The following is a 72089-nucleotide window of genomic DNA, read 5'->3' on the forward strand; positions in this document are numbered from 1 at the left end:
ATAATTAGTGATGGTGGTGCCCACTTTTGTAACAAAGCATTCAAAGCTCTTTTGACAAAGTATTCAATCACACACAAAGTGGCAACCCCATATCATCCGCAAACTAGTGGCCAAGTTGAGATCTCCAATCGAGAAATAAAGCACATATTAGAAAAGACGGTGAGGCCGGACAGAAAAGATTGGTCATTAAGACTTGATGATGCATTATGGGCATATAGAACGGCTTTCAAGACCCCGATTGGGATGTCACCCTACAGGCTAGTATATGGAAAAGCTTGCCACCTACCTGTGGAACTCGAGCATCGTGCATATTGGGCCATCAAGAAATTCAATTTTGACATGCAGCAAGCCAGCTCAGAAAGAAGATTACAGCTGGCAGAACTTGAAGAAATTCGCAATGATGCATACGAAAATGCCAAGATTTACAAGCAACGAATGAAAGTCTTCCATGATAAGCAAATCATGAGAAAATCGTTCACTCCAGGTCAGAAAGTGCTTTTATTCAATTCTCGCTTACACCTATTCCCAGGTAAGTTACGCTCTCGTTGGTCTGGTCCCTTTATTGTTCATACTGTTTTTCCACATGGGGCAATTGAAATTAAGGACCCAAAGAACGGTGTCACGTTTAAAGTTAATGGTCAAAGATTAAAGCCATATCTAGAATACCAACCACATGGAGAAGACACCGAAATAAATTTGAGTGACCCACCAGATTTGAATTGATTTTTTTTTCTTTTCGTTGATTTGATTTTTCTTTCTTTCTTTTTATTATTATTCTTTTGCTAATTGAAATTGTTTTTGCATAAGTGTGTTTATTTTACCATTAAGTTTTCTCTTATCATTTTTAATCATGAGTCTCATACTTAGACCGTTCCTCCTGAACATTCTTAAACCACTTCAACGTGTCAAAACTCATCTCAAAAGGCAGATTCAATTTTGTAAAACACAACGCATTTGGGCTCTACAACCACCAGAGTTAGTAGCCTATGTTGAGGGTTTGGAAAGCCAACTCAGAGACATTGAGAGAAGTGTTTACGACATCCAGTTGGAGCTTGAGGTAAATTCAATAAGAGGACGATTTTAATTTTCTTTGTGTGTTTTAATTTGTTTTTCTATTTGTGTGCTTTAGTTTGTTACCCCGGTGAAGTGGCGGATAACGGTACTCCGTGACAATCAAGTCAGTTACTTCAGTTTCCCATAATAACTGATATTCTGAGGCGAAAGTATGGACAGAAACGAGATTCTAGCGAAGCTTCACAAGCGATTCCCTTCACTTCCTCAGAATGCCCTCCTTACGATCTATAAAGCTCGGTCCGAACGCATGCGATTACTCATGAGGAATAACATACCTGCTGACATTCGTTGGTTAATCGAGGCTAAAGTACGATCGGCAGGTGAGTTACCTCCAAAATTTATTGCATACATGCCTGGTTGTGGTAAAGGAAATTATGCAAGAAAACGACGAGCTCGAAGAATTTCTGTTGCTTGTCATAAGTGTGCCAGAATGAGTTGCAATAAAAACCCATGTTCTTTAGGCATGATGTCTGATAACAGGGAAGATAAGATTCAATTCATTAGGGATGGCTTGAATAAGGAGTCATTGGATGATATCCTTTTGTCTCTTGAAACGCATCCCAGTGGATATGTGCAAGGAGCGATTCTCCAGTTATGGCCATTATTCCAGAAAGAGCATGCACGATATAGTCTCGGGAATCTGACTATAAACGACCCTGTTTGCCAGTTTATAAGAAAACTGGATAGGAAGCCTATCCTCGACCCATAGAGGGCGTTCAAGCCGTTTCTGGACGTAAAACCAGAGGAAGATGTGAGCCACAGTCGCAACTACCTGTAAATATCCTTTTACTTTATTGTTATTTTATTTCACTATTGTCTTATTGTTTGCATTATTGTCTTTAATAATTTTATTACTGTTTGCTTTTTCCTTTTTACTGTTTTCTTTTTGACTTGCGAGCCACGTGCTTTACGCGTTATTTGACACTGACATATTACCTCATACACAACCATGACCCACTATCACCGAGACTCTTAAATGTGATTTCTTTTTTGTCAAGTACTCACAAATTGTTTTTGAGAAGTATCACAATGTCAGCTACTCCCAATAGACAATTCAAGAACATTTGTGTGCTTTCTGGATTTACATATGGCAAACATAAAGAGTTCGTTGAGGCAGCCATAGATCTTGGTCGAAGCATAGCAGCGAGAAAATTACACTTGGTGTATGGAGGAGGTAACCGAGGGTTATCAAAAATGGTCTCAGAAGCAGCTTTTATCAGAGGAAGTCAAGTGTTAGGCATCATCCCAAGAGTCCTAAAACCATTGGGCAGTTCGTCTGACTCATCAACTGGAGAAGAGTTAGTCGTCTCCGGTATGCAAGAAAGAATAACTGCAATGCTTAATCATGCTGATGCTTTTATTTTCCTTCCAGGAGATCTTGCAACACTAGAGGCACTTATCACACTAGCATCTTGGGCCCATCTGCACATCCACCAGAAACCCATCGGTTTGTTAAATGTCAATAACTTTTATGATGGCTTTATCGCATTTCTTAACCATGCAATAAAAACCTATTTCATTCCCGCTAATGTGAAAAAACTCTTTATTTGTGCTCACACTGCTAATGAGCTACTGGATCTGTTACAAGCTTATAGACCGGAGCCAGACCCCTGGACCTTTGTGTTGGAGCGTCCAAATAATGATGGTAACAGTAGCAGCAGTAAGAAGTACAAATTAGATTTAACTCTCCGCCTGTAAATATTTTCTTCTGTGTTGCACCACCCAGGTGATGTCTTCTAAACTCTACTTCTTTCATTTCAAACATTGAGGACAATGTTTCGTTCTGGTTGGGGGGAGGGAATAGTCGACAATTATGGAATTTTGGTTAAGTTTTTACTAATTTTTTGTTGTAGAAACTAACTGTTGCTAACTTTTTGTGTTGAAGATGGCTGAATATGGAGTGTAGTGACTCTAGAAACGCATCTTCATCGTTTAAAAAAAAAAAAAAACTTAAAAAAAAAAATTCAGACATTTTCTTTTTTCTTTATTATGTGTTTATGTTTATTTTTCTTCTTTTTAATTTCTCCTCTATAAAAATACATTTTCCAACTTTTGAGTCGAAGATGGCTGATTATGGAGTGTAGTTCCTCTAGAAACGCATCTTCTTTAAAACAAAATAATAAAAAAAATCATTTTCTTTTTCTATCATTTTAAATGTAACTTTTCTAAATTAATTTTTCTACATCATTTTCACATTTCTGCATGCATATTTTTTTTTAATGTTTAGAATAGGTTGGGGGGTAGAATGTTGTTTAAAAAAAAAAAAAAAATTTGTGTGATTTGTTTTAACATTGGGTGACATGATTAATTTCAAATTTTAGTATTTGTATTATCTTTGGTCTTAAGTGATGTTACGCTATGTTTGCTACTTTACATGTTGATGTCGGAGACAAATATGAGTTGCTTGAAAGAATGAACATGTCATAAATAAGTGCCAAGTGAGTTGTCGAGCCTATCATTTTCTTGGAGAGTAACCCTTTTGCCCATTCTCTATACAGCTTAGCAGTTTATTATTTTATACACGATCTCTAGATTTCATTTGAGTTAACCCTTAAAAAAAATGGTAAAATTAAAAAAAAAATGTGTGTTGCTACATTGGGAGGCCCATCTAACTAGTAGATATGGATGATTATTTAGAGCCCTAAAAGATGATGGAAAGGCCATCTTTGATCCGTTTGAGCCTTTCTAGCCATCCCTTTTATTAAAAATCCATAGTTAACCCTTTTGAGCCTTTAAAAAAAAAAACAAAAACCTTTTCTTTGTCAACTTATCATCTTGACCCACTCCGATTTGGAGTATTACCCAATGTCTTTTAAGTTCCATCACCTCTTTATGTTTGAGAAAATGTAAATAATTATGTTGTTCAGTGAAGTTATGACAAATAAAAGCAAAAAGAAAAAAAAAACAAAAACAAAAGTTGTTGTTTCAAAAGAATAAAAATAACAATAATAGGTGAAATCCACCTTGCAACTTCAAAAAAAAAAAAAATTCTCAAACATACACTTTGTTTTCCTTATTTCCTTTCTTTATTAGCCATATCCCTAGCCTACGTTACGTCCTAATAAAAGTCCTTCTTGATTTTAGGGAACTATAGTTTGAAGTAGAAGCTAGTTATATGGGCTAAAAAGATGTAGTGATGCATAATTCAAAAAAAAAAAAAAGATAAATAAAGTGGGTTGACTAACATTTTATTTGACTTGAGATCGTATTATTTCTAAGCTGAGGGCATATTTATTTCATCTTGGTGAGAGCATGTGATATCACTTCTTTATTATTTTCTCTCTCAATTACCATTCATTGGAGTGACTATTTTTATTGGGTTTAATTTATTTGTGAGAGTGTCACTACTTCCAGTAAGATTTTGGGGTTTGACATGTCATTCTTGAAAGTAGCTATAACAAAGTCTACTGGGCTAATTCATGTGGATGGTTGATGTGGGTGTGATATTGCTTTAGACTGGAGATAATGCTTATACTTTTATTTGATTGCTATCATTAATCTGATTGAATAAATACGAGTGTTTCTAAAAAATAAAAAAAAAAATCATTTTGAATTTGAATTTTGTTTTCGCTTTATTTGCTAGGGACTAGCAATAAGCTGGTTGGGGGGTGTGTTGAGTGTTAGAAAATGCATATTTATAAAGGAGAAAACCGTCATTTTACATTTCAAGTCTTACTAACAACCCTTACTTTTATGTATTTAACATTCTTGTGATTTAATTACGTGTGTTTTATTTTAATTAAGTAATTTATGTATTTTAGGGGCATTATAGTCATTTCACAATAAAGGAGAGATCAGACGGCAAAACGGACATCACTTTTGAACTCAGGACGGTCGAAAACCTTAGGAGAAGCATAAAAGGAAAAATGACACTATTCACATGTACGGTACTATTCACGTATACGGTACTGTCTACGTTACTGTTCACGACACTGTTCACATAGACGGATCGATGACGTGGCATTGACCGATGATGTGGCATTGACTGATGAGGTGTCACGATCCTGTTGGGCTAAAATTCTTATGTACTGTTGATGGTGACGTGGCAGCATATCACTGGACGAAAAATCTCGCGTACGGTGCATGCATCACACAGGATTATTTTCAACCAAACCGCATTACTGTTCATCCGGGTCAAACCGCGTTACTGTTCAAAGTCGGGTCAAACCGTGTTACTGTTCATCCGCGTGGTCAAACCGTGGACTGTTGACTGATGACGTGGCGCAATCCTGAGCGTCCAAACTGTTTTTAATCCGATGGCCATGATTTACTCCATGTATCTATAAAAAGGGGGCCTCCCCCCCCTAATTTGATATCTCTGAATCCATTTTTGGGATCCATTTTCTGTAATTCCTTCTCCATCTTGTATTTTCTTCATATTTTAATAAATTCCCATTTTGCCCCTAGTCCAATTATGAGTGGCTAATTTTCTTTCAAGCTTGGGTTGAAGGTGAAGTCTCAACATGTGTCATGGGCTTAATTTGGTAAATTTATTTTCTCTTCCCCTCTAGTTTTTGTGGATGTTTTGACTTCTCGTCGACAAATAATAATATTCTTGTCTAGTACCGCCTTGGTTTCACCGGCCCTCTAGTACAAGGTTATTATTATTTGGCACGATAAGCCCTTAGCACCATATTGATTAGAGCGTGGTTCATGAGGTGTGGATTCCCCCCTCATGATTTAATTGGCATTAATACGGATTATTTAGCCCATGATGCATGTTGATACGGATCCAGATACCCAAGTACGTCAATTTAATAGATTTTCTCTTCAATTTATTCTCTTCATTGCAATTCCAATTTTAGAATTTATTCTCGCCATTTTAATTTAAGTATTAGCATATTCCAAATCATTTCCACCATAAATCCAACTACCCATTTACAAAATTAATTCTATATATAATTAAAATCCACCTCCTCGTGGGATCGACACTCGTCACCATTAGTCTATACTACAATAGATTCGTGCGCTTGCGAGTACATTAAAATTTGCACAACAACCACCACTCCTGTTAGATCATGATCTGTCACCACCACGCTTGTTAGATCACGAACTGTCATCAATGATCTTCCAGGTTATGACTCAGGTTCAATCTGCACTTGACGTGTGGGCGCCTTTATCACTACCAAAGCAACTAGCACGAGAAAATTTTTCTCTCAACAATAGAGAGAAAAATCTTTTTCTCTGATTTGTATAAATTGGTTTTTCCTTTTTAAAACATACATATTGTTAATTGCATACTTCCTATAATATTATCTAGATGATATCAAATATTATTAAGCATATGCAAATTTCAAAAAATATAATGAAATTCATTATTAATGAATGACATGTTGCATTATGCATAGAGTGGTACTACCTATTCTATATGACATGTTATCATCCAAAACATAACATATAGAAAAACAATTAAATAATCTTAATTTATGGCTTTCCTAATAATGAAAAATACATTAACCCTAAGCCTAATCTTCATTGGGCTTCTTGTTAATGTCTATCTTCCATAATCTTGTTTTTGTTAATGGACTAGGGAAAATTGGGCTTTTAAATTTATAATTGGTCCAATTTTAATTTTGAAAAGAAATAAATAAATAATTAAAATTTTTTATTAAAATAAAACTTTTGGACCAAAAATAAATTTAATGTGTTCAATTTTATCTATGTATTTTAATCCATTAATCCCAAATTTCAATTGGGCCTAAAATTAGGATTCTTTAAGCCCAAAACTATTTTTGGACTTAAATACAAAAAAATTGAAACGTATCTGCCCAAAGAGAAAAACTATGGAACTATAGGGATCTGAATAATAAAAACCATTGAAACCCTAAATCCATCTTTTTCTCTCCCAACTGCCATCAACAAAAAGAACCAGCTGCTGTTCCCGGTCAACCGCCGCTGTTCAGAGACGCCAGCCGGTCTCCGACACATCTCCGACGAGGAGCCATCGCCGATACACCGGAAACAAGCCAACCCTGTGCGCGCTGCTTGTTGGAACGCACACTGCTTCTGCGCACGCTGCTTCTGCGCACGCTGCTGCTGCGCGCACTGCTAGCATGCGCTTGCAGCGTGTACCACTCGTTGGCTGCAGCGAGTGCGCTGGTCAGTGGTTGACGTCGAAATTTCCGGCCTCCGTCGCTTTGATCTGCCATCCGTATTGATTTACAAATTTCCTAGGCCAATTTTGGCTTACAAAATTCTATAACAGTAAAATAAATCAAGAGGGAAACATGATGATAAAAAAACCACCCCTCTTGTTACAGATCCAAATGAAAAATACAGTAGAAAATCTAACCATGAATTAAGACAAACCATAAACATGTTTTATTTATATATTAAACAAATAATATATATCTGAATAAATTGTGTCACTCTAATACATAAATATCAAGATTAATTTCATACGAAATTCTTATATATTAATATGAGATGGCTCTGATACCAATTGTTGGGAAAAATCAGGTTTTTTAAATTTTTTATAAAACCTTTTAAGGACCACTCTCATATAATATATAGGAATACGTAATTCAGAAATCGTACCTTGAAAATCCGAGTTGGCTTTTTCCGCTGAAGTGATTTAGGCTCCTAGATCACGATCTGCCACCACCACTCCTATTAGATCATGATCTGTCACCACCACGCTTGTTAGATCACGAACTGTCACCAATGATCTTCCAGGTTATGACTCAGGTTCGATCTGCACTTGACGTGTGGACGCCTTTATCACTACCAAAGCAACTAGCACCAGAAAATTTTTCTCTCAACAATATAGAGAAAAATCTTTTTCTCTGATCTGTATAAAGTGGTTACCACCTTTTCTTTAGAGAAAATAAGCCTTTTATATCACTTTTAGTGAAAACCCTAGATTCCAAATAATCAAAAACAAAACCCACGTTATTTGTTTTTTCAATAGGGGACCCACCTTGTAAAATAACATAAGACCCCTTACACGAAAGCTAATTAAATGGAGCCTCCCACTAAATGATATATTTAGACTTTGACCCAAAAAGCTAGTTATCTTACTTATTAGTCCAGTAGTGGTGCAATCAATTAAATGAGCTAACCCGGGGATCATTTGGGAACATACAATAATTAGGCCTGTAATTAAACTAGCCCAATTATTTAATTTCAAATCTACTCCACTAAAAGATTGGAACTGACTTCCATAATTGTATGCTCGAATAATAATTCGTCTCAAGCCACATTAATTTCTTTATTGCACAATCCTTTGTACCACATCGTTAATTAAATTGATATCCCAACTGTCCAATTAATTTAATAACATCTTATTCCTTGATCTTTACTGATTTTCTCTAATGATCATTTTCAACAAACTAAATATGTTGACACACTCTGGCCAGAGAATTCTATGATCAAGTGCCGAAAACCCATCAAGAGATGTGTTGTACATAGGGATGGCAAAATCCGGGTCCGGGTCCGGGTTTGGCCTTTCCGGTTCCGGACCCGGATGAGAATTCGTCTTACCGGACCCGGCTAAAACCCGGATATTTTGAGTGCGGGTCCGGTACGGGTTAAACCCGGAAAAATCCGGGTTCCCGGATTCCGGGTTTTAAACCCGGATAATGTTTTTTGAACCTAATTTCTCAGTTGCTTTGAAAAATCCTTTATCAAACTTTTCTTACTAGAACCTGCAAGGAGTAAACGATGAAGTAATGAAAATTGAATAACTAAAGCCAGATTATTATCAACAAGATCACTCAACCAAAGCTTCTCGAATTCACAATATCACTCAACCAAAGCTTCTCGAATTCACAATCTTAAAAGAGAATTTTTTTTTTCAAGATCCCATTTATAGCCTTTACTTGTTCTGCAATTGCCTTGTTCATACTCCCATCAAATCACAACCAAATACCCTTCCAATAATCAGAACCTAAAATGAATGAAATCATGTTCTTGGGCCAACTTCTTGAAAATATCGTTGATGAAACTGCTTGCCCGTGGCCTTGCTGGAGATTGCAATATCGAGATGGAGCTGCTTCAGGATTGGTCTTCTTTGCATGCTTCTTCTTTTTCTCGACTGTGCTGCCTTCTTTGGTGATAACTGTCGGCGATTTGCTTCGGGCTTTGGCGGTGAGGATGAGGAACAAAGCATGATTCACGGTGATTTGATGAGGAAATATTTGGTTGGCTTTGGCGGCGCGGCTGTGAAACTGAAACTAGGGCAAGGCTGCTATTTTTTTTTCAATTGTTTCTATTTATAATAAAAAAATAATATAAAAATAAATACACCCGGGTCCGGGTTCCGGATTTGCGGGTTCACCCAAATCCGGATCCGGACCCGAAAACGTCCGGGTTTAGAAAATCACATCCGGATTCCGGATTTTATTTCGTCCGGTGCGGGTTAAACCCGGCCCGGATTATCCGGGTTCTTCCGGGTCCGGGCCGGGTCCGGGTTAAATTGACATCCCTAGTTGTACAAATTCTATATTGTTAATCTATAACTCCAATACTCATAATTGCTCCCACCAAGATACCGAGAAATCTTGACCACAAGGATGTGTCGTGCCCATTGGTAACTCAAATGGAATAACAATTACAATCATGAAATCATAATTAACTCAAGATTAAGATTACAGTAAAATCAACGTCTATGAGATTTAATAAGTCTGACAGTTATTATAAAGTTGATTAAATCTCATATGTGATCATGTTCAATGTAGTCGTACTACATCAATAAATTCATACATGATTAAGACAAATCATTCAATGAATTTATTACAGTCTATACCTAAATAAAGTGCCCAACTTTATTTATCAACTGCGAACTAAATTTATTTAATCATAAGATAACTTGTATTTATGTCTTCTGTGAATCCACATGATGATCACATAAATGCATACATGGTGATCACATAAATACATATAATATGATTAAATGGACTTTAATACAAATATTAACGCAATTAAGATATTTGAATAAAATACTTCATTTATTTTATTAATCAAAAAAATTATTTATTACAATTAAATAAACACATATACTTTTCAAGAGCATATTCTCCAACATAAACATGTATCAGAAAGTTTGCAAATTATTTCCAGTCACAAAACTAGAACATTGTTTTTGACACACACACAGCAACACAGCAAACACTAATGTGGCAGCTTTTGCTATTTTGATTACATCACATCAACCAATTTAAATACAAGGACATAACCAGAAATTTGAGACTTTAGAAGCCACAATAAAGTACATGGATAGCCGCATTCAGCTGCTTCATAATTTGATTCATTACTCAGCATCCGCAAATCTGGAGGAGGAAATAGAAATTCACAAGTCAATACTCAAGTAGAAGCACGCATGATTAAATGATTAAAGGACTAGGTAATAGGTGAAGAGAAGTCATAGAAGACTAACCCGAGTTCTGAGAGCTTCAAATGAGCTTCAGCGTAATCTGCAAAGACGGCATCCTCATCCTGAAGCAATGTCACCACAACACAGTAAGTTTCGTAGACATTGCGACCAATTCCATAAATAAAATCAATATAAAAATATGGCCAGGTACTTACTGCAGCATATTTTTCAACAAGAGGACGAAACACTGGGTCCTCGAGAAGAGCCTTGTCTGATGGCAGCTGAAGTAGACCTTCTTTCTCTCCACTCAGCAATTCCCTATCAAATTAAAATAATGAAATAATTCACATCAGTCTGTTGCTCTGAGACACGTAAATTTGAATGAGGCCCCATATAAAAAGAACTTGTGAAAGTACGAAGAATGATAAATGTGCTTATTACTTAAAATATGAATTGTCAAAAATAAGTGGATTGTTAGTCCAGGGTCCTTCAAATCCAGAACGCTCCTTGTGGCACCTACCCTGTACAAGGATTCCCATGAGACCAACATTACAAGTGAGTACAACAAGCTAAAGATGTTAAATTGCATCGTGCTTTCAAAAACAAGCAGCAGTCCATGGAAGAATATAGAACTACTGCAATGTTAGCTCACAGACCAATGTATGACCGCCGGATAAAACAACAATATCCTTATCACTCAGACCCATGTGGCCGAAGACATCTCTCAAATGGTCAGAACCTGCAGTGATGATAACAAAAGGAGTAAGTGACTTAATTTGTAGGAAGATACACTGTACTGATTTTACAATGATTTAAACCTGAGCAAATTATCTGAAACTGACCTTTGGTGGCATTTGGCAAGCGACCTTCTGGGGGCGGATCAGATTTGTCCTGCAACACGAGATGTTTAGAACTTAATATAAAGAATACCAGTTCAGCATCAATAGTTCAATCTTTGCAGCTGCCTTCTAAAATTGCTTAGCTATCAACAAGCTATATTATTTGGATAGATTAGTTGCTTTCTCTGTTGCTTCAATACAATCCAAATGGACGACAGAATGAGGATGCCCTGGTTTATTGTTATTATTATTCTTTTCATTCATTTAATTGTAAATCAAACACATGAATAGACATCAATATAATTGTACACTAGTGACAGTAACATAAATAGAAATTATGCATAATAGGAATGGCGTACACATCACACACGTCAAGTAAAGGCCCTGAGTTTCCAGCAAGTGACTCACATCTATTTAATTATGCATTGCTGATCTTCTAACAAAACCTTCTAAGTGAAGCCTAGTCCAAGATGCTGATCAACAAAATTTTATTTCGGAAAAACACACCATCATTTTGGGAATGTACAAAAGCTACAGCTATGTTTTACAGATGAACTTTTGCAACAAGAAATCAATTCTAATTTAGAGAACATGCATATGAAAAGCCCTCACCGGTCTTCCAGGGTGGAAAGGTATTTCAGGCCCTCCGGTAACTTCAACGGCAACAACTCCAGCCAACTTCAAGAAAATAAAACACAAACCATGGTCAATTCACCAATCCAAAGTAATCCATAGAAAGTGATCATAAAGCAAATCATTTTCTGTAGTCAACAGTTGGATATAAATAATAATTACCTGATAGAAATCAGCGTAGGACAAGATAGGAAACTGCTGCTTGATGGGCTCCAAGAGCCTGACAGCAATATCAAGACCATTGTTAGCCTCATGAGCAAGCTCATCTGGGTGCCTGATCGTCCCAAAAGGCCCTCCTGTCTTCGTGTTCACGTCATAAGTCCCCGCTGAGTGCCATCTGCATATGTGCAGCCCAAAAACTTACATATATATATATATATATACACATCTTGATTTTGATCTAATACTCATCATCATGCAGATTAATAACGCATCAACGATGGTCACTGAAAGTGATCTTAATTAAGAAAGTTTAAAGATAAACTTACGCCAAGCGAAGAATGATAGGGGCACAGTGTTTCTCAGCAATGAGTCCTCTGAGTTTCCTCTTGCATTTCTCCACTGCTTTCTGATACTCATCGCTCACTTTTGGATAACACTTTCCCATGATGAAAAAAGAAGAAGAAGAAGAAGCTCAGCTTGAGGCTTGTTAAGTAGTTACTGTCGAATGCGATGACCGAACTGAACTGTGACGAGCTGAAGATACGAAAGCGGGTGTTGTGTGGAAGAAATTTGATCGGGTGGCTATATAAGGGGTAGTAGTCAGTTACTGGTTTTAGTCTTTTAGAACGAGAACGAGAAGATTCTAGCGTCAGTTTAATGCCGTTAGATTTTATGCTTCTTGAGTTAGTGGTTAGGATGATCGTTGAGCTTTAACAAATGATCAGACAATAATAGTCGACTGGCCTGAATCTAGAATGTTGTAGGTGGGCCAATTATCAGGGTCCACGTGGGGTTATGGGAAATACGACGGCGCGGCATGTTAATTCCCACCAGTTTTTTTTTTTTTTTTTTTTGGGTTGTGATTTGGGAAGGCAAAATTCATGCAAGTGGAAAATGCGGCGAACACTGAAATTTTGTTTTTATTGTAGGAAATTCTCTTCTTTTTGAAATCCCTCTTTAGATTTTTCACGTAGATTGCTTCATTGCGATATGAGAAGAGAGAATTGCATTAAATATGCCACGATAACATGAAAATTCTGTAGATATACTTCCACAAAATTGACAATTTATGTAGTTTAGTGTGCGAGAAGGAAATCAAAGTATGCTAATCGGGGCGTTGAACTCCATTAACATGGGTGTTGGGCTCCGTCGTTGCCATGTTCATGGGCAATGGTCTCCATCGCATGTAACCAACGCCGGCGATGGCTCATGCACTTGCAATTAATCAACGTGGGTGATGAAGTCATTTCCCAAATCAACCAAGCTCTTTTAAAGTTAATTTATGCCAAAATGGATATAAGTGACTATTATAGTAAGAAATTTGTTATTTTGATAATGATCTTACAAAAATGGCTGGATAAATAAATTTTCCTAGTTAAATTTACTCAACATTCAAGACTGTAATAAATAAATTTCCCTATATAGGACTTACGCAAGTGAAGCAGAAAAGGACTATTTCTTTGGGCTAGTTCCAAGGGCCACGTTGCACACTGCTTGGAAGCCCAAAAGCACCTTCTCTGCTTGGCCCAAAAAAGCAAAGGAGGGAAGATTGGATTGGAGCGGATCGGGAATCAGTTTCGCAAATATCGCCAAGTTGAAGGGCAATAACAGAAACAAGTGAAATAGGTGAGTGACAGCTAACGCTAACTCAACGCTCACAAACAAGTCACCAGTCGCAACAACAGCAACAGTAGCATCCATCCATCCATCAACAACAACAGAAGCCATCCATTTTATTATTATTATTATTTTTTTTTTTAAAAAAAAAAAAAAAAAGAAGACTTGCTTTTATACGTAACGCTAAGCTCTCCTTTTCTTTCTCATTCTGTAATCCAATCCTCAGATTTCTCTTGCCTTTTTCTTTTTGAGCGATTCTCACACTGTAAGTCTCTTGCTACCTCTGCTTCGGTTCCTTCTTCAGCACCATTAAATATTAATAATTAATTAAATTAATCCTTTTTCATCTGATTCGCATTTTAGACCATCCAATCTTCAAGAAAATAAAAGGAAAACACTCGAGTCGTTGCTCTATTTATCTTTCTCTTTTTCATTTTCTTTCGGATTTAGATATTGAAAATGAGTTCTGATTTTCGATTTTTCAGGTTTTATTTTTAATATATATATTTTGTGTTTAATTATATGGATGAAGTTTTTTTTTTTTTTGGTTTTATATTTTAGATTGATTGGATCTATGTTCTAGTAGTTTACTGTTGTCCACTTATTCAGAAGTCAATGGATAACTGAGTGGAGCTTTTTTTTTAATTTTGGAAAAAAAAAGTAATTTTAGAGTTTATTGATGGATTCTTGTGAGATTTAGGCGATGCAAATGCAATTTTATATCAGAAGCTCATTTCGTTTATAAACATTAAAAATCTCTACTGAATGTACTGTCATCGCTGCCAAAATGTTCGCTAAATGAAGATGAATGAGAAAATTTATCTCTTTATTTTAGGTTTCCCTTATGTTAAATTTTCTGTTTTCATGATATTTTTGTTTTAAATTACATGTGATCTATTCAGCATTATGTTATGGTGTCAGAATCACGTGATATTGCTTGTTTTATGCTCTTCCACAGCTTATTGTGTGTGTGTGTGTGTGTGTGTGTGTTTGTATCATGTTCTGATTTTTCTTCATGCAATTGCTTAATCCATATAAACTTAGTTTCAGTTGATGTATCATGGAAATTTTGTGGACTTTGCTCGAAAGAAGAGAATTTCTATGGAAAAAGTTTTTGCTGTTTACAGATAAAACTTATTTTTGTGATTTCCTGAGATATTTTTAGCTCTGTTTGATGGCAAAACTAAGTTCATGTATGTGAAGATTGAAAAATAAAGTTGCATGTTAAAAGAATGAATATCATTTATATGTATGATCTTTTTCATATGGCTGAACTTTTAGGGCAATCATGAGTGACAAGGCAGAGAAGACATGCCCACTATGCGCCGAGGAGATGGATTTGACTGATCAGCAGTTGAAGCCATGCAACTGTGGTTATGAGGTTTGAGCGCTAGTCTTTACCCTTTATATGAAGTATCATCAAGAACTGTTGCCTTTTTTAATTCTTTTTCTGCTTATTGAGCTAGCATTTTTGGTTCATTTTTTCCCCCTTTTTGCCAAGGGAAGGGGTGCACTTAATTCTCTAAGTAATTACACCTTGTTTGTTATGTTTACAGATATGTGTTTGGTGCTGGAACCACATTATGGAAATGGCTGAGAAGGATGGTACTGAGGGTCGCTGCCCGGCATGTCGTACTGCTTATGACAAAGAAAAAATTGTGGGGATGGCAGCTAACTGTGAGAGGTTGTTATGATTTCTGTGTAGTTTCCTTGTTATTGTGTACTATTATGTGACAAGACGCTAAGGTTGCAATATACTTTTTGCTTCACAGAGCGGTGGCTAGAATGACTTCAGAGCGTAGACAGAAATCACAGAAAGCAAAGCCTAAACCATCTGAAGGAAGGATGCACCTTACTAATGTTAGAGTTATCCAACGGAATCTAGTGTATATAATTGGATTACCTATTAATCTTGCAGATGAAGATGTGAGTATTTTTTATACCATTGTATATTTTATTACTCCTTTGTGATCAGATGGAAACTCATTCTCTAGATTCTTTTATTTCAACGGTTCCCTGTGGTTAATTATTTTATCTTGTTTCTACCAGCTTCTTCAGCGAAAGGAGTATTTCGGCCAATATGGAAAAGTTTTGAAGGTGTCTATATCTCGAACTGCAACTGGGGATATTCAGCATTCTGCAAACAACAGTTGTTGTGTGTAAGTTGACCAGCCACATATTGTTTAACATACCGCGTTGTGCTATTTCTTACAGTTTTTGCATTTGAGAAACCTTCTAAATCACATGCATGGTTAAAATAATCTTAGTCTCGCTCTCTCCCTCTCTTATACACTTACTCATAGACCAAATCTTGCACCTTTTTCTGGTATCAATTATCAACGAGTATTTCCTCATTTGTTATAATTGTGTGGTCCTTTCAGATATATTACTTACTCAAAAGAGGATGATGCAATTCGATGTATTCAATCAGTGCATAGTTATATCTTAGATGGTAGACCCTTAAGGTAAGCAGGTGTTGGCTTTTGCTCCAAGCCTGACTCGTAATTATTGTTACACGATGAAAAGTCAGGTTGTTTTTTTCCTCATTTACAGGGCATGTTTCGGAACTACAAAGTATTGCCATGCATGGATAAGAAACATGGTAAACTCTTTTTTTTTTTGTGGCTATCTTGTGGGAGTTTCCTTTTGCATAGCATTAGCTTTCAACTTGATTAATGCTATTGCTGCTCCAGCCTTGCAGCGTTCCAGATTGTTTGTATTTGCATGATTTTGGCTCTCAAGAAGATAGTTTTACGAAGGATGAAATAGTTTCAGCATTTACAAGGTATGCATGGCTCTTCACTGATGACCCCCTGTGTGTGTTTTTACACAGCATGCTCTCTGGTGTGCATGAAAACAACTTGCTGTGTGTTGTGATGACCTCCTGCTGCTTTGCTCATGAGTCATGTTTTAAGGGTTTCATGCAAGGAAGGTGGGTTTCACAGATGATTTAAGCTGTGGTTTATATGATCAAAAGAGAGATAGAGAGAGAGAAATAGCCACTAGTTCCTTGCTTTTGCCCTTTTTTGACCTTTATATTACCTAATATTTTAACTTGGTATAGTAATTTTCATATGACATTTTTATCTGTTATAAGTATGGGTTTGTGAAGCAAAGTAAAAAGAGTAATATTAAAACAAGAAATCCAGGTTAGCACAGTATCCAATGCTTAATGATTCAGCCCGTTATAAGTATGGACAACAGAAAACTGATGCCGTGAATTTTACGACAACATCAAACTGAGCTGCTAGCCGCACTACATGATCTTTAAGATATCTAGGCAGGCTACTGGACATTATGTTTATATCAATGTATTTTAATTTAGGAGTTCTTTTCTCTGAACTTATTTGCATTACTCCTATTATTATTATTTTGATTAACTTCTGATTTAGACTGATGAATTTTAAAGAGATGATTGATTCTCAATTTCTCTTTTTAAAAATAGGCTACTGCAGTTGTGATGAAACATTATTTCTGTTTTGTGCTCTTCTACTTTTTGGTTGATAAATTAATTCTCTACAGCATTTTAATTTTTTTCATGTTCTATTTTAACTGCCGAATACTTTATTTTTGGAAAACTTCTATGCTTCTTTAGTGCTTATATGCTCTTCTTTGATATCTTTTTCTTAATTAAATCATTATGGTTCTAAAGGAGTAGAGTTCAACAAATTATTGGTGCTACAAATAATATGCATCGGCGTTCTGGAAATGCTTTACCTCCCCCAGCGGATGAGTATATCAATAGCAATATAACATCGACGGCCAAACCTATTGCCAAAAATTCTTCAAATGTAAGACTGCATACAATACTCTTTTTCAGAAAATAATCATTTCTGGCTGTTGATTTCTGGATAATACATTTTTCTTGGATAAATCAATGTGTAGCTACAAGGTATGTGGAATGTATGGGACTAGTGTCATCTTTATCTGATTGCTCCAAAAAGTGAAAAAGAAAATTAGGCTATAATGAATGTTTATAAATACACACTACTTCATATGTAATTTCTGCAGTGTTCTTACAATTTGATAGAGCTTGTCCCTTTCCCTCAGATTATTGAGAATCCAAACAATGGATCTTGCGCAGATATTGTTGCTGGAAAATCCAATTCACTTCCCACAGCAGCCTCATGGTATTCTTTTCCTTTATCAGTGGCATCCCCAATTTGATACTGTGATATGAATGCTTATTTTGCTGAATTTTCTGTACCAGGGTCATGCGTGTTTCTGCTACTCTGCCAACAAATAAAAATTTGTCAGGTCCAGTTAGACCTCCTAGCAATCAGCCCAAGGCATCTAATGGTCCCCAAGTTCCTGGAACAGAAGTAGTGAGCACCACTATATCGATCCAGACTGTACAGCCAATGGAAGCTGTAGCAACCTCCAAAGTGCATCATAGGTTGGACCCACTGGAATTGGGGAAAGAGTACATCGATGGTGATTGTCAAATTGCTTTATCAAGTACCAATGAAGAAGCTACTTTAGATTCAATTCCAGCCACTGCAACATCCAACCAGTACATAACTTGTCGGCCAACTTCAAAGAGCAGTGAGAAAGATATTGCAACCCCATCCTCCAGGACAAGCTCCTCAGAAAGTACCAAACCATTCTCTAGCCCTGGTTCAGTTGAGGATGAAAGTTCTCATATTGTTATGGATTTTCAGGGCCTATGCTGTGGGTTATCATCAATTGGCCTTGAGAGTCAATTTGAGAAAGATCGCTCCCTTCCTGTTGTCCCTAACAGTTCAATATCTAAACATGTTTCAGTTAACTTGCCTGGCAGTCATGGTCCACAAGAAGAAAAAAGCGGCCAATTTACTGAATGTAAAAGTTTTCAAGCATCAATGGCAGCTCCAACAATGGAGGATTCACCAGATTTTGATGATCTGCAATTTAAAGGCTTAGAAGACATGCATCATCTACCACCCATTTCATCTACACCTCATTTGCCACGTAATTTGAATCAGTCAAGCTATCTCTCGTGGCAGGCAGGTGATGTCAGCAATCAAAGTAATCTTGATGGACATTCTGGAAATGTGCCCTCGGAACATAAAGAAGTGTTGCCTTCGAGATCTGAGAACTTAATATCTAATGGGTTCATTAACAATGAAGCTAGTAGCTTTTTTAATTTGGATGCAACGGTCCAGCATTCTAGTCTGTTCTCAGAGGTGGGGTTTGGAAGTTACTTGGGAAAACATGATAGCATGGTTGCCCCTTTACACTCTAATGTTGCTTCAGATGTGGGGGAAAGCAGCATCATCTCGAAGATTTTGTCTTTAGACTCGGATGCGTGGGAAGATTCGTTGACCTCCCCATACAGTTTCGCTAAATTGTTGAGGGAAAGTAATAGACAACATGATTCCCTCAAAATGCCAAGCTTATTCAAGGAATCAGACTGCAGGCAGTCCAGGTTTTCATTTGCCAGACAGGAGGAATTTTCTAATCATGCATCTGATGTGGAGCATTCTCTTAGTAATATCAGGCATTCAGCTGATCAACATCCTGCCCCAAATGGTTTGTTGAAAAACAAGGATATTTTCACAGACAAACATCAGAATGCCTTTTCATCCAGTAGCTCTATGGACTCTGATAATTTTCTTGGCAGTCATTCTTTTATTTCATCATCTGGTAAGTGTCATTTTACCTGTTGTTAAAGTTATTCTTAGTTGAATGCGGTTCCAGTTTATTGATTGCGTAGAAGTTTCTGCTGTATACTTATTGTGGTGTAAGTAGTTTAGTGCCTCGGGGTGGTGCATGAAAACTATTATTCAACACATCTATTTTGAAATAATGTATAATTGCATGGAAAATAAATTTTTTAAATGTTCTGAATAGTTCTGAGGCAATTAAAATCAACTCTGTACTAATTAAATTTGTTGATGAGGATACTGCTAGTCAGAATTGCATATGGTCAGTAAGTTCCTTTTAACTTCTTGTTAAGGTTGAAAAACAAGTCATAACATCAGTAAAGATGTATTTGTCTGTCTTGATGATTGGAAACGCTGGACTGCTTTCTCTGCCATATGGCTCATAGTTGTCTGTTATGCAGTGCATGTATATTTGTTCTCTTTTGGATCTCAGACTCATGTTGTTTTGAAGCCCAGATGTAACCATTTTATAGCCTTATATGGTACACTGACAATATGTTGGTTCGTGGCATGTACGGTTTTGTGTCCCGTGTGTTAGATTTGTCGTGGTTTATCCATAAGATCCTGTTTTCAATGTCTTGTTTAGTTTTTTTCCAAACTCCTTCCTGAAGTTCTTTGCTTCATCACCTTGCAACAGTTTCAAAAGCTCCAACTTCAGTCCCTCCAGGATTTGCAGTGCCAAACAGGGCACCGCCTCCGGGTTTTTCTCCTCATGGAACAATGCAGAAGCCTTTTGACAGTGCCGGTTAGTTTCTCTTTCCCCCTTTTACTGGGAAATGAAACATTTGTTATGTCACTTCTAGTTCCTCTTCCGATAAAATCTGATTTCTTTCACTCTTCAGCAAGTCATTTGCGACGGATGTCTGCTCCAGCAGCTGGAAACAGTGGCCCATGCGGTGACATCCCATTCGTTGATCCTGCAATACTAGAAGTTGGTAAAGGGTTGCAGGCAATAGGGCTGAATAATCTTGGCTGTGATATGAGACAAACCCCATCTTCACAGCTTAATCCTTTTGACCATGAGGCAAGACTTCAGCTGCTGATGCAACAGTCAAGTTCTGGATATCAGAACCTGAGGTTTCAAGATTACCCAATGAATAGATTTTCTCCCCCAAGTGATACTTACGGAATTTCGTCTACAGTGCTTAGTCAACCCCAACCCGATAATTTATCTTCATTTACACAATCACCAGCCCAACAATACAGAAATGCACACATGTCAACTGGCCATTTGGGTAGTTTGAAAGGGGTTAAGAGCATTAATGATCTGGGCGTCTCTGACTTAATGACAAATAGGGGGATTGGGTTTAACAAATTTATTCCGAGTTACGAGGATTTAAAGTGTCAAATGTCCAATTCCAGTAATCTGTACAACAGAGGATTTGCAATGTAATTTTGATGGAATTGTGTTGATCATCATTTATATGCTCGAATGGGCAATGTGTCTGGAGTGGATGACATGGTTGGCTGGCCCCATCTTGAATGAGTTGAAATGTTTCATGGCCTACAGATGTTGGTTTTGTGGGGACACCTGGTAAGAAGCATAATTTCTTAGTCTCTTTCTACTGTGGAAAGAAGTTATGTTTAATCTGCAACTGATGAATCAGGTTGTCCCCAGACTCTGGACCGAAACGGCAGCAGCACATGTGCCTAATGGTGGCAGTCTCAAAGGACAAACTAAGCACTTTTGACTCGTGTATGTAAGTTTTATTAACCATTTGGCCAACACATTATTCTTGGCAGATGACTTGTACTGCTTTTTAAGTTGCCTTTTGATTCGTGTGTGTGTGCAGTGTGAGCAGAGAAATTTGATAGAAAATGAATGATCCTGTCCTGCTGCAATCGAACAGAGAAACTTGTACCTGGGCTGTTACCCCTCTACGGAGGAATTAAGTAAATCTCATATAAGTCATACGAGGATCATCCACTAAATTTCGTTGAAATCAAGTGTTTAATGAAATGATGTCTTCTGACCTGGCGGCACTGACTTGTTTTGACAACCTCGCTGGTGGATTACACCTTAGCCAGACTGGCAATGTATTGCTTTTGGTCACAAAAACCGTCAGTAATAGTCGCATTAACTATTTTGCATGCCTCTTTCGGGAAGCAAGTTGCAAACTATTGTGAAATTATTTTTATGATATCATTTGCGCAAGAGTGAAAGAGGTACGACTTTAATAAGGACGAGCGCATATAGTGCCGTGTCATTTTGATTCATTCATTAAAATTTGATCATAAATATCTTTAACCGAAGTAAAATTTTGGGTGCGGAAAAGAAAAGTGCTTTGTTAGTCTTTTTTTTTTTCAATTAAATCCCCCACCCCAAAGAGATCAACCGTGTTATTTATTGTCCTAGTCCATATTTGCCTCTGGGTTGGTTCAACTTGTGCTTTATTCTTACACGACAATAATAATAAGGATATCTTTATCTTACATGCATGTAAAATATATTTTTCTCATATAAACAATATGTAAATTCTATACATATACGGTTGAAATATATTTTACATACATGTAAATTAGGGATTGTTTAATAATAATAATAATAATAGGCAAATGTTATGTTACAATTAATGTAACATATACACTCAATAATAATCACATAAATTGTGTGGGTCCATCATTTATGTGGTTGTTGTTGAGTGTGTATGTTACATTAATTGTAACATAAGGACTCCCACAATAATAATCATAGAGTTCTTAGTTTTGCAATTGGTCCTCCCACAATTCAAAATCTTTTACTTCCTTAATTAATGGAGATACAAAGCGCTGATGACGAAAAAACACCTCAAAATGTATCAGTCTTTTGGAGGTTTTAAGTTCATTTAACATCTTTCCTCAAAATGAAAGGACAAAAAGGAAATAAGTTACCATGGATTATGAAACGTTGTTTCCCATAGAATCAAGAAAAGACAAGACACACACTGCAAAAAGGGCGTGCAAAATGACAATCCCATCAAGGAAAAAATGTAAGAGAAAGAGAAGAGAATGCGCTAATGCAGGGATAGGGGGTTTCGTCAGTGACAGTGAGGCATCAAATCAATTAAGATGGGCCAAAACCAAAGCAAAAGCAGAGTGTGAGGTTGATTTGAGGCTGAGGTTGACAAATAAACTAGTGGTGTGCGGTCAGTGACTCGGTGAGTCCCCACATGAAATGGATGTTGATGAGTCATGGACAGTGCACGGAGAAGAAAAAAAGGGCTGAGGCCTGAGAGATGCTTAATGCTTTCATCACGCTCCTCGTTGAACAGTTTACACCGTTCACTACTACTACGCACTCTATTCGTTGCACCCGTACGTGCTTATAGGGTCTTATAGGCCTGGAGCTGTGCCCTGTAGCTAATGAAATTGCATTGAATCGCATCGCATGCCGCCTGCAAAAAATTTTGCCCAGAGTACGAGTAGCGTGGGGTTTTTTTTTTTGTTTGCTTCTCAGTCTCACTTTACTCTACGCCCCATTGGGTCCTTGTACTAAGATACCCTAAAGCCTCAGTCTCATTCAAGCTCTGGATACCACCACGAAGCCTGCGAACAACTTAACTGTCTTTTTCGCTTGCTATTGCTTTTCTGACTTTATGTTTTGCATTGCATTCCAATTTCATCATCATCATGGCTTAAATTATAATTATTCAAGTCTTGGAATTCCCCTTTCTAAACGCTACCTAAATTTTAATTGATGTGTGTCTTCTCGGTGGAGAAAGAATTTAGTTTGTTCAAGTTTAGATGGGCGGAGAAATAATCTAGTGTGTGATCATACTTCATGATGTAGACATTGTTAGAACACTTTGAATTGATGTTTTAAATTATTAATATTGTATATTACTTAGAGAAGAGAAGAGAGCATAAATTGGTTTATTTATAAAAACTAAATATGGTGTGGTAATAAGCTCATGAAATAAGAGGTCCATGCGCAAGAAACCAAGCATAATAGAGGAGCTCATTACGCAAATCTATTAATTGGGCGCAAGCCAATAATTTGCCCGCAAGGGAATACTAGAATTCTATTTGATAAAATTGTAAAAAGCAAATGAAGTAGGCGTATTTGATGACATGAATTAAGGCACAAAATATGCAGTAAATTGCAATTATCACTTGGTCCTGGTGTGCTTTGAAATTTCTGGGCGTTTCAAAATTTCAAGTGAATAAACGAATTAACAGTGCTGCTGTAGCTAAAACGGGACAGACCATAATGGTTTGTAGTGTGTTTTGATGGTGAAGAAATTATGTAGGGCTACAGGTTATTTACTTAAACACTAAGATTTTGTAGCTAATGGGCAAACTCATGTTGGTCTGCAGACAATTACTGCTGAGCCTGCTTTAACAAAATGAGATTTTACAGATTTGACAATTGACAGAAACACAATGCGTGGGTTTATGGGGCATTGGGCATATCGTCTTACTCATTAAGCAATGCTTCGTGATCTTTATGTTTAATGGCAGGCATGAAAATGACCATCACAAGAAAAGAAGAAGATCTATTTGTTTGATCCCATAAACTAATGGCACCGGTGTGTTTGAGAGAGACTGTGAGCTCAAATTTTTTTCATAATGGAAGCAAGGCAATCTAAATTTGGATTGCATGCGCAGATGAAAATGAAATGAATGTGACTTGGCATTATGTGTTATCTTGTCATGGCCACAAATGGGGACATCTGACTTGATGGGCCATTAAATTCACAGCTAAAAACTCATTAATGACCTCAAGGGTAGAGTAATAATATTTGACCTACAGTTGTTGTTTCCTTAGGTTTTCCAAAACCCTTTTTTCCGAGGATCATTATGGTTAGGGAGAAATGAAAATAACAGATAAAGCAGAAAAGACATCACCATTCAGGCCATTTATCCCCACCACCATCCCACGCATGAGCCCAAGTGCAAGTGCAAGTGCAAGTGCAACCAATAATGATGAGCAACATTGAACGATATTTCTTTGAAGCCTGGAACTCAGAGAAATAATTGAGTAAAATTCCCTTTACAAATTGTGTAAACAAAAAAAAAAAAAAAAATAGTATAGCAATTCAATTGAACTCAATAATTGAACTCATAAAAAAAAAAAAATTGAACTCAATAATGGAGAGGCCGAAAACTGGGAGCACAAACACCATTGAATCTAGCCTCATTGATGGGTAGAATTTAGGGTGTGACAGATGTGTTGTATGAAGTGGACTAACTTTAACCACTCCACTTCATTAGAGTTCATAGAGGTTGAAGGAGTTGATATATATACTCTTTATTTGACGATGACATTCTCATTTTCATTAAAGTATAAAAAAATAGACTTTAATATATTGAAAATTATAATTCTTTTATCTGTTAATATATTAAAATATGTGTTTTATTTTTTGGTATTTTCATTTTAATAAAATGAAAATATTCTCATTAAATTAAATATAAATAGATAGATTTTGCTAAGTTACAGCTGTAACTTATAGTTGATTCACAAATCATGCATGTCCCACCACTTATTAACATTGTTCACATGATTTCAAAGGGGCTGTAAATTACAACCGCGGTAACTTAGCAGCTATCTAAATAGAAATATAAATGTGTATGTATGTATGCATGTATAATGATGTATCTCATGAGCAAATATATATACATATATATATATATATATATATAGAGAGAGAGAGAGAGAGAGTAGTTTTCTGGTCAGAGATTTTAAAGTGCGGAAAAGTTCAGAAAAATTTTAAAACCGCACGACTTTAAAAACTTACAATTTCAAACTTTTAAAACCATGCGATTTTAAAGATTTTCCGTACTTTCCTGCACTTTAAAATTTCGGACTAAAATATATATATATATATTATAATAATTGTGTTCAATTATTTGGTTATAATCCTAAAACGACATTTTGTGGTTTACACTCAAAACGATATGGTTCAATTCTCTGGGGATATTTAGGGTAGATTCGGATTTTAGTTCATTAATTTAGAAAATATGACATCAATGATTGTTTAGATATTAGAAATCAAGTTGACAGTCTAAATTCATGTCGTTATAGCATGGCTTAAAGGTTTTTTGTTTTTTTGAGAAGATGGCTTAAAGGTTAGTAACGTAAAGTTTTGCTGAGTAAAGTGTAAAATAAAAGTCTATGAGATATTAATAAAATACAAAAATATTAATACAACATTACTTCCAGGGATATTAAGTATTGGCCTTTTCAATTACTAGACACCATTCAATTCTTTAATTTAAATGGGATAAAGGGCAAAGGGCTTTGACTGACCAGGACAGTGATTATCAATCACGAGATAAAAATTTAATTAAATTCATCGAAATCAAGTAAAATTTTTTTCTAATTAAACGAGGACATTTATCCTGTTTGCCCTTAACTATTAATTGCGGATTATGCTTTTTGTAAATTAATTATCTTTAAATTACTCTCTTTATTTTTTAAAATCTCAATTTATTCTCTATTTGTTAAGAAAATTTTTTAAAAAATTATCAACCCATCTTGATTTTTTAAAAAAACATATTCAGATAATTTAAAATTTTTAAAAGTAAGATGGATAATTTAAAAATTATCACTATATAGGGAAATAATTTAAAATTTACCCGATATAAAAGAATACGACGACAATGGAAATACTGCTTCAAAATTACAATGGATGCTAAAAGTTTGCAGGCCGGTATTGAACTTATAGCTTAGTGGTATTCTTGGAATTCAATCCCTTTAATTAAGGATAAGTATCTCTATAAATATTAGTGGGAACATATTTTCAAGCTAATATGTTTGATTATTGTACCATATAGTGTATATACACACTTAGAATCCCAATAAATATCACATTGTAATTTTTTCTTTTTTTTAAAAAAAAAGGCAACTAGATTAAGATATTTACCCATATGATCAGTAGAAGTAAATTAATTATTGGTTGTCAAAACAGTATTTCCATTTTCTTCCAGGACAAAAAATTATTGAGGATCATTTGACCAAAAAGTTGAGGCAAATCAGAAGCATGAGGTACATCCTAAAAATCACAGACAATAGGCATAAGGTGATTACTCAAAAGGGCATCAAATGCATTCTTATAAGAGTTTAGGTAAAAACCCAACATGGAAACTGCCTCATTCACTCACAAAAGGACTCATCAAAATCCCCAGAAACAGTAAAAAAGGTAAAAAAAAATTTCATCAGGTTGTGACAGTGTTACTGTTGCCTCAAAAAACCCAAACACCTAGAAATTTGGAAAGAGAGAGTGAAGAAAAGAAGATCCCCATAAGGCCCCCTTTACAAAGACTGGAATAATCAAAGCTTTCAAAGACTGTTCATTACACGAAATGAAAGTACATCAGCTTTGTTTTTACTATCTTTCATAATTGAGTTCTGTGAATTGAATGAATGCTTTTTTTTCAAAGCTGTGTACTGTCTCTGCGCTTAGCGCTGATGTTGAACCAAGAGCAAAGCCGAGGATTGCGGATTTTTTTTTTCTTTTTTGAATAAAACAAATTAAAAAAATTAAATTAAAAGGACATGGAACGGCCCCAGGGTCCATTAAGGAGGCATCAGGACTTGCACACGTGGCCTACCGGGCTGTAGAACTAGGTTTGCTCCTGGGCAAAAGACAATTGTGATTATGACAACATCTTTGTTTTTTATTTAATTTAATGCTTTCATAGCATACAAGACAAAGACAAAGTGAAAAAAAAAATATTTTCACTTTTCCCCATGTGCATGACCCTAATTAATATTACTTTGGTAATATTATAGTGACTTGTGAGTGTATCCTATTATTATTATTGTTATTATTTTTTAAAAAAAAAATTTACAACCGTCCATTTATTTATTTTATTTTTTAAAAAAATACATAAATATTAAATTCATTTAATTTATCTCTAATTTTTATTTATTTTAGGTTAAATTATAATTTTGAGGGATAAAAAGGTCATTTTATTAACATTCCGTTAAATTCACTAACAGAAATTAAACGAAAATAAAAGAATACAACAAAAAATAAACTTTAAGTGACGCACTAAAAAAAAAATATTTGTGTATTAAAAAAAAAAATTTGTGTATTTTAAAAAAAATAAAACAAACAAGTCGACGAATATAAATTTTCCTTCTTTTTACTTCAATGAAATCATACCCTCCCTCATTCATCTTCATCCAATCCACCATTTCATTTCCGACTCAATTATGATGCCATAAAGTTCAACCCCCAATACACCTTCTTTGGGTCTAATTATGGTATCAGTGTTATCGAATTTTACTGAGTCGCATGGTCAAATAATCAGAAAGTAAACAAAATAGGTCTTGTCTTGTTGAGTTATATTTATTATAACTTATAGCTCGATTAAAATAATATAAAAATTACATACTGACCCACCTGACCCACATCTTATATTATTTATTTTTACATTTTTTTTAGTTGGGTCGAAAGTTACAATAAACATAGCTTATTCTTTTTACTTCATGAAATTACACTTTCCCGCAAGTTTCATCCAATCCATCATTTCATTTCCTACTCAATTATGATGCCACAAAGTTCAACCTCAATGCACTTTCTTTGGGTCTAATTGTGGTATCAAGGTTATTAAATTTAACTATCTCGCATGGCTGAATTAAAACAATATAAAAATCACACAATTTTCCACGTGGTCCACCTCTTATGTCTATCTATTTTTATATATTTTAATTAGATTGTAAGTTACAATAAATATAATTTAAAAAAGATTCTAAGTCTCTAATATAAAGAGAATTCAAGTCCTTAACTTAAAGTAAGACAAAAATATGTTCATCACTCGTCCAATGAGCGCTTTGCGTTCAAAAATCATTATTGCTTAGTTTAGTCGCACTAACAAGATTTTACCCCATGATTGTAAAAACTAAAAACCACATTGTGAGACTACAAAATCTCTTCATGCTTGTAATATAACTGTGTGAGTTGTGATGCTACAAAATTAATAAAGAAAAATTAGTTTAGTTTCTCTAATCCAGTTTTATGCCTGTCAAACTCAAGACACAAGTTGGTTAACAAATGGGAATGTTTAACTAATTAGGCACATTGAAGCAAACATATATTTCATAAGAACTTCACCACCAATTAACCTTTCATATAATAGAACTTAAGGTTTGTGTTCTTGTATTATAATATGAACCCTTAATTCAATCTTCTCCCTTTTAAAATATGAGTAAAATAAACATTCTTAAATCGAATGATAATTGTCTAATTATAATAAGCTAAACATCTACTTGACAATAAGTTCCTCGAATATTAATTGTCTGACTGTAAATAGCTAAATTTCTAATTGACAGTAAATTAACACACAAACTTCAATAGATTAGCCGAAAAGCAGTTTTACACAAGTTCTAGTCATTACAAGTGTTTAGCCAAGTACTGCAAGTACTTTCAGAACTTCCTGAAAGAAAAATGCTTGATGTTAATGCAACTCTCTTTCGCTCTTCATCAAATTTAATTTACTTGTACATATAAAAGATTTTTCACTTGAACATATGATTACAACAAGTAGTCTCGGTTTTCCTTCCCTTGTTTACCCCTTCAATGTACAAGAAAGATTCTTTATTGTGACCATTTTTTACCACTCAGCTTCTACAGCAGAAATGAGGCATGTTGGGGTTGATGATCGACTGGGTGTAACGGTCGTGGACCATTGTGTTCGGATAATGAAGGTGATTGGAGACGACTGAAGGTGCAGTAATCATTGAAGGGAATCCTGATGATGCTGCAGTAGAGAAGCGTGGCACTGCAGCTGACCCAACAAGAGGGGCTTCAAATTGCCATGTCCAACTAGGGAAGGAATTAATATTCCCCTTCTCTAATGCTCTTTCCTGCTGACACCAAAGATATCGATCACATGATCTATGGCAGAAACAAAAGCATAAATAATACCAAATTATTCATTTATAAACTAGTCATGGATTTACATTTAGTAAGTGATTAGAAAATCCACCACTCCAGCCAGGAGGAGAGGGCTCAATAGGCATAGCAGGGTTACACGGTGCAGGCTGAACCCTTGCTGTCGCAGCAACAGAATTCTCCAGTTGCTGAGAGCAATACAAGCAATTGAAATTGGCTAATTTAACACCCTGGACAGTTTGTGGTGGCCAAATCATCTATGCAAAATCAAATAACCAAAATGCACGAGGAAAGGCAATCTAAAAATCACCGTTTTTCTTGCTCCGAAATCATTGGGCATGTTATTCCAGCCGTTTTGGAATAGAAATTTGCTCCAATTGTTTTCATCCTTTCTACCATCGTTTGATTTCGGAGGAGCAATTCCTAAATTTAGATCAACTTCGTTGTCGCCCTCTGTATAAGAAACTAAGAGCTGACAATTTGGCATTTACTTATACAAAAAATATATCAAAATTACTGACGAGAAATACTACCGGCAGGGTTGGTCCCATAGATCGAATTCTCATCATATGAGTTGGGATCAAAATTTGTGACTGCTTCTCTCCCAATGCATTTCAGAACAGCCCTGTCATAAGCCCTGATTTCCAAGACATATACATACAGTTCATTAAACATAAGCAAAATTAGACATCAAGTATCAAAGAAGATTGTTTTTGTAATCAATTATACCTTGCAGCTTCCTCTTCACTATTGTATAGCCCTAAGTAAACATACCTGCTAGCAAGCAAGCAACCCAAAACTAAAACTATCATAACCAAATCAATTCCTCCAGTTCTTAATTCATAATTAGTAAATGGCACATCAAGTGTAAATTGTTAAAAGGGCTTCTCACTTCCTGCCCAGATACTGCCCCATGCGAGCTTCCCACCGGCCACATTTGTGCAGCGTGACTCCCCTATATTTTGAAGTTCCCCTGCTAGCTGCTGCAGTGTTCTGGCGGCGGAGAGAATACACGAATTCATCTTTTGTAAAATTACTCATCTGCAAAACAAACAGTCAATCAAAAAAAAAAAAAAAAGGAAATGTAAGTACCCAATTGCAATCACCGACTCAATTAAGCGAGTAAACAACATAGTCTGCGACCTACAATTCTTATATCGTCTTGATAATCATCAACGTGAAAATTGATGTCTGCATCAACTCCCCTAAACTTTATAGCAGCTCGATCATAAGCCCTGAATCAGAATACCAAATTGAACAAAAAATTCCCGTAACTTGGCTCCAAGTATAGTATCAATCAATGAAACTCTAAACAACAATCTCAATTCATAAATTCAGAAAAAGAAATATTTGTTCACCTGGCCGCTGCAAGAGCTGTGTCAAATCCCCCTGCAAATTTACAAAAATACACTAAGTAAATAAAACTAGGCAGTTTAAGTCAGAAATGGCAAGTACAACGAATAAAAATTAAAAAACATTTACCCAAATAGACTTGCTTCCCACAATCCCTGCAGAAATTAAAAAAAAAAAACACACACAAATATTTAAAAAAAAGGTGAACTTTAAAAAAATCTTCAACAGAAACAAAAAGCAAAAAAGTTTTGACTACTATTTTAATGAATTTTTATATATATATTATATATATAAAAAGAAAAATAACAAACCAAATGTGAGATTCCCATCTTCCCGTTCTTCTGTAGAAGGTAACGCCTCTGTACTGAGAACTTTTAGACCTAGGCCCACGTCTAGTTTTCTTCATTTGTCTACTATGGCTGTGCTGCTGAATCTGAACCTCCTGTTGCTGTGATAGTGAAGCTACCCTGTCCCTTTCATCATCGTTATTGTTGTTACCTTCTTCTTCTTCTTCTACTTCTGTGTTTATTATTAACGGAATAAACGGAATGCCGCTGCTGCCTCCACCGCCGCCTCCGCCGCCGCCTTGAGTTAAAACATTGTCGTTTTGATAGTGATGCTGGTGGTGGTGGTGATCGTTTTGGTTGCTGCCACTGTTGTTGTTAGAATCTTTCAGTATACTGAAAATGTAACCTCCGGAGGAGGAAGCAGGGGAGCAGCAGTCACCGACGGAGGTGACGACGGAGGAATGGAAGCTTCCAGAACTTTCCCTGTTCATGGAATTGGAATATTCGCCCGAGTACACGCTCAAGTTAAGATCCAACATTGCACTAGCTGGTGCTTTTCTTGTTCCTGTTTTGCGTTGCAAATGCAAAATGAAACTTGGGAGTGCTACAAAGAGGAAGCTTATAATAATAATAATAATAATAATAATAATAATAGTAAGAAGGAGAACGCAAAGGAGAAGCAGGACATGTTTATACGAAAAAAATAAAAATGGGACGAATGAAGAAAGAAAGAAAGAAAAGATGAAAGTGGTGGTGGGTCTGAAATTCTAAAAGAAGTGATGGGACATAAGAGCCAACAACAACAATCAAACTGGTATCTGTTTTTGCCCTCTTCCTGTTTCCGCTTCCATCATGACCAAAATACACGGCAAATATCACAGCACGTCATATTTCACACGTTATAAAAATGCACTAATCGATTTTTCTCATTTCTTTTGCAACTATTTACCTAAATTTTATCAAATGCGTCACCTTTTTTTTTTTCGTTCTTTCTTTATTAACACCATCGTAGAATTTAACAAAATATTGATTAAATGATCATTTTACACCCAAATATTAAAAAAAACCATTTAATCCTATCTAAATGATAAAAAAATTCAATTTTATTTTGTAGTTTTTAGGACCAATATTGACCACGTCTAATTTAAATATATAAAATCACCGAAAGAAGTACCTTAATTAATTTGTAACTCGTTTACAACGGAAATCAAGAACTCTCTACTTGTATATTCCATCTGGAATAGTATCTTTAAAAAAAATTAACAAATCTTCAAAAACAATAAATTACCAACAAAGTCGATCATAATTATCTAAAATACATTGAAAATGATTATAAAATGAATATGAGAAATTTTGAACATGATGGTTTGTTCCCTTCAATAAAAAAAAAAGAGATATAAAAGTAAAAACTAGTTATGGAAACTTAGAGTTTATTGTTTGTTCTCATCAATCCAAGATAATGATGAATGCTACGCTAAAGGTATCCAAAACAACAACCATTAGATTTTTTTGTTTTTTTTTTTTTTTTTTTTTTGCATTCAGGAATAAAACAGTCATTTTATCAATATTATGTTAAATTCTCTTATGGTGATAATAGAAAAATACAAAAGTGATCTATTTTGATAAAGTGAAAAACATCAGGTATTGGGTAGATATTTACTTCCAAATAAATTAAAAAAACTAATTTAAATCTAAGTTATCTTATTTTTTTTAGTTGATTATAATCTACTTGTACCATAGGTTACAGTCACAATGTCAGCACAATCAAATAATATAAAATTAATAAAATTTGATCATTTTATGGTGTATCTATACCGCGGGCTACAATACTCGTATAGTACCATAAGCAAACAAATTTATAAATTATAATATAAAGTTTACTGGAAATTCAAATATATACAATTATGGCGTATGTGAATAGCTCAAGAGTTCTATTGGGACAAATTAATTTTACGATCAAATTACATTTATTTATAATTAAAAATTCATTACGACAATCATCTTAGAATAAATCCATTATCACATTATTTAAACATTACGTTTTAGGCGACTTATAAATTAAATTAATTGTGATTCAGTAAAATCCTTCGATAAAATATCTGCCTGCGCCTAATAACATTATATTGTTAGAGTACCAAGACCCTGCAAAATCTTTGATGCAATTTAAATTTTCATTTACTACAAAATGATGCTCTATTAAAAAAATAATAATAAAAAAGGTTTGCAAATTGTTACGGCGCGTGTGTTTTACCGCTTCAGTCTGTTTTTTATTTTTTATTTTTTCTGTTCGGCGGAAGAGTAGCAGTAGTATGGGAAGTGGAGGGCGGTGGGGGTGAGCGAGTGGACTGAAATCTTTAAAACAACTGAGCTGGTGATTATGACTCGACAAGACTATACAACGTTTACCATATCCGTACCTCTGGTGTTTTCTTTGCTTTTGCAGTAATCATCCAGCAGCAGGCAGCAGCTCCCAAGTTTTTTTTTTCTTAATTTAATTTAATTCTTAATTTAATTTAATTTGTCGTTCAAATAAATTTTTACCGATCAAACTTTTTTTTTTCTTCTGATTTTATTTTTATTTATTTATTTTAAATGAAACCACATAAAGAACAGAAATTAAAAAAAAAAAAAATTAAGTTCAATAAGAAAGAAAAGAAGATGCTTCATCTTTTTTTATCCAGGACTGACCGGCATGGATTCGGTTTGACTTCAGTCATCGATTCGGTTTGAAGTAATCTTAATTCGGTTCGGTTTAATTTTCTTTTGGACCCTTCCAGAGTTGCAGTATCTTAGTGGAGGCTCTGGTTATGGTCTTTTCTTCTCCTAAGGACTAACCTCGGTAATGATATGATTATTTCTATCCCACTATAAGTTTAAAATGGATCGGTTTCTTTTATTCGATTTAACAGGAAAAAAAATGGAGTTGAGTTAAAATTTTTTTTTATATAATTAATAAACGAGCCAAATCCGTGTAATTAATTTAATAAACAAATCATACACGAATTTGAGTTCACTAATTCGTTTATTAAACGAAATATATTTGTATCAACTCGATTTATTTATGCCGCGAATTCATTTCGCATTTATTTGACCAACCTTAGCCGGCCATTAATTTTTTATTTTTTTTTGATAAATTTGAAATCGATGTGATTCACTTAAATTCATTTATTAATTATGTTTGAGTGAATCAAATCGAATACTTGTTTATTAAAGAGGTTGAATTCGAATCTCGATACTTCAATTCAATTAATAAATAAATCAAATTTAAACCCGCAGAAATTTGACTCAATTATTTTAAAAAAAAACAGAAGACTAATTTCTTGTGTTCGAAATCATGTCCTCGATTTGGGCCTATTTTTCTTTGCCCATTTGATTCTGGATCAGGGGTGTGACTATTGTTTAATTTGCCCTCATCATCTGTTTCCTTAAAAATCTTTTTTAAAAGATAAATTCACTATTCTGGTCAAATTTTATTTATTTATTTTAAAAAATACAATTAATTGTTTAATCAAACAATTTTTTAAATTTAATTAATTGTAAATGTTATTGATTTACAGTTTTTTTTTCAATAATGATGATTATTTCGTCGTCTTTATGTGCAAATGGTATTCTTATTATATAAATTTATCACATTAAATTGATGTTTCTATTTCACGGTCATTTTCTAATGAGAACTGAGGAAGCAATCGTTTTGTAAAGTGAGGATCAAGTTAAATCATAAGAATATTTTAACGTAGTATTTTTTTGTTCTTTAGCTAGGTCATAACGTTAATAAAACGAGGGCTTCATCAATTCTCATGAGAGATGTCTATTTTTCTCAGCATAATTATTTAGAAAAATATCTGTCACGTTTTTTTTTGACAATTTACTAATATCAAAAGAATTTCAATTGCTTATCTAAAGTCTTAAAATGTCATCAAATTTACTTCAAACATTTTAACTAACAACACACACACACACATAGAGAGAGAGAGAGAGAGTATCCAAATTTTTTTTCTTTTTTAGCAAATGTATGTGTTAATGTATTATTGATTGAACAAAAATATAAAATTGAACATAATCAATAAAGTACTGAAGCACGCCATATCACATCATTTAATCGAAAAGTTTATTGTTACATCAATTTGCACAAAAAAATATAAAAGAATTTGTGAATTATTGTTTGTTAATCACCAAAGTAAAAGTGCTACAGGACAAAAAATGTATTTTTTATATCATTACTATATTGACTCAATAAAATAATTAAAAAATAATTTAAAATTTACAAATATTGACTATTATGACAGAGGCGTATGCGAAAATCATCCAACCAATAATGTATTGACAAATTAATTTACATGAAAAAACTTACTATATTAAAATTTATATTCCTATCATTATTATTTGTCAAGATTCTCTACAGAGGAATGTCTCGTTTTAGATTAAGATTGAAACGTTATAAACAACTTATTTCATAAGTATTGACAACAATAATGTATGATACAAAATTTTATAAGTTGTTTATTTTATTATTTTCTTCATTTGACAACAACTTTTAAAAACAAGTAAAATGTTATTTTTTATAAGCAACTTATTAAATAAACCACTATACTTTGTCAAGATTCTCTACAGAGGAATATCTCATTTGAGATTAAGATTGAAACGTTATAAACGACTTATTTCATAAGTATTGACAACAATAATGTATGATAAAATTTTTATAAGCTGTTTATTTTATAATTTTCTTCATTTGACAACAACTTTTAAAAACAAGTAAAATGTTGCTTTTTATAAGCAACTTATTAAATAAATCACTATATTTTTTTAATTCCTATTATATAACCACAATCTTGTTTAATTCTTATATTTTGATTTAAGTACTGATTTAGTCTCTACATTTTAAAAAATATCTCAAGACATCGGTGCTCTTAATTATATTACAGTATTGTCCCTTTTTTTTTCTTATCTTTTACAATGATATTCTAGCTACAGTATTTTTGGTATTAATTTTTTATCTATTAAAAAATTTAATTAGTAACTTAAACAATAATGTTGTGTTTACTAAACTGAAATCGAAATGAGATGGAATCGGAATGGGTAAGAATGAGAATGGACTTGAAATGGAATCGACAATCAGAATCAGAATAAGTTGTTTACTTTAATTGTAGGAATTAGAATCGTAATAGGTTGGATTGTGATTAATGTGTTTACTTTATCTTAGAATCAGAAATGGAATGATTTGGGTATTCCAAATTACTAAAAAGTCTTTAATAATAATGACAATAATATTAATTAAAAAAGAGATTATCATTTTCACACTAAAGTTATTCTGACACATCATGTCAGTACCACAGTTTGGTGAAAACATCATTTTGCCACCAAATGTTTAAATTGTTAGCATTTTCTCATCATTCCGTTAAAACTCAGTTAATATTTAACGGAAAATGCATAAAAAGTCAATTTTACCCCTGGAGCGTAAAAGACAATTTTACCCTTTAAAAATTAAGAACAACAAAAGACGATTTAATTACAAAATTACCCCCAAAAGATGACACTGCTGCGAGAGTGAGAGAGATATGGGTTAGTGACAGTAAGCGAGAGAGGGCGGAGATGGAACAAGAAATAGAGAGAGGGGGGTTGATTTCGATTTCTAGGGCTTTCATGTCCAAATTGTTTGTTTTTTTACAATTGCAAAACGCAACGTTTTGGCTTCGCATGAGATGTCCAAAATGCCCTTATGATGTTAGTATAATTTTTATTTAGTTAACGGAATGGTGGGAAAATACTAACAGTTTAAAAGTTTGGCGGTAAAATGATATTTTTACCAAACTGTGGTATTGACATAATGTGTCAGAATAATTTTGGTGGAAAAATGATAATATCCCAATAAAAAATAAAATTAATAAATTATTATTATTAATTGATTAATTAATTATTAAATAATAAAGGACCTATGTGCAAATAATACAAAACTTTTAGGTATTTTCATAAACTCTACGGGGTCAAAATGCAAAAATGACAAAAGTTGATTGAGGGCAATTTGGAGATTATAAAAATTTAATGGGGGTGAAATGAGAAATTTAGGGAATAGGAGATTGATTCCCAAGCTCTCCCATTCTCCATTCCCAAATTTGGGTAAGACCCACAATTCCGATTATGATTCCCGCCTTTATTTTGCGAAGTAAACGCTATTAATGATTCTGATTCCCTAATCCGTGAAATAAATACTGCCTAAATATCATTATAAAAGAATTGGTATTTTCTGTAGCTTTACAACAATCATACTAATTATTAATTTATAGATTAATTAATACCAACCAACTTTAAACAATATTTAATACTCTTACAACATTCTTACTAATAATTATTTATAAACAAATTAATCCTAAATGTAAAATAATAAAGAATTTACACTAATTTTTATTTTATTTTTAAAGCCAATCTAATAAATTAATAATTTTCTTTTCATTAATATCCCAAGAATATTGTTGTAAGTGTATTATTTATAAAAAAAAAAAGAAGGATGAGATTGTAATATATTGAATAGTAACAATATCTTATTTTTTAAAATATATGAGCTAAACGAGCACTGAAGTAAAAATATAGAGACTAAAATGTTGTTTGTTTTTTATTTGAAGTCTGAATTTTAATTATTATTAGAAATTTATATTTTTTAATTTATTTGTTTTCTATCACTTATATATATCTGATTATAAGATGTCTAGGTTTGAATAAAAAAAGTTAAATATTCTAACTGTTTTTTGAGTGGAAAAACAACTGAATAAAACTTTATTATTCTCTTTCATTAATACCTCTATTAAATAAATTTATTTCTTATTATATAAATTATCATTTTATTATTTTTTATTTATCCTTTTTTTTTGTTATATGCGTGTATTCAATTTTTTTTTTTAATGAGAATTTTAAATGTAATAGAGCTTTAAGTGAGTATGTTTTATAGTAGGTCCATCTTTTTGTATTTATATTTGTTATTTTTATAATAGATTTTGAATTTTATTTAATACATTAATTTTAATTCAAATGATCAAATTTTTTTTATTAGGATGTAATTAAAAAAAGAAAAATCAATATAATGTACTAAAAATGACATTACATGTATCATATATTAATGTAAAAACATAAATGTGTTAGATATATATTTTATTTTTCATGCTTTATTAAGATAAACATTATCAATTTTTTTTAATATTCAAATACTTTATTTATAACTCGTCATGTGTTTAACCAATAAATATAAATGTTGTTAATATTTATGAGGTTATACATGTGAAAATATCATATTTTAAATGTTTTCTTTTTGAGAAACAAACAACTTAACACTTATATTTAGATATCGAAAAAGAAAAAATAAATATTTCTTTTACATGTATGTATTTAGGTTTATTTAGACTTTAGTCGAATTCATATCTATTTAGATTTCAGACAAAAAAAGAGAGCAAACACTATCTAAATGAACATTTACCCATTTTAACAGTGACATTTATTTCTTTTTTTTCCCATAAACTCTAATATATAAATAAAAAAGTAATTAAAATATCTTTCTATTGTGGTAATTATATAATACCACAACACTTTTATAATAAATTTTATCAATTACATGTACTAATTTTTTTATACTCACAATAATCACAATAATATAATTTACCAAACAATTCAACAACTTATTTAGTCACCACAAACTAAAAAAAAAAGGCTATTTTTTAGGGATACTCACATATTGACCAATAAGTTATTGACCTATTGTGACTCGTGAATCAACTGTTGAAGATATTTTGACAACATGATATCAGATTATCAGTAACAGCCTTTTTGATTTTGCACCAACCAAGTTGAGTCATGAGTGGGGGTTGCTTTTCTGTACAGTTTTAATGGCCACAAGATACAGAGAGATTGGAGAAGAGGGTCCCGTTCGATTACAATATTGGTACGAGAATTCATCTGGAAAAAGAAGTACAAAATTTAAGGTTGAATTTTGAATTTATCATACACCAATGCTCGTTTAGAAGGATTGGGACTGTATAATAAAATAACAAGATTCAAGAACTGCTCCAATTTTAAATTACAGAAAATCAGGAGAGCACACTTTACGGACCCAAGAAAACTTATATGGTATGCCTTAATAAATGCATGCTATATATTTCAATTTTTTTAGGCTTTATTCATTTATTTATTTGCTGAACCTACCCATTTAAAATTCAGAAGCTGAGCGATAATACTTTCATCAAGCACAGACCAAATTGGTATATGCTACAATCTAACATCGGATCCAAAATACAATAGCTCCATAAGAGAAAGCTAAATAAACAATTTTTTTTTTTTTTTTTTTTTTGGAAATCTAAACAACTAGAAGCGTTGTGACCGAATTTAGCCCTAATGCCTAGCTTAGGGTACAAGCACATTCCTTTCACTAAAAAGTTTTGTTTATTGAAAATATATAAAAACGATTCCATTACTAGAATCTAATGACCATTATGAAGCTGCGGCGGGCAGTGTCGAGTGTTCTAGTGCCTGAGCCGGAGAGCCGAAACAAACTCGTCCTTTGTGTAAGTATTCATCTGTAATTAAATCAATCATTGAGAAGAAAGAAAAGCGTGTAATAAGTTATTAATTTCTCTAATTATTAATCTATGATCATTGACATTAAGTTCTCATTCAACATACATAATTGGACCTACATATTTTAAATCTTCACGGTAGTCATCAATACTGAAATTGATTTCTGCATCAAGTCCACGAAACCTGATTGCAGCTAGATCGTAAACCCTGAATACCACAAAATCAAACGGTGAAAATTAAGTAATCTGATAAACAATATTCCCAGTTCGTGGGTTGAAATAAAAGAAAAATAAATAAATTGTTATGCACCTTGCAGCATCAGGAGCAGTATCGAATCCACCTGCAAAGTTTCTCCAAAAAGAAACAAGATTTATATATATATCTAAAATATAAATTTCAAAAGAACAAGTAAAAAAAAAAAAAAGAAATTGTACTCACCCAAGTAAACTTGCTTCCCAGAATCCCTGCACCACAAAATCTATTAAATTTTTAACACAAAAGCGATTAAGAAATTAAAAATTAAAAAAAAAATTGACAGACACTAACCAGATATGAGATTCCCATCTGCCAGTTCGTCGGTAAAATGTAACTCCGAGATAATGGGAGCTTCTTGATCGGGGCCCACGTCGAAGTTTTTTCACCTGTCGTCTTGGCTGCAGCATCGCGGCCTGCTTGTTATTAACACCTTCTGCTTCACTATTTGCCGGAAAAAACTGAATAGTTTTGTCATCACTATCATTACTATTATTATTATTATTAGGGTTATTATTATAGCTTTGTAAAGTGCTGAAACTGTAACCGACAGCTGAAAAGCTGACGTCGGAGGAGGAGGAGGCAGAGTGGGTGGTGGTGGTGACGGAGGAGGAGGGATGTAAAAGGAAGGTTCTAGAAGTTCCCGTGTGGTTGTAGTTGGAATTGGAAAGTTCCAGAACCTTCTTTTCCCTTACTATGTTGTTACAGGAACCACCACCACCACCACCACCACTACTACTAGTACGCAGACTCAAGTTGAGATCCAACATTCTCGCTTCTAGTAGTAAAAAAAGAAAGGCGAATGAATCAATTTATAAAACCTAATAGAGAAAGAGATTCAAGCTCTGGTGTGTAATATGTATTGTGTTTGGAAATTAGAACTTTTGGCTTTGCGTTCGTCTTATAAAGAGAGAGAAAGAGAGAGAGAAATCGAAAGCCAGGTTTCTTTGTGATTGCAGCAAATTTAAGACTAACCCCAAAAAAAAAAAAAAGAGTAGAAATATTTTGGCAGAAAAATTAAACAGAGCGCCGTTAAACATAACGATAAATTAATATGGGTTTAATCGTAAACCGGCGTAACGTTTTGTGGGTGTCGTTGTCGGTTGGCTGCTCCATACCTTCTTAGTATTTTCCTATAAAGAAAAGATAAGTGATATACAATCAACTAATATATGCATAATATAAGTAATAAAATTTAATATAACCATTAATTATATAGTATTTTTTAAAAATAAATACACATATGTTATAACATAATTTATTTGTTATATGTCTAACATGATACCTCTGTATTTTAAAGTTTTTTTACCTTCTCATGTTAAAATTTACAATGGCAGAGTGTGTTATTATTCGTATATACAACTTGTGTCAATATGTACTTTATATAATATTTGTATATAATATTGTTAAAATTATTTGAAAATGGTGCATGGTAGTAAATTAAACACCTCCTTAGTATTGAGCTGTTGTGGAATTTAAGTATGATTTCTATTAAAAAAAAACTGTAAGTATGAAATAAAAATTAATAGAATATTAAAATTTTATCGCCTAATGTATTTTGACATATTGCTTTATTATAAAAGTTTTCTGACAATTGCTTTTTTCTACTTAATTTTTTAGTTTTTATCATTCTACCACTAAATCGTTGACTCTATTAGTAAATTGGTCATGCAATGAGTGTATATTAGGAATTTAAGTATATTTAGTATTTTAGGAATTTCACAAGATAAAATATTTATAATTTTATCAATTAATTATTTTAGATATGTAAAATAATTAATTAATAAAAATATTATTTCCTTGTATATAATTAATTTTATATTTTTTAATTAGAGGGTTAAATTACACTTAAACAATTTAAGGGTGAAATAAATTTTTACTACAATTTCTGTTACCTTTTACGGTTCGGTGGTTAAATGATAAAAATGAAATATTAAGTGGTAAAAAGTAATTGTAAGAAAACATTGTTAGTAAAGTGACATTTAAGAAAATATTAGATGGTAAAATGATAATATACCAAAAGTTAATAGTGTGTAGTTAGGGTCGGGTCCAACTATGTTACCACTGTGGTAACATACCACATTCTTTTGTCTTTTCCTAATCCACCGTGAGATTTAACTCAAAACAAGTGTATGACTAAGATGTTTCTACTGGGTTATTAACATTATACTCCCCAATGTTTGCTACAAAATTATAAAAGGAACAAAGCTTAAAATATTGACACGTAAGTCCAAAATTTACAATTTATTATTTAATAATATTAAAACATTTTAATTATATTTAAAATATAATTAAATAATATATTACTTAATTATATTATAACAATTAATAAGTAAAAATTGATTATTATTTAATAGGAGAATAATAATAAATACTTAAATATTATATAAAAATAAAATTGTAACATAATATTACATTATTTAATTATATTATATTAATTAAAATATAAAAATGATTATTATTTAACAATTTAATATAACTAATAATAAGTACTTAAATAATATATAAAAATAAAAATATAATATAATATTATGTTATTTAATTATATTACAATATTAGTATATAAAAATTAATTATTTTTTAAATATTTAATAAAAAATATTAATTATTAATTCACACACCCATCATAAAAGTTTTAAAAAGAAAATTTATTCCATACACTTACCTAAGTCAAATATATCCTTAATAAAAATAATTTTTTATTTGTACTAAATAAATTAATTAAAATGATAAAAAAAACTGATTGGATTCTTTACGTGCCCACTAGTTTCAGTTCCACATCTCTAGCAACTAGCAACTAAATTCTATCACTAACTCAAAATTATCAAGCATGAGATGTGAAAAACGTTATCAAATAAGTATGGAGCATAAAGTGGCTTTTCCTCTAAATTCTTATTAAGAGCTTCTAAATTTTTTGATACCTTTTTATTAAATATTAAAAAAATATTAATTGGTAAATTAATATATTTTTATTGTATATTGAAATTATTTACTGTATATTGAATAAGTATTATAAAAAAATATTAACTACAAATTAAGAACAAAAGATCAAATTCATATTTTATGAGTTAATACATGGTTTTATTATATATTATATTAATCAATAAATAAGAAAGACTATTAATTTAAATATATTAATTCATATATAAGAATAAATCAATTTATCGGTGAAATTAATTAGGTCATTTGACACAATATATTGTATTGCATTAACTGCATTGTATTACGGTGTGTGTCATTAAGATATATTAAATTGTAATACAATCTCATATTTGGTACAATATGAACTGTAGTATATGTAATAATATTTTATATCATTATTTAGATTACTACTAATTTTAAATTAATATTATCCAATTTATTAATATTTTTTATTAAATATTTAAAAAATAATTAATTTTTATATACTAATATTGTAATATAATTAAATAACATAATATTATATTATATTTTTATTTTTATATATTATTTAAGTACTTATTATTAGTTATATTAAATTGTTAAATAATAATCATTTTTATATTTTAATTAATATAATATAATTAAATAATGTAATATTATGTTACAATTTTATTTTTATATAATATTTAAGTATTTATTATTATTCTCCTATTAAATAATAATCAATTTTTACTTATTAATTGTTATAATATAATTAAGTAATATATTATTTAATTATATTTTAAATATAATTAAAATGTTTTAATATTATTGAATAATAAATTGTAAATTTTGGACTTACGTGTCAATATTTTAAGCTTTGATCCTTTTGTAATTTTGTAGCAAACATTGGGGAGTATAATGTTAATAACCCAGTAGAAACATCTTAGCCATACACTTGTTTTGAGTTAAATCTAACGGTAGATTAGGAAAAGACAAAAGAATGTGGTATGTTACCACAGTGGTAACATAGTTGGACCCGTGTAGTTAATATAACATTTAAATAATAATTTTGACAAAAGTAATAAAGATATTATATATTTTTTTTATCATACAATTGGTGGATCAATTTAATTTATCTTTTAAACCATAACAGTTAACATTTATCAATTGCCAAACACTTTTAGTGCTTAAAACTATAACTGTCCAATCTCAATATAAAAAAAACCTAATTTAAGACTTTAGTTATATTTTAATATTTTATTATAGTTAGAGAGCATTTTTCAACATTTAATCTTATAAAGAATTTAATATTTTGATTACATTGTCTCTCAAACGGCGTTTGGCATCTATAAATTAAAAAACAAAAATGCTGAGGCAACCAAATTGATTGGGGTTGCTTTCTGTCATAAAGCATAAATTTTCTGTGGGTGATCAGTACAGCAAAGTCAAATTCGGGAGGAGGTTCCGTTCATGAGTACAAGGTTTGAGGTTTTATTTTGAATTTAATAACACACACCAAATTGTTGGGCGCAGACTTGGGACTTTTTACTAATTTACAAATTTATTGAGAATATTTGTATGAATGTTAGTCTACATAAAGAAATAGAAACAATATATATATCAAGCAACGCCGGTATCAAATTTTTAATGTTTATATTTAAAAAAATAATGATCATTAGTGCAACAGTAAACTTATTGTGCAAATCATTAAATTTGTACTCTAAAAAGATTATTTATGAAATTCTATTTTATTTTAGTGATAGAGAATTAAAAGAAAAAGAATTAAAATATATGATTGTGAAGGAAATAAATCATGAAATTATGAAAATGTTGTTGATTATTACTACGTTGTTTTGTAACTTTCTAATATTAGTGAGGATATTATAATATATTGGCATTTTTTCCCTAATTAGATCACACCATATCATTTTTTTTGTAATAAATAAAAATATCATCTTTTGTAATAAATTAAAGCAGTAATAATAATTTAGCACCTAATGATTTCAAATCATTTAATAAATATATAATCTAGCGCAGCAAAATTTCATTGATACTGCTTTTGTTTTTACAGTTCTTTAGATAATAATAGAATTTTTAATTATTTTGTTTTTAAGAATGTTTGATTTTCAACTCTAATTTTTTTTTTCAATTGACTTGACTTGCTTGCTTCAAAACTCTTGAAACCGAACTAAAATTGAATTTCAAACTAATTCGATTCGGATCATTCTGCTCACCCTTACTTACACCTAATATAGAGGTAAGAAGAGTATTGATATTTACCTCAAAACTTTGTGAGATTTTGAACGAGCTGATCCCAATATTTGAATCTCAAATTATATCTCAACTGATATAATATTCATCTATTGAATGATATAATATTAATTTTATTGGTTATGAAATTCATTATTTAATAGATAAATGACACATATAATTAGGATACTAATATAAAGATTCCTAAAGTTATTGTATTTCATTTAAAATCACAAAAACCACAGAAGCATGCATTAAAATTATAACCATGCACAATCCGATGCTCAAGCCAGTGGGAGGAATCAATTAATCAAATCAAACGCACGTCTCCAAAGTGCTAAAAGAAAAAGCAACCGAGAAAAATAAATGAACGAACTTCATGAGGATTGTTATTGAATTTCGGGAAAAGTGGGTCGCAATCAGGCCTAATTTAAACATGGACCAGCCTATTGTCTGTTGATTTAGAGTAAAGGATTAGAGACTGGGCCCAATTATTCACTTGGACTCATACAGGGAATAGGGTGTGCTCTTGTTTAAAAAAAAATGAGGCTGAGGCTGAGACCACAAAGACTCTTGCCTTAACCAAATTTGTGCTGCATGGACAACCACAACATGCAGGTATGCAACTGCGCTCAAGATCACTAGAACAGTTTACTGAAAGAGTGGCGCTTTTACCAAACTCCCCTTTTAAATTTTATTTTCTACAATATTCTTAATTTAATTTATAAAATATTAATCATATATTAAAATTAATCATCTTACTATATATTTTTACTCTAAAAAGAATCTTTCTTTTATGTCAAATATATAAAAAAAATCCAAATATACTTCTATCTCTATAATCCTAAACTTTATAAGTTTCTCAAAACTAAATATTTTTCGAATTAAAATTTAAAATATAAATACAAATTATGAAATGGGATGTATGTAAATTTTTTTTACAAAGTAAATTTCATTAAGTATTTAATTGAATTTCCATTTAAATAAGAAATGAATTAATTTGTCTTTTGTTATTTAAGTAGTTTCAATTGAAAAAAGATTTTTATGAAGAGTGTCAAATAGCTTAAGGCCCTTTTGGAATTACTTTTGAGAGGTTGTAACAGTAATTTTAAAATGTTAAATATAAAAGATGGTATTTAGTAATTTTTTAAAAAATTAATTTTGACAAAATCACCTAGGGGTGGGCATATTTTAACCGAACTGATCCAAACTGACGGTTTGGATCGGTTTCATTAATAAAAACATTGGTTTCGTTTTATTGGATTACAAACCGACATCACTCGGTTTGGATTTTGGTTTGGAAGGATTTCAAATGGATTCAAACCGATCCAATCCAAAATTTACACTTTCATACACAATAGCATATCTCTTACTATAAAAACAAAAAGATAAACCTAATTTTCCAAACACTCACGCCTTCACCTCCACCTCCAGTGCTTCCTAATTCCTATCATTCTTTAACTCTTTCAATCTCAAATTCTCAATCGCTCATTCTCAAGTCTCCCGAGGTATGTTTTGATTTTATTTTTCTTGCTAAGATTTTATTTCATTTTAGTCAAAAGTAAAAATGGATTTTGGTATAATTGATGATAATTTATTTAATTAATTAATTCCATAACTAATTTTTTAATCTTTATTAATTATAGAAGCTCTCACCTCTTGTCGTTCTCAACTCTCTCAATCTCAATCGCTCATTCTCAAGTCTCATCGTCATAATTTCAAAAATCGGAACTTGAGGTATGTTTTGCTTTTGAAAGGCTCGAAGAAGAGAAACATGATGAACCATATATGAGTTTTTTCAATGAGAGGAAGGCAGAACAGATCAGGCCACCCACTGCTGAAGATTGGAAAAATGCTGAAATATTTATTGAGTTTTTGAAATTTTTCAATGATGTTACAGTTGATTTCAGTGCTTCATTATCAGTGACATCTAACTTGTATTTTCATCATCTTTGCACCATTCAAACCCAATTGCATTTGTATATTGAAAATGAGGACGTGCTTCTCAGTAGAATGGCTGAAAAAATATATTCTGTTGTGAACAAATATAAAAGCAGTATGTATTCTGTTATTAGAACTCAAACCGAAGATCCAAACCGATCCAGTCGGTTTGGATCGGTTCGGTTTATAAAAAATTTATGTCTATATCGGTTTGGGAATATTTCAAACCGATAAGTTTGGATCGGTTTGATAATATGTCTCAAACCGATCCAAACCGAATTTGCCCACCCCTAAAATCACCCACCCTATAACAAATTTTTAAAAATAGGGAAGATATAACTTTTAAAATCAGTTTTATACTTAATATAGTTTCATATATATCCTCACATATATTATAAAAGGAAAAATATCCTTATTAAATCAGAAAATAAAATTATTAAGCTTAAAGAGATTATTATTACTAATTATATTGAGATAATAAAATAAAAATGAAGCAAAAAATAAAAACATTTTAGTTATCAATTATTATATACACAATAAAAAAAATATTATATATCTATTTTATAAATGCATAAATTTTTTTTTATACAAATTATATCTATTTTAGTTATTTTCATTTCTATAACAATTCAACAGTAAAATTTACTAAATATATACAACATCTTTTAAAACTCATAGTACCTTTAAAAATAAATTTATCAAATACTTAACTAATTCTTCTCAGAGTTGATTATTTCTACTGTAAAACTAATAGTAATTATTTTAAAAATTATAGTATCACCAAACTGACCCTTACTCTTACAAAAAAAAAAAAAAAAATTCATTGAGTCAATAATATTCTCAAGGCCCATAATTACAAAACCAAAGTTAATGAACAATGATCTAACATTTTTTTTTGGAATGGTGGAACTATTTGCATTATAATTTACATTTTAGCTACCCTTAGTTTAATGAAAAAAAAATTAGTAAAACAATCAATTTACTAATTCATCTCAAACATTTTTCTCTTTATCCTACAATCTAATCCATTAAAAAGAAAAATGCTTTGTTCTACCCCTCCTCCAATCCCAACCCCACCAACTTGATCTAAGAATCAAGCCACACGCCCATTACCGCATTAATGTAATTAAAACATACATTTAAAAAAAAGAGAAGAAAAACAAACCTGAACATGATTAATAAATTGTTACATGCACCATTCATATCGAAGAACATGAAAAGAAGAATATGCACAAAGCAAGCACCAAGACGAAGCAGTGGATTAGAAGTCATGAGAAGCATAGCTTATCTAAACATAAACAACCAACTATATTATGGCTCCATTAATAAATTTGGGTCCCTATAGATTAATGTAAATATAAAGAATTACAAACATCACTAATACTATGGCAAACAATCATTAGTACAAATTGCACATATGACCAATGGTGTAATTTTACTAAAAATATTGAAAAGAAGAACCTGCAACAAATGCCATTCGATCGTACAGAGTCTTATAATCTTATCATCAGCGCTCTGATCTCGGATTGCGTCATCCGAGTCAATAAGAAGGAAGTTGGAGCATAAAAAACCTTAATTCAAGTGAGGCATAAAGTATAAAATAGCACCATTAAGACAATAAATCCAACTCTAAGACATAACTCCAATTCCAATTTTAAAGATAGTTCTTCCACCTACCTAGCCAAACATTATTCAATGCCAAATCAAAAGATTAAGAGAATATGGTATTTAAAAACAAAATTAAAAAAGCCAATGATCAGATTACTGTGAGACACCAAGCCACTTTGAGAAGTTCTTGCTCTGCTGCTGTTATAACACCACAAATTTCGTCCTTTTGGAGTTCATGCTCTCAATGGTGAATCGATCATTGGATAACCTTTTCTTTATACCAGGACGGAATGGAAGGAAAGCAATGAAACCTGCGATGGCTACAGAATAACCTCCTCTTACTTTCTCAATGATAAATCCATTGACCTTTTTATTCTTTTGCCAAATCTTGTTCAGTTCCATCGAAGCTCGGTTTTGTCTGTACCTTCTTGGAAGAAGAAGATGCGGTTCACCAGCCACTGCATCTGTGGTTCCCACCAAATCATTAAACTTTGCAGCGGCTCGCTCTTTGATCACTGATTCACCAGCCACTAGATCAATGAAAAATCTCTCCAGAATCTGCTCTTTGATCAGTGATTCTTTGGCCACCAGATCCATGAATCCAACCTTATTCGGAAACCTGATCCCAGGCTTGTTTGGATGTGGGTGTGGCACTCCTGTAAGCTCATCTTTCATACAAATTTTGGGAGTCCCCAGTCCAGCATCGACCAAGAACTTTTCTTCCGTTAAGCGTACTACTTGAGATTTTAAGGCATTTCCTTTTTGTAAGGAAAAACTTGAATTAGATTTTGGAAACAATCGACTCATATAGTAGCTCATTGTAAGCTTTTTTCCTCCTCTACTCTTCTCTTCCTATAGGCAAAACAAGAGCCTTAAATATCAAAGCTAGATTCAATATAAGTATGAAAGTTAGCATTTAATAGCCAGATAAATATTTCGAGTTTACAACCCATTATCCTGCACTTTGATGCAAACAAACATTAAAAATAGATTCTTCACTCTCATTGCCTGTAGAGCCACACATTGAATGATGTTTTCAAATAACTCTCCCCTGTTTATGCATTTACAATTAAAACCCACTTACAATTCACAGCATGTTTATATTCAGATTTTGAGCTACTTGCAGTAACGAGAGACTGAATATATTCTTCAGTACACTTTGACCAAACACAATAAAATATCACATCAACAAATCCTTCGGTACACAATGACAAACCGTACAACTATAATGCAGCTAATAGGAATTGGTTCCAAATTCAACTTACCCTAACACCCATTAAATGGTTTTACACAATACGACATCTAATTCATTGGAGCGTTTTAACAAACACCATTTAAACATCAAAACCCAGGTGGCAAACTTCCATTTTTGAAATCAAAATGAAACATGAAATGATAGTATCATTATTGGAATAAGAGAAAATGTAATTTTATTAAACCCTGATGATAGCACATGGAAAAATAAAAAACCACAGAGATTAGGCAGTGAACCACTTACGATTTAGCAAAATTTGAGCAGGTCAAATTAAGCAGTAGCAATGAAATTGAGAGATGCAGGCTCATCAAATCGAAAGGTATGCCATTTTCAGAGGAAATTTTGCAAAAGAAAGTGAAAGGATTAGGGCTTTATACTGAAAAACAGGAGCGAGACCTATTTGACACCCTCTCCCTTTCAAACCCCTATTGTGTTATTTTCATGTTAATATCAAAATTTTTTAAGAATATTACGAATTAGTTGGTTAACTTTTATTAAAAATTATTTAAATTTAATATCAAGTCATGCAGGTTGAGGAGGGTATGTGCTGTGTAAATTTGTTTGCATCATGTTTGGGCACGGATGGATTTGCACAATTGACCAACTACGGGTGGCTTATAGATCCGCCCACCCTCGGGTTTGGGCTGGTCTTGCAGCATCCTTTTTTTTTTTTTTTTTTAAATTTTTAATGCAATCATTAAATTTATTTTAATTATTTATTACTATCTAAATAATAGTAGGTAGTTGAGGGATTGGAATTCAGTGTTGAGCTGAATTTTTACTGAGTACTAAATCAATAGTCAAGATTTATTTTGAGTTTTTATTTTTTATTCTCTTACCTAACAACTATTGATTCAGTGCTCAACAAAAATTCAACTCAGTATTGAATATTTGTTTGCAGTCGAGACCACTGTTAAATCACTGTCGGTTGTCTCTTGCCATTGCGTTTTGTTAGCTTTTAAAATTATAATGAATACCAAAAGAATCCTCACCATGTTCTCTACACAATGGTATCAATAGTTTTGGCGATAAAGCTTTGGTATCGTAGATTTACGGCGAATAGAAATTCTGTTGCTGGAGATATTAGTATCATTGCATAGACCCCGTGACACCTATGGGTGGGCAAATTGAGTTTTGATTCTAGTTGTTTGGATTTTGGTTTGAGTTACAACCCGTTTGGATTGGAGAATTCAGTCTAATTGAGTTCGCATTTCGAATTGTTTCAGTATGAAAATTTGGGTCTAAATTTGGGTTTGGTTCAATTTAGATTGCAACAATTCAATTCCAAGAATCACCAGGCCATCGCCTAAAATTCCAAATCTTAAATCCCAATCCTGATGAATGAATGAAAAAAACAAATATCAACTACCAAACATCCTCAACAAGTCTTTTTAAAAGTTACCAAAACAAAAATAAAAAATAAATAACGAGTACTTCAGTACCAAGCTACTGGAGTTAGTAAGTTACATCTCTAAATGACAAACATGACAGGCATTTGAAATTAATCCATAGCATAAACATAACATGGCAGGAGTAATCAAAAGCTTGAAAAAAAAATTTAGTATCTTGGTGCAAATGGAAACTAGTGAAACAATTCAAATTTCGTAAAACACACTTAACAGACAAGACAAAATAACATGAGACACATCAATAATTGTAGACAAAGAAATCAGATCTAATTAAGCACTATTTGCCGAGAAAATACCATATGGCTTTGAGGGTACAATACGTAAACTCCATTAATGGGCAATTGAACAGAGTCAAGATTTAATTAAGCAAGAAGCAGAGGCTAATTATCACATTTATTGACCCTATTACAGCCTCCAGTCTCTTGATACGCTTAATTAAGATTTAATTTTAGCTATGCTTCTTTCTATTCATGGCTAGGACATGAGCTATTTGTTTATTTTTCAGTGCCTGACTGTTGCCCGGTTGAATTACAAAATACAATGTACAAACAACCTTTTTACAAACTAAAACACAACTGTCCCATTTATTCATCATTTGGAATCAATACCAAATACAAGCAGCCATTATACCTTGTGCGGTTGACGACAACGAATGAATGAGGTAGAGACGACTAATAGCATATCTGGAAAATAATTTACTGGGGGCTAAATTAAAAAATAGTAAAATGTAAAAACTGAAACTTGAATATATAAAATTTTTGTAATACATTTACAATTGTTCTCTATGTGGTTTGATATTCTAAAAGCATTATGCAATAGACTCAATATTAATACTATTAAATACATATTTTTCCACATGAACAATCAAATTATCATTCATCCATTCATCTCCCATCCGATTCCGAAGTTCATTATTCACAAATTTCATTGTTGAAAATGTTCTCTCTACTGTGGCTACAGAAATTGGAAGAACTAATGCTAATGTCACCATCAAATATACTAACGAATACACCTTATCTTTTTTTTGTCTCAACCCTTTTTTTAGCAAGGTCACTGATTCCCTTAAATCCCACAAACTCAGTAGTAGAACGCATATCCATTATGTAAGTTTAAAGTTCCATAAGTTGTAGTAGTGAAAAATCCTTTGGATAAAATTGAGCAAGGCATACTAACTTATCCTTATCAAAAGCAGTAAATGAGTCATTTGAACTTAGACATGCCAAACAAAGAAGCAATTCCATAATCACCTCATTGAAATGATTATTTAGCTCTTAAGGTTGCAAATCTAAAATGGCAAAAAATAGCTCAACTTGAAAATAATACATGTTTGAGATCTCTCGAGCCCTATCATGCTTCAAACCCTTGGTAAAAACAAATCATTCATATTAGTGACATCAATATCATGCTTCAAACAAGAAAAAGAAACCTTGCAAAGTAAAGAATCTCACCCATCATCTCTCATCATTTGCAAGTTTTTCTTGCATATTTCAACCAATTTTATGGCATTTAGAATATCTTCATCCTTTATTTGAAGTGTCTGTGACAACTCATTTGAAAGTGCAAATATATCTCTCATCAAATATAAACTAAGCACAAAATCAAAAGATTAAATAAACTCTACCAAATAATTTGCTTGAAATCTCTATTCACTAGAGTTTGACTTATTTTTTTCAACTATCTCAAGCACACTAATAATATGTGGAAACAAAGAGATTATGTGAAGGAACGTACCATAATTGATTAGTATTAAAAATTGTTTAATTATCAAGCGATAATAATGTTATTCTGTGCTTATGTTATAATTTATATTTGTGTTTATATAATATATTAGGAATTATTAATTATGTTTTAAATATATTTAATTTTGTGTATTTTTGTGTGTTTATTAGGTAAAATATTAATTTCACATAATTCGAGGCTCTATACAAATAAATGGAGGTCAAATTTAGATTCCGGAGGTTCGAAAACCTTAAGATCAGTTAAGATCGGCTAATCTTTTCTCTGTGGATCGACCTCGGACTCACCGAGTTATAATACAACAAGACACTCTTATACTTGGGGAGTTAAAAATTACTTTTAAGTTGTGTCAATAATATGAGACCCAATATGTATTAACAAAACATTTCAATGTCGTCTTTTGATTTTTGCCTTGCCTACTCGATAGGTTATCATTTTCAAGTGCTTCCACAATTGAAAGTAATTGGTTCTCTCGAAGAATATCTCGACGTCTACATGAAGCCCCAACAACATTGACAACATTAGCAACTGCATTGAAGAAATAATTAATTTGATCGTGTTTTTTTGCCACAACCACAATAGCTAACTGTAATTGATGAGCAAAACAATGTATATAATAAGCACACTCATTCTCATTCATAATAAGTGTCCTAAGCCCATTGAACTCGCCTTGCATGTTGCTAGCCCTATCATAACCTTGCCCGTGCAACCTAGATATACTTAATCCATGCTTGGAAAATAACTGATCAAGAGCTTCCTTAAGCAAGATAGCGGTGGTACTAGTAACGTGCTTAAGACCTATAAAACGCTCAAAGACAGATATATTTTTATCTACAAATCGCAATGCAACAACCATATGCTCTTTCATAGATACATCATAGGATTCATCAATCAAAACAAAAAATAATGCATCACCCACATCTTTTTGAATTGAAAGTGCAATCACCATATTGTTTCTAGGAGAGTTCTTTAAAGTAACTGTTTTGATATCTTCATTGTGATCGGCAAGAAATCTTAAAATTCGAATATAATTTCCTTGATTACTTGAATTATCAGATTCATCATGACCACGAAATGCAAGCACTTGTCCTAAAAAAACTGAACAACATCAATGGCCAGTTCGATAATCTTTTCGATCTTGATCAGAATGTTTGTTGAAAAATGTTCGAACATGCTGCTCTTGTTTCATTAAATCCTCACAATAAGCCATGGCCTTGTTGTGAGCACTATTAGGACCTTTAATATGCTCTTATAATCTTTTTGGTTTCTTCCAATTTGAGAATCCATTTTTTGTAAATGTCTCACCACTTACTTGTTTACCAATTTCTAGTTTGAAAAGTTAACAACATAAATAATATGCATAATTCTTTGATTTGTTATATTCTAGCCAATTTTCATATATATTGAACCAAGTAAGATTCAATCGTTGCTGTTGCTGCTTAAATTTAGCCTTACAAAAATTGTGGAATTTAGGTTGGCAAGGACCTTTTGTGAATATGCTCTATGAACTTCATGTCAAACATTAGGATTGTAAGAAGAAATTAGGGGTCGTTGACTAGGATTAGAAGGAAGTTCTGACAATTCTAAGTCAAACTTATTTCGTTTTTCTAGACCACTTTCACCTCTCTTTGGAAATGGCGCCATCATCAATTTTCTTTTAAAATACTTTTCCATATCTGTTTTAAAATTATATATGTGAGTGCTTATATAAAAATAAATTAATTACAATAAAAAAGATTGATTTACAAATAGCTATAAACAAAATCACCGAAAAAGATGTAAATACTAGAATTAGTCACTTGAACAATTACAATTTGTATAAAAATATATTGACATATGAAAAGAAATAAAATACTAAATTATTAACTTAGCATGAAAAAAAATCTGAAAAGGACATGTTAACCTGATGCAAAATTGATGTAAAGGCAAACTCAATTGCCAGTCCAACGTCCCAGCCACCCAACCCCACAATAATTAAATAAATCACACATTCCTTCTCCTTTTGCTTTCTTTACTAAAATTATGAGAATAAAGAATGAAAAACTACTACTTACAACTTGCTCTCTTCGTTCAAGGCAATCCTTAATTATAAGTGTGGCATTCATGATTCAGTAATTGAGATTATAAATATTTTGGGTTGTGAGCTTTGTTTTTTTAAGTCAAATTATGACTTTACAATTATTAAAATAATAGTTTAAATTTTAAAGAATGGGGCTATCTAATGATTTGATGGGGCTATTTAGAAATTTATTAATTTTCTTTTAAACAAAAAGGTTAATTTTTTCCAGTGGGGGCTTGAGCTCTCGCTGGTCCTACAGTGTATCTGCCTCTGGCGACGACAGTTAGGAGAGACAAGAACAATTGTAAAGAAAGCGAATGGCTTAAGAATAGTAGAGACAACAGAAGCTGGAAACCTCAAACAAGGTAGCAAATCAGCTCAAGGAACGCCTAAAAGCTGCACAGTGGTAGTAGTGTCATTGACACTTAATAGCTTAAGGTTATGGTTGTGCTTGTGGTGTGCGTAAGTGAGTGAGTGTGTGTTTTGCTAGCTTGGGTTATGGTCACTGGTGAAAGAATTGAGGATTACTTTGCTTGCATTGATTCGTTATGTTTTTCCTTTATCCTTTTATTTTATTTTATTTCTTTTGGCAAACCCGATCGGGTTTTATTTCCGATCGAGTTTTATTTTGATTCGATTTCAAACCGAACTAAAATAGAAACCGATCAGATTCTAAATTTGAATTCAATTATGTTTTAAACCAAGTCAGTTGAATTCAAAATTGCCACCTTACATGACTGGGATTCCAACGTACCAATTAAGATGTCAACGAATAACATTTATGTTGTAAATTGTGGATTGTGGACGTAGATTCCACCAAATGGAAGTGCCCCCCTCCCCCCATTTATGTTCTTCTATTATTAAAAAATGGAAGTGCTCTCCCAATTCATGTTTTTATATTATTAAAAAATATAAGTGTTCCTCCCATTAATGCCTATATATTTCCATTCTTTTGCAAATAACATTACAATTTATTTTTTCTGCTGGAAACAAACTTATCAATTGCCTCAAGCTTGCTTTTGCTGTAATTTTTATTGTTTTAATTCATTAGTGATTCCACATGTGTACTAAGGGTGTACCAATTGAAAAAGTTTTTGTATCCAAATTTATAGCACGTTACCAGCACGATCTTGCTCTGGTATGGGAACCATTTATCCCTTTACTCTTTATTTTCCATAGATTTATTTAAAATTACTCTTATAAATAACGCTAATTATTTACACTCTTATCAATATTTATTTGTTTATGATAATATCTCACTTGACAAAATTGGAATTTAACGTCTTGGATATATCCTGCAAAAATTATTTATTCTGGATCTTGAATGCTGGAACTCATTGATGCTTCATGCCTTACTAACACAATAAAAAATAATAATGACTCATCCTTTCAGGTTCGAGCCAATGTTATGATTTTTGTTGCATCATCATCTCCACTAAGCATTGAAAACAAAATATCTCCTTATGAACAGTGGCGGATCTAGAAAAATAATTTACGGGGGGCTAAATTAGATAATAATAAAATATAAAAAACTAAAATTTTGAATATATAAAATATTTACTAATACATTTATAATTATTCTCTATGCATTTTCATAATTTAAAAATGTTATGCAATAGACTCATTATCAATATTATTAAATTTATTGTTTCCTATATAAGCAACCAAACTATCATTTATCATATCCGATTCCAAAGATGATTCATCATGAGGTTTATTACTGAAAACATTCGCTTTACTATTATTATAGAAACTGGAAGAATTAATCATATTTTTGACAATAGAAAATATTTTGGGTGGTGGGCTATCATTATTTTTAATTAAGATATAGATTTTTATAATTCTTAAAAGTTAATGTTTAAATTTTACAGGATTTATAATTTATAGTGACTATTTTAATAAATTTAATGGGGTTAATTAAAAAATTAAAATATTTTTTTCTTTTATTTTTAAATTTTTTTTTTGCCAGTGGGGTCACAAGCTGCATTCGCCCCTGCTTATGAAGGACCTATATGTCCTCTAGAGTAATTTGTACGAAAAATATAGTCATTAAAGTTAGCAAGTTTTCCCAAATGCTTGTAGTGAATGGATGCCCTTAGGCTACAAGATTTTAAGTCAGTATATGAATATAATTCTGCACTGTACAGAATTACTTCACAGTTAAAACTGTGTGTAGAAAATATTACTGATGAGGATATATTGGAAAAAAACATTTACAACGTTTACAACGCTTCATAAACCTGATTGCATGCCTTCTTATAGCAGAAAAGAATAATAAATTATTAATAAAAAAATCATCAAGCCCATCTTGCAGGTACAAAACCAGTTTTTGAAGCAAATACTATCTCACATGATCGTGATAACAATTATGAAAATGGGCATGGTCATGGGCATAACAGTGGCCGTAGACATAGTCATGGTCGTGGTCGTGGCTATTATCGAGGCCAAGGTCATAACAAAAATTATTATTATTATTGATCTCGTAGTGGTTATAAGAACCACAAGAAAAGGAAAAATGAGGAGAGAACATCTGCCTAATATAATACTCAAGAAAACACTTGTGATAAATGTGAAATGTCTCGTCATTTTTTAAGACATTTTTGTACTCCCAGACATTGTGTGGATATGTTTTAGGCATGCTCAAAATCAAAAGGAAAGAATATTGAAACAAATTATGTTGATGACTCGAATCCAGTAGATGTTACACATCTTGATGTTTCATACTTCTTTGAAAACAAAGATAGAAAAATTAATCACTTGATCGGTGATGGAAATGTTCTTTATAATTAAAATTCAACTTGTATTTTATGTTTGTTCATGTAACTTTGTTTATTTCATGTTATTTAATATGCATTTCCTTTTTATTTTTGTTTTAAGATTATGGATTTGAATAAAATGCTTGATGGAGAAATATGTGGCTGACAATGTAACTACACATACAATTCTTCAAAACAAGAAGTATTTTTCAAATTTAAATTTAATTAAAGTAAATATGAATACAATATCAAGTCCGGTAGATCTTATTGAAGGTACTAGATGAGTAATGATCATATTAATGGAATGTGAAAAATTTAGATATTTATAATGCTTTGCAGCCACTTAAATAAAAAAGAAATTTACTTGATTTTAAAGACATTCATCGTAATAATTTTTATATCGAGACAATGAATGAGGATAATGTAGAATATCTATACATTATTTCTAATATGTTTGGAAAGAAACAAATATTAGAAAAGCTTATAGCTTTCTTATCTGGCTTATATTGTACGACGATAAAATCAATAGAAAATTATGCAATCATAAAAGATAAATTATATGATCCAAAATCTTTTATATTTTGGCGTGACTGCCTTAGTCACCTTGGATCAACAATGATGCATAGAATTATTGAAAACTCTCATGGACACCCATTGAAAGATTTGAAAATTTTATTGTTCAATGAGAATAGTTGTACTACCTGTTCATAAGAAAAATTAGTAATTAGAACATCACCTAGCAAAATTAATTATGAATCTCCTTTATTTTTACAAAGGATTCAAGGAGATATCTGTGGACCTATTAGCCCACCAAGTGGTTCATTTCGTTATTTTATGGTTTTGATTGATGCATCTACACGATTGTCACATTTTTGTTTATTATCTATATGTAAAATGGGATTTGCAAGATTGCTTGCGTAGATAATTACGTTATGCGCACAATTTCTAGATTATCCAATTAAAACTATACGTTTAGATAATGCTGGTGAGTTTACTTCTAAAACATTTGATGATTACTACATGACAATTGGAATTGATGTAGAACACCTAGTACCACATGTACATACAGAGAATCAATTAGCAGAATCTCTCGTCACATGTTGCTAGAACTTTATTATTATGAAGTCAATTATCTATTTCGACATGGGGACATACCATTTTGCATGCTGCGACATTAATCTACTTGAGGCCTACCACCTATCATAAATATTCCCTATTGCAATTGGTATTGAGACTCCCATTTACGCACTTTTGGTTGTGTAGGACAAGTGCCGATTGCGCCCCTACAATGCACTAAAATCGGACCCAACGTCAGTTGGAATTTATATGAGATTAGATATCTTCAACCATCAATGGGTGATATATTTACTATATGATTTGCGGATTGTCATTTTGATAAGACAAAATTTCCTCTATTTGGAGAAAGAAAAAAGATCCATGGGGTTAGGCATGATCCTTAGTGGAAAGTAACCTATTTATCTCATTTAGATCTATGCACATCTTAGAGTGAAAATGATGTGTGTAGCATAGTTCATTTGTAGCAAATTGCAGAACAATTGCCAAATGCATTTACAGATGTGGCAAAAAGTAACCAAATCGTATATACCAGCTACTAATATACTTGGTCGAGTCATTGTACGTAAAGAACAATTAATGAAAAGTGCAACTGAGGAATTGTCTATGGCATGTCAAAAGCATGGTAGACCAATTGGTGCAAAAGATTGTGTTCTACGATTATTAAATAGGGTTATGCTACAAATAATACTAAAAATCTAAAAGAAAAAAAATTACTTTAGAAGAGTAAATGATGTATAAAAAGACTAAAAGCCCTAACAATATACAAACTCTTTATGAAGGACAGAGCCTTGAAAAGGCACTTGAATTTAGAAATCGTGAGATTTATATTGATTATACTCAGGGTAATATATTTAATAAAAACTTGGTCCTTGATGAGACTAGACAAATTGAAAGATCTTTTAAAGTGGCACATGCCCAAGATATAGCACAAGCCCTTAAAATGGCTGGAAACAAAGAAATTGCCATTAATGATGCGTTTGCGTTTACAGTGGGTACTGACATTGTAAATGATCATGATTTGCAAATTATTGATGAATGTAGACTGAGACATGATTGGCTTAAGTAGAAAGAAGCAATCCAGACAATGTTGACTTCTTTAGCCAAATGTGAAGTATTTGGACCTGTAGTCCAAGCACTTGAGCATGTCAAACATGTTGGGTATAAATGGGTATTCGTAATGAGAACGATGAAGTCATAAGATATTCAGAGACTCGATATTGATTATAATGAGACATGTTCTCCAGTAACGTGTGCAATCATGTTTCGATTTTTAATTGGTTTGGCTGTGTCAGAAAATCTTGATATGCGTTTTATGGATGTGGTGACAACTTATTTATATGGTTCATCTAACACATATATATATATGAAAATCCCTGAAGGATTTAAAATGCCAAAATCTAGTCAATCATCACATCATAACTTGTATTCAATAAAAGTATAACTTTATATAGATTAAAAACAACTTGAAATAATCGCCTCGGTGAGTATTTGATAAAAGAAGGATATGTTAATGATTTTATCTATCAATGTGTTTTAGTAAAGCAACATAATATGGTATTGCTATTATTGCAGTTTATATTGATGATTTAAATTTAATATGAACTCCTGAAGAGCACTAAATAGCCGCTGACTGTTTGAAGAATGAATTTCGAGAAAACTAGGTATTCTCTCGAACTGTAAATTGAGCACAGACCTAATGGTATCTTTATCGACTGGCCAACTTATATTAAGAAAATTTTGAAACGTTTTAACATGGATAAAGCTTATCTATTGAGTACCCTAATAATAGTTCCATTTCTTGATCCTAAAAATGATCCAGTCTATCGTAAAAAGGGTGATGAATATATATTTGGTCCTGAAATACCATATCTAAATGCAATCGGTGCTATGATGTATTTAGCACAATGTATTAGGCCAAACATAGCATTTTCTGTTAACTTGTTAGGTTTATTCAACTTCAAATCAATTAGAAGACACTAGAATGGTGTTAAACACATTTTTCATTTTTTTCAAAGAACAATTGATTTGGGTTTATTTTATTATAATGAATTAATGAAAAATCTAGGTCTTGTTGGTTATGATGATACAAGTCATTTGTTTAATCCCTATAAAGGTTGTTCACAAACGGGATATGTTTTTACGTTTAATGGTACAAGGATTTCTTAGAAGTCTACGAAACAAACTCTTGTTGCAACATCCTTCAACCACTCTGAAATTCTTGTAATATATAGAGCCAGTCTAGAATACATACGATTGTGATTTGTAATCCATCATATTCAAAGTACCTGTAGAATATCGTTATATTAAGATATCTCAACAATGATATATAAAGATAATGCTGTATGTATAGCTCAACTCAGAGTATACATTAAAGGGTATAGAACAAATATATTTTACCGAAATTCTTCTACATTAATGAGCTTTAACAGAACAAGAAGATTAATATCGAACAAATACGCTTCACGAGTAATTTAGATGATATATTTACAAAAGCTTTACCTGCATCTACATTTGAGAAAATAATAAACGGTATCGACATGCATCGCTTCAACAAACAATCATTTTAATACATGTTGCCGTCAAGAACAAGTTATAATAGCTTTTTACCCAAGAATAATAGGCACGATTTCTAAGAATTCTTTAATTTTTCAAGATTTTGTAAATGTATTGCTTGATATGTTCTAGGATATAATATTTTATTTGCTTGAAAGATTTTTCAAGGCACTTTTAGTTTAGAGGCCTAATCAATTTTTAATACATTTAGCAAGGCTTCTTCTTACTTGTGTATTAAGTGATATCCTGTTAATATGGGGTTGACTGTTGTGTTGTATTTGCAGTTCCACGCCTGAAAAATCATATGTAAAATTTCTGAATTGAAGGGGAAATCATTAGGTTATAGTCTCTCATTAAACTTAGTAGATATGTGTCCAAATTGATATTCCTTCAATGTTGTTCAACTTATTGTACTTCTCATGCTCAACACCTTTCACCTTGGATGAAGTACATTCATGCTAGCTCTTGAAAATGCAAAAAAGTTCTGCTTCTTTTGTGTCCTTAGCTATGATCATGTTGACTTGATATGTTCTTCACTCAGCTTTATTCTTGGTAAATATTTTTCTTCTATGCTTGTGGTAGCTCCTGATTCTATTGAAGCAAAAATTTGAAAGAATTTTCTTGGTCTGTAGTTGTTTTGAAATGCTCCACGTTATGCATAACAAGATTTTTGAATTCAAAGGTTGGCATTCACTTGTCAAAGTTCTGTTATTTGTTGACGATAGAAGTTGCTTTTGCTGATGAAACTTTATGGTTGTTTGGATTCTGGGCTAGTTGTATTGGGCTTACTCTTTACATTTTTATAATATAGTCCATACTAATTTTGGCCCAAACAAAAAGTATCTTAAATTTCGTTGTTTTTAGTGCGAGAGACTTGACATGTCATGAAAGAAAAGGAGCAGTAAACAAATAATACATGCTTTTCATTTAGTTTCTTACTAATCTTGTGTGGAGGAGGGATTAACGTTTGCCATTCGGTTGATTATGAACTAAAGATTGAGCTAAACTACTAGTCCTGTTCAAATAAAATAAACCAAACATGAGATTAACTTTTTGCATAAAAAAATAGTCTAAAACCACCTTTAATGTTACCATCCAAACATGGCCTAAGATGATAACCACATAATCTAAACTTAATTTAGCTTGATGATCTAATGAAAATGGGGAAATTTTATTGAAAAGTTGGTTGATTGAAAATGAAATGATGCATGTAGAATCTATTGAAATAAATATAAACTTCATACCCTAGATCTTGCATTTCTAAGTAAACACATGGATTAGGTAGAAATTCGAGATTTACCTTGATTGGTCATGAATTTCAGCTTTCAAACTTGCTGCGGAGCTTTTAATGACAGCCTCTGACAAGTCATTGCAACTTGTTATCTTCTTTTTAGCTCAAGATTTTAGCTTTCTTACACACATGCAATAGAGAGAGAGGGAGAGAGATGGTGTACTACACCCTTGCCTCAATTCTGTTAACAGTGAAGTCCTAATGTGTTGAAGTCACTTAAATACTTTGGTTGAGTGTAGGGTGTGATAGAATTAGAATCAGTAACATAATATTTTGTCCCTTAATAAATAAGTCTACTAAAATTACTCTTTAATAGTTGACATTAGTCATATATTAATATGGTATGATATAAAATAATTAAAATGATTTATGGTAGTCTATAATATGTGAGAAATAGATCCAACACAATCATCATGTGATGATAGATGCATGAAAGTGATATAAGGAAAGAAATTTAGTTGCATCTCTCGATGATTTTAGATCATAAGTGATGTATGAAGAGCTTTTCTCTTATACTTCCAGGGCCTGTCCTTTAAATCACATAAAAACTCTTTCAATAATTCTATTTTTGTTTATTTGAGCTTTTAGATATAGTAAGATTCTACAATTACAAATATGTAGTTTATGAACAAATACAATGCAAAAGTGATGCACTGAAGGAAGATTACAAAACTTGGCTTTGTTCAGATACTGCATCAAATGATTTTTTTAATTAGGCACGCATATCATGCTTATTAAGGAAGGAGACAAGAACATAGAAACAAGAAATTTTCCATGACAATAAACTAGGAGAAGATGGTTTTTATCCAGTTTAGAAAATAACAATCATTGTGGGATTGCAACGAGGACCACTTTCGCTGCATGAAGATTCTTAGCGCAAAATCGTTCATAGAGAGTTGAAAGCTAGCAATAATTTGATTCAATTTTGGCAAGAAACCATAAATTCGATTACTAAGCACATTTATACAAAAGGAAGGTAATTGAATCATTGCGTCAATGAGAAAAGTAGAAGGATTAAAAAGCACAAGAAATGCTTCACAGTTTACTAAGCAGAGCTACACTTGCTTACTAATCATCACTAGGATTCATTTTTTATGAAATAATTGGGCAAACACTATACATTCAGTAATCATTATAGGCGTGTTTGGTGCTCCTCATTAAAAGGTATTAGAACCTCTTATAGTATTATACTGTTATAATACCATGTTTGGTTATTATCATGTATAGTATTGTAATGTGGTTAAACATCATAAACCCACATAAATTAAACCCATGTTGGAATCAGGTTTAACCGGGTTTGTAATTAAACTCATTTTGCACAACAATCATTTATGAATCAATCTCCATGGCTTCTCATTTACCGAACCAACTCCTCCATCGACAGAGCCTTCAAGAAACTAAAGACCATGAAAATTGAAAACCCAGTTAAAATCTCCTCCAAAATGTCCAAGACTAAAAAGGTTGACTGCATTGAGATCAACCTTTGAAAATCCAACCACAATTTGTTCATGTTCAAGTTCAAATCCAGTGCTGTTGTTGCCCTTATTATGTTCATTGTGTTCGACCTCTCGAAGGAAAAGTTGTTGTAGAATTACTATTCAAGCCCTTTGGGATGGTCATGAAGATGAGCCATTATGGGTTGTAGAGCTATAAAACAATGAATTGTTCTATGGCATTTTGTATTTTTTGTGTTCGATTAGTGACCCTACAAGGCTGCAACCCACAATGACTTTATATGTACATAACAATATAGAGGCTGCATTTTAGATTCCAAAACAACTTTATAAAATGTCGTCTTTATAATGCTTGATAAAACTTTTTTTTTAGAGTCTGTTGGCTAAGATTCAAGACATATGGCCGACATGATTCATGAAACATTGTAGTATTGCTTTAAAAAAATCTCCTTGTATTAGAAAAGCCATTAACCAGCCAAATAAAGAAGCAACATAAAATAAAGAGTAAAATGAAAGAGCAATCTATTATAAAATGATTTTATTCATCCTAAAAGTGTACAAGATAAAGAGATAAGTTCTCCTTTTATAGTTACAGAAGCACCACATGAAATTAATGGAATCATTATAGATCATAACTTTTTGTAAGATAGTGACAATTATAAGGAAGCAAAGAGTTGCTAATGTGGAGACTAAGAGATGTATGTTATAAACATCCGCATTTATTTTAATAAATTCATAACACTCTCCCTTAGGTGTTGATTATGAAAGAAAAATACCTCATTAAAATCAATACTAAAAAAAAAAACCTTATGGGAGAAAAATATTAGTAACCGAAAAAAAGTACAGTAAATAATTTTGAAAATATAAAGTTGTCTCATTAAAATCTTATTAGGAAAATCCCTATGGGATAAAAATCCAGTGAGGAAAAAGAGTATAACATGTAAAATTATCTTCAAAATGAATTATTTTCTTTAAGAAGTATACTTCCACTCATCTTGATATGCAAATGCTTAAAGATTTGGACAAAAATCTTTAAGTTGATGCATCCAAATTTTATTTATTAATTTTTTTGAATGTTGCAATTGATAGGAATTTTGTAAACAAATTTGTAAGATCGTTACTTGAGCGCACTTGTTGAATATCTATATCATCATTCTTTTAAAGCTCATGTACATAAAATTTTTTTGGTCATAGATGTTTGGTCCTATTACCCTTTGTATAACCACCTTTAATCCGTGCAATGCAAGCTGCATTATCCTTATATAATATTGTGATGTTATTTTTAATTGATGACAATCCACATGTTTCTTGAATGCATTGTATGATTGATCTTAGTAGTTCTAAATGATTTGAAGATGTTACAACCATTGTTTGTTTCATTGATCGCCATGATATAACACAATTACCAGAGGTAAATAAATAACCGGGCTTTATGTACATTAGATAGATATTCAACATCTGCATATCCAATTAGTGGTGATTTTAATTCATTTGGATAAATAATAAACCTATATCAATCATTCTGAGGAGATAGCAGAATACGTGTTTTACACCATTCGAATGCCTATGAGTTAGTACATAACTATATCTTGCTAATATATTGATTGAAAAAGCAATATCAGGTTGAGTACAATTTGCGAGATACATAAGTGCACAAATTGCACTTAAATATGATACTTTTGGACCAGGAATTGCTTTGTCATATTCTTTTGGACGAAATAGATATTTTTCCACATCAAATTATTGTACCACTATAAGAGTACTTAATGGATAAGCTTAATCCATATAAAAACACTTTAAAACTTTTTTTAGTATATGTTAACTGATGTAATAGTATTCTATATGGTAAATATTCAATCTGTAAGTTAAGACAAAATTTTATTTTTCTAAGATCTTTTATTTCAAGCTCATTTTTCAAGCAAGAAGCTGTTTTTAAAAGCTCTTCAGGAGTTCCAATGAGATTTAAATCATTAAGATATATTGCAACTATTGCAAATCTAATTTTAGATTTTTTAAATAAAAACACAAGGACAAATTAGATTATCTACATATCTTTCTTTTAATGAATAATTGCTTAATTGATTAAACCATTTATGCACAAATTGTTTTAATCCATACAAGGATTGTTGTAACATCAAAGAATAAAAATTAAGAGGTTTATAGTTGTTTGCTTCCATCATTTTAAGTCCTTCGAGGATTTTCATATAAATATTTTTATCGATAGAACCATACAGATATGCAATCACAACATCCATATGGGGTGTATCTAATCATTCAGAGCTACGAGACTAACCAGAAATCGAAATGCAATTGCATCTATAGCAAGGGAATATGTCTCCTCATAATCGATGCCAAGTCTTCGAGGGAAACCTTGTGTTACTAATCCTTCTTTATATCTCACAATCTCATTTTTCTCATTTCGTTTTCTAATGAATACCCATTTATATCCAACAAGTTTGACATATTTAAGTGTCAGGACTATTGGTCCACATACTTTACATTTTGTAAGTGAATTTAGCTCTATTTGAATACTATCTTTCCACTTTGACCAATCATTTCTATGTTGATATTCTTCAATAGCTTTTAGATCAAGATCGTCATCATCATTTATAATATTAAGAGCTATAGTAAATGAATTATTTCATTTCGATCCTATGATTTTTCTACACCAACAAAACCAATCATAGTTTTCTTGTTTTGTGTTTGTTTATGAAAAACTTATACTTCTTCAATTGTTGGCAAATTTTTTTCTTCTGGGTTAATGGGACCCATACTATTCGATTGATCAATTTTTTTATTTGATTAGTAGGTAATAACTCTTCTAGAGTGATCAATTTCTGTTATTTGATTAGTAAACAATAACTCTTTTGTAGTGCTAATTATTGATGGCGATTTATAACCAACATAAATTCTACGTCTTTATTACAAAGTTGTTTTTATTTCTTTGTGGGGGAGTAACTGGGACATAAACCACACATTCAAAAATTTTCAAATGAGAAATATTTGGTTATTGGGCAAAAACAAGTTGTGAAGGTGAATATGTACGATAAGAACTTGGGCGAGTGCAAATTAATGATGCAGCATGTAATATTGCATGCCCTAACATGAAAGAGGAAAATTTGATCTAAGAATTAATGGTCTCGCAATTAATTGTAAACGCTTAATCAAAGATTCAAATAAATGATTTTATGTATGAGTGAGTGCAACAAAATGCTCAACATCAACTCCAATAGACATGAAATAATCACCAAAAGATTTAGACGTGAATTCACTAGACTTTAATAGGAAAATTATGAAATTATGCTCTTAATCTAATTATTTCAGCGAGAAATCTAGCAAATGCAAAACCACTATTAAAAAGTAAAGAGACATATGAACATCTAATTGACATATCTATTAAGACCATGAAATAATGAAATGGTCCACAACACGGATTTATGAGGCCATGTATATCCCCTTAGATTCGTTCTAAAAATTTAAGAGATTCAAAACTTGCTTTCATTGCAGATGACTGAATTATTAATTTCCCTTGAGAATAAGCAACACATGAACTTTTAGTTGGTAAAAGAATTTTCTAGTTCTTAAATTTATGTCCATATAAGTTTTTTATAATACGATGCATCATAATTGATTTAGGATGCCAAGTCGATCATGCCGAAGTATAAAAATCTATGAATTAGAGAACTTTTGGGTCATTGTAAAAGTTATTTCTATTGTTTTTATAATTGTATGATACAACTTAGAAGGAAGAGAAGGTAGTTTTTCCAATATATGCTTCTGGCATGAAATAGTTGACGTAATGAAAAGAAATTCAAAATTATCTTCACTAGATATTTCAATATGATATCCATTTTTACAAATATCCTTGAATTTAAGTAAATTTCTGTTGGATATGCTGGAGTATAAAACATCATTTATTTGTAATTTTGCACCATTTGGTGACATAATATTGGTTCTTTCGAAGCCTTCAATTAGATTAGCAGCCATATATCGTATTAATATAAGCCTTATCTAATATTAAATTAAGGAAATATTTTTCATTTTTTTAAATTATGTGCATTGTCCCATTATCCACCAAACATTCATTTTCTTCATTTATCAAGTAATTGTTCAAATTCATTGTTTATTTTCACTCATGGATATAAAATAAGTCAATTGAATATTAAAGAATATTCAAATAGTATAAAGAAAACATTACATAAACTGTTTTATTAGGGAAATTCAAAAATTACACACTAGACTCTACTAGGGGTGGGCACGGTTCGGTCCGGTTTGGTTCGGATTAAAATTAAGTAGAACCGATTTAAATAAGTTATTTTATAAAAAGAACTAAATAAGAACCGAACTCAATAAAAACCGAACATAAACAGATCTTTTCAGACTGGTTTGGTTCGATTCGGTTTTTTTGGTTTTGGGCCTATTGGACCTATTTTGAATTTCTAAATTTTTAGCCCATTAGGCCTCATGAATGTAATAATTTTTTTTTCAACAATTAATTTATCCTAATTTTATTACAAATATTAACAATAACTATAAAGTATTCAAAACACATTTTATCACTAATATCTTACTAACTACTAATAAGGTACTTACAAAATATAAAATATTAAAATTTCAAAATACATAATCAAACTCTAATACTCCATCTACATAAACATAATGTTGTAAAGATAAATAAAAATAACAAGAAGTAAAACTTACAACACAAAATAAAAAGAAAATTTGGAAACAAACACCAACAACAATTTTTAAATATATATATATACCCGTAATCATGTGTGTGCATGTCTATTTTAGTTATTTTATGTAACCAATTAAAATTTAACACGTGTCTATTTAAATACAATTTCAAGAATAACCCGATTTTTCGGTTCAGCTGAGTGAACCGAATACTTGTTGAGTGTTAGAAAATATATATTTATAAAGGAGAAAATCATCATTTTATATTTCAAATTTTACTAACACCCTTACTTTTATGTATTTAAGCTTCTTGTGATTTAATTACGTGTGTTTTATTTTAATTAAGTATTTTAGGGGCATCATGGTCATTTCACAATGAACGAGAAATCAGACATCACTTTTGAACTCAAGACAGTCGAAAACCTTAGGAGGAACATAAAAGGAAAAATGTCATTGTTCACATGTACGGCACTATTCACATGTACGATACTGTCCATGTTACTGTTTATGACGCTGTTCACACATACGGAACGATGACGTGGCATTGACCGATGATGTGGCATTGACTGATTAGGTGTCATGGTTCTATTGGATAAAATTTATATACACTGTTGATCAGTGACGTAGCAGCATCTTAGTGGACTAAAAATCGCGCGTACGGTACATGCATATACACAAAATTATTTTCAACCAAATCGCGTCACTGTTCAAGCCGGTTGACTGTTCAAACTGCGTGGTCAAACCGTGTCACTGTTCAAACCGCGTGGTCAAACCACGTACTGTTGACTGATGACGTGGCCCAATTCTGAGCGTCCAAACTATTTTTAATCCGATAACCATGATTTACTCATGTATCTATAAAAAATGGGCCTCCCCCCCAATTGGGCATCTCTGAATCCATTTTTTGGCTCTATTTTCTATCCTTCTCTATCTTGTATTTTCTACGTATTTTAATAAATTTTCATTTTGCCTCTAGTTAAATTATGAGTAGCTAATTTTCTTTCAAGCTTGGGTTGAAGGTAAAGTCTCAACATGTGTCATGGGCTTTATTTGGTAAATTTATTTTTTCTCCTCTAATTTTTGTGGATGTTTTGACTTTTCGTCGACAAATAATAATAATCTTGTCTAGATACCGCCCTGATTTCACCGGCTCCCTAGTACAATGTTATTATTATTTGACACGATAAGCCCTTAACGCCATATTGGTTAGAGTGTGGATCATGAGGTGTGGATTCCCCCCTTATGATTTAATTGGCACTAATAAGGAATATTTAGCCCATGGTGCATGTTGATGCGGATCTAGATATCCAAGCGCTTCAATTATAATATTTTCCACTTTAATTTAATTATGCCATTCCAATTTAAATTCTAAGATAGTATAAATCACTTTCACCATAAATCCAACCACCCATTTAGAAAACTTAATTCTACACATAATTAAAATCCACCTCTTCATGGGATCGACACTCGTCACCATTGATCTATACTACAATAGATTTGTACACTTGCGAGTTCAATAAAATTTGCACAACAAGTTTTTGGCGCCGTTGCCGGGGAGGTAAGTTATTTTAATTCGTAGAATTAATTTTTGTGAATAATTTATTTTATTTGTTTTCTTGTATTTTTTTATTAAAAAAAAGAAAAAAAGTGAATCTGCATATAGAGGTAATAATTTCTTTTCTTTCTCTATTCTTTACAATTTTACAATTTAATTTTTAAGTTACTTTTCTTTGTAATTTTATTTATTTATTTATTTTATTAATTTATTTTTAGTTAATTTATTTCACGTATTTTTTTAGTGTGTTTTTATAGAAAGGTTTTAACAGCGTAATAAGGTTAGTACCGTAATTTCTCCTTCTTCTTTATTTTTATTTGTTTTGTTCCCATTTATTTTGTGTTCTTTGCATGTATGGTCGATGTCATTATTACCTAATCTTGAGCTTATAGACCTTGAACTTGAAAAAAACATTGCGTACACACGAACACATTAAAGATAAAAGTGAAATGGATTTGAAACAACAAGCACCACCACAGGAGAAGCCATTTAAGGACTACTTCTGTCCCTTAGCTAATTTGAGCACATCTTATATAAGATACCTAAATGTAGGTGTTAAGAGTTTTGAACTAAAACCTAGTGTGCTAAATTGTCTCCCAACATTCTATGGCCTAGAAAATGAGGACTCATATAATCATTTGAATAATTTTCATGATGTTTGTCAAACATTTAAATATAAGAATTTTTCAGACGATGATGTTAAACTTAGACTATTCCCATTTTCTTTAAAGGATAGAGCTCGTTCATGGCTCAATACATTGTCTGCTAATAGCATTACATCATGGGAACAAATAGTTACAAAATTTTTGAATAAATATTTCCCAGTGTATAAAACCAATGCTATTCGCAGGGAAATCTCAGAGTTTACCCAGAGAGAGGACGAGCAATTTTTCGAAATATGAGAGCGATTCAATGGGCTACTTTTGAAGCGTCCACATCATGGGTATGAGAAATGACACTAATGCCAATACTTTTTGGAGGGATTATTGTCGAATGTGCAAGAATAGCTAATAACAACAAGTAAAGGAGAGCTAATGTAAAAAAGTACATCAGAGATTTAGGAATTCTTCCAGCGACAAGTGTATAATTCCCAACAATGGAGTCGATCACTCAGGAATACTAAAAGAATTAAAGGAATGAATAAGATTCACATTGACGAGTCAACTTCGGGAATCAAAGAAGTCAAAGAGATGGTTGAAGGTCTCTTTCGACAAATAGCATCGTTAACGATTGCTAAATCAACAGAACCATATGACCATGACTCATACTCAGATCAAGCCAATGTCATAGGTGTAATGAGAAAACCATCAAATTACAGCCCATACTCCAACACATATAACCATGGATGGAGAGATCACTCAAATTTTTTATGGTCTCAAGGATTCCAACAGAATGGACCAGCAGCTCCAGCTTCACCACTACAACCAATTCCCCAAGTTCCTCAAACCTCTCAGCCCCCATTTAGCCCATATAATCAGAATCAGATTTACTCTCAACCCAGACCGTGGGATGATTCATTCCAGAATTTTAAGAATGTTACTCACTCCACGATCGAGCAACATAACCGCATCATTGATAAACTACGAAATGAGATGAGAGCAGGCTTTAACTCACAAGCCCAATCAGTTTCAAGCCTCGAAAAGATGATATGACAACTTGCTTCTTCAGTTCAAACCTTGGCAATGATTGTTGAGAAAGGTAAATTTTCAAGTCAACCAGTGCCTAATCCTAAAGGAGTACATAAAGCGAGTATCGGTTCACCACAACAACATGGAGAATTCAAAACTGTCATGACCTTTCGAAAAGGAAAAGAAATCGACAACAAAGTGGAGATGCCGGTGACAAAAGAAAATCAAATTGTACCTGTGAATGTTGAGGACTCACCATCGGAAGAGAAAGGAAAAACCAACCCACGAGAATATGTTCTCAAAGCTCCATTTCCTCAGAGGTTAGTTACAGGAAAGAAGGGAAAATCCACAGGTGAGATTCTTGAAATCTTTAAATAGGTAAGTGTTAACATCCCTTTACT

General features: G+C 32.2%; 5 protein-coding genes across 12 annotated transcripts; 1 reads left to right on the forward strand and 4 right to left on the reverse strand.

The window, feature by feature from the left end:
* The first annotated feature begins 2476 nt into the window (after positions 1 to 2476).
* LOC102622069 (uncharacterized) lies at positions 2477 to 21464 on the forward strand. 6 transcript variants are annotated; one of them, XM_052442956.1, is made up of 15 exons: positions 2477 to 2480; positions 14920 to 15019; positions 15195 to 15322; positions 15411 to 15564; positions 15688 to 15797; positions 16020 to 16103; positions 16192 to 16240; positions 16332 to 16423; positions 17291 to 17429; positions 17689 to 17768; positions 17849 to 19263; positions 19921 to 20028; positions 20126 to 20817; positions 20891 to 20983; positions 21077 to 21464. In XM_052442956.1, the coding sequence occupies exons 2-13, from the start codon at positions 14927 to 14929 to the stop codon at positions 20674 to 20676; spliced, it is 3003 nt and encodes a 1000-aa protein (XP_052298916.1). In that variant the 5' UTR covers positions 2477 to 2480; positions 14920 to 14926; the 3' UTR covers positions 20677 to 20817; positions 20891 to 20983; positions 21077 to 21464. The 6 variants fall into 6 exon arrangements, with proteins under 6 accessions (XP_052298916.1, XP_006480585.1, XP_052298912.1 ...); XM_006480522.4 differs by lacking the exon at positions 2477 to 2480 and adding an exon at positions 13742 to 13903; XM_052442952.1 differs by lacking the exon at positions 2477 to 2480 and adding an exon at positions 13948 to 14123.
* Positions 10107 to 12684, reverse strand: LOC102622372 (L-ascorbate peroxidase 2, cytosolic). The gene is made up of 9 exons (XM_006480523.4): positions 12348 to 12684; positions 12022 to 12196; positions 11839 to 11904; positions 11230 to 11278; positions 11044 to 11126; positions 10829 to 10908; positions 10603 to 10705; positions 10451 to 10509; positions 10107 to 10343 (listed from the first exon to the last, which is right to left on the reverse strand). The coding sequence occupies exons 1-9, from the start codon at positions 12464 to 12466 to the stop codon at positions 10325 to 10327; spliced, it is 753 nt and encodes a 250-aa protein (XP_006480586.1). The 5' UTR covers positions 12467 to 12684; the 3' UTR covers positions 10107 to 10324.
* A 7071-nt stretch (positions 21465 to 28535) lies between the features above and the next one.
* LOC102621401 (APETALA2-like protein 2) lies at positions 28536 to 31585 on the reverse strand. Of its 3 annotated transcripts, none has more exons than XM_006480519.4 (10): positions 30769 to 31585; positions 30587 to 30612; positions 30463 to 30493; positions 30252 to 30339; positions 29997 to 30145; positions 29834 to 29878; positions 29638 to 29741; positions 29415 to 29557; positions 29173 to 29292; positions 28536 to 29079 (listed from the first exon to the last, which is right to left on the reverse strand). In XM_006480519.4, exons 1-10 carry the CDS (start codon positions 31281 to 31283, stop codon positions 28831 to 28833), a joined length of 1470 nt encoding a protein of 489 aa, XP_006480582.1. In that variant the 5' UTR covers positions 31284 to 31585; the 3' UTR covers positions 28536 to 28830. The 3 variants fall into 3 exon arrangements, with proteins under 3 accessions (XP_006480582.1, XP_052299826.1, XP_052299827.1); XM_052443866.1 differs by having other exon boundaries at positions 28536 to 29076; positions 30769 to 31581; XM_052443867.1 differs by lacking the exon at positions 29173 to 29292 and having other exon boundaries at positions 28536 to 29076.
* A 7346-nt stretch (positions 31586 to 38931) lies between these two features.
* On the reverse strand, positions 38932 to 40517 carry LOC102621126 (floral homeotic protein APETALA 2-like). The gene is made up of 5 exons (XM_006480518.4): positions 39847 to 40517; positions 39739 to 39764; positions 39610 to 39640; positions 39420 to 39507; positions 38932 to 39299 (listed from the first exon to the last, which is right to left on the reverse strand). Exons 1-5 carry the CDS (start codon positions 40320 to 40322, stop codon positions 39246 to 39248), a joined length of 675 nt encoding a protein of 224 aa, XP_006480581.1. The 5' UTR covers positions 40323 to 40517; the 3' UTR covers positions 38932 to 39245.
* Positions 40518 to 48248: 7731 nt separating this feature from the next.
* LOC102620645 (ribosomal protein S1, mitochondrial-like) lies at positions 48249 to 49984 on the reverse strand. Its single transcript, XM_006480517.4, has 2 exons — positions 49733 to 49984; positions 48249 to 49086 (listed from the first exon to the last, which is right to left on the reverse strand). The coding sequence occupies exon 2, from the start codon at positions 49051 to 49053 to the stop codon at positions 48436 to 48438; it is 618 nt and encodes a 205-aa protein (XP_006480580.1). The 5' UTR covers positions 49054 to 49086; positions 49733 to 49984; the 3' UTR covers positions 48249 to 48435.
* Positions 49985 to 72089: the final 22105 nt, after the last annotated feature.

This window comes from Citrus sinensis, chromosome 6 (genome assembly GCF_022201045.2).
Source record: "Citrus sinensis cultivar Valencia sweet orange chromosome 6, DVS_A1.0, whole genome shotgun sequence".
Classification (NCBI taxonomy): Eukaryota; Viridiplantae; Streptophyta; class Magnoliopsida; order Sapindales; family Rutaceae; genus Citrus; species Citrus sinensis.

Coding starts and splice junctions, on each gene's coding strand:
- LOC102622372 (XM_006480523.4), bottom strand. CDS start 12,466: ATGGGAAAGTGTTATCCAAAAGTGAGCGATGAGTATCAGAAAGCAGTG. Junction 11,279..11,838: donor CTTTCCACCCTGGAAGACCG/GTGAGGGCTTTT, acceptor CTCGTGTTGCAG/GACAAATCTGATCCGCCCCC. Junction 10,706..10,828: donor TTTGACAATTCATATTTTAA/GTAATAAGCACA, acceptor TTAATTTGATAG/GGAATTGCTGAGTGGAGAGA.
- LOC102622069 (XM_052442952.1), top strand. CDS start 14,098: ATGAGTTCTGATTTTCGATTTTTCAG. Junction 16,104..16,191: donor TTAGATGGTAGACCCTTAAG/GTAAGCAGGTGT, acceptor CCTCATTTACAG/GGCATGTTTCGGAACTACAA. Junction 16,241..16,331: donor ATGCATGGATAAGAAACATG/GTAAACTCTTTT, acceptor TTGCTGCTCCAG/CCTTGCAGCGTTCCAGATTG.
- LOC102621401 (XM_006480519.4), bottom strand. CDS start 31,283: ATGTTGGATCTTAACTTGAGCGTGTACTCGGGCGAATATTCCAATTCC. Junction 29,879..29,996: donor GGGCAGTATCTGGGCAGGAA/GTGAGAAGCCCT, acceptor GCTTGCTAGCAG/GTATGTTTACTTAGGGCTAT. Junction 29,558..29,637: donor CTATGGGACCAACCCTGCCG/GTAGTATTTCTC, acceptor TTTCTTATACAG/AGGGCGACAACGAAGTTGAT.
- LOC102621126 (XM_006480518.4), bottom strand. CDS start 40,322: ATGTTGGATCTCAACTTGAGTCTGCGTACTAGTAGTAGTGGTGGTGGT. Junction 39,641..39,738: donor TGGGAAGCAAGTTTACTTGG/GTGAGTACAATT, acceptor GAAACTTTGCAG/GTGGATTCGATACTGCTCCT. Junction 39,508..39,609: donor ACTGCTCCTGATGCTGCAAG/GTGCATAACAAT, acceptor TGTGGTATTCAG/GGTTTACGATCTAGCTGCAA.
- LOC102620645 (XM_006480517.4), bottom strand. CDS start 49,053: ATGAGCTACTATATGAGTCGATTGTTTCCAAAATCTAATTCAAGTTTT.